Raw genomic sequence first — 71560 nt, 5'->3', positions numbered from 1 at the left:
AGAGAGTGAGGGAGTGGGGAGGCAGTACGCCCGCTCGCCGCAGTACAAAGGAGCACTCGAAACGATCACGGAGGACGCACCTACGCGGTCAGGTCAGTTCTCGGCGGTTATTGGACAAGTGAGCACAAGTCAAGCAAGGACAGACGCTCAAAACGCCGAGGATGACGAGGAACGTACCAAGGGGAAGAATTCGACCCAGCACTACGAACGCATGGTTACCGATGAGGAGCTGGATGTGCTCGAGCGCGGTGGGGACCGGTTAGTGAAAAATGAACCCGAGGGGTACGAAAAGGAACTGGAAGAAGGATTGTTCCCGATGAATGAAGAAGAGATTCTGCTACGTGCCAAGCGCAACGCATATGAACATAGGAAGCCGACACTCGCGACAATGAGTGCCGAGCTGGTAATGCCGGAGGCCGTGTTGGAGCGTACACGAGAAGTCTCGTCAGGAGATCTTGGAACGCCAGCGTATTGGCTAGACTGGAACGTACACACGTTGGAGACGTCGTCTGAAGCGAAGTGTGCCAATCGGAACTTCAGGGGTCGTAGGAGCAGACAATAAGTCAATACCTGCCGGTGGTTCCGCTATGACTAATGATGACGAGCGTGGGGGCTCCGCTGGAACGTCTGGGGACGGGTTGGAGCACGAGCTCATGCAAAATGTGTGTGTTGGACTTGAAGGGGCTGCCGTACCAGTCGCCAAAACCCCTGCGGAGGTGACGGGGACGTAGCTATTCAGATGGTGTTTCCTAATTGGTAACTGAGGGTACTACTCATAAGACAAGGACGGAACGCAACGAATAATCGTCAGCTCGAAGATCTCGAAATCGAGGATATCATCTCTACCTTGCGCGACAAAGAGGGAGGAATCTCCTTGGACGAGGACTCGCTTCGAGAACACCTCGTAGATGTGGGAGGAACGCTGAGTGAGTCGTTCCAAAAGCGAGCTTTGGTCTGAGCACGAGACTATTTTGGGACGGAAGCCCAAGTTATTCGCGACAAATTACGCGACAGGGGAGACGAGACGCCGGAAATAGTGAGTCCAGTGGCTGCGACCGTTGGGACAAGTCCAAGAAAAAAAGTAACTTTTAGTCTGGCTATCAGAGATGGAGACCTCAAAATAGGAGACGAGGAGTCCGATGTCTATTCCGTAAGTGTGAGAAGAGCTCCCAAGCCGTGATAGAGGTCACGGGTTTTAGGCAACGTTAGGCTTGTACGGAGCGAAGGGAAGAGTCACCACTCAGGGAGAAGACCGGAGCGAAGACACTTGAGGGGAAGAAATAAGATTCCGAAGTAATTGATGCATCGACGCTTACACTGCCCTCACTACCTAGGTCATCCAATCATTTGGTGCATCCAATCACCAACACTCGTCCAATCATCCTACTCGTCTAATCATCGATAGCGTAATCAACGTACCGTAATCATCGCGGGATCGTGTTGGACCGGTTTGGTTACCGGTTTATGGATACTTACCGTCTGAAACCGGTACCCCTCAATACGCCCCCTCGATGCGAACACGAGTTGACTCCGAGCGCCGTCGTAAGGTCCTTGTGACGTGGTCCCGGAAGCGTCTTCGTCATGATGTCCGCCAGCATCACAGAGGTCTCGCAGTACTCCAGCTTGACCTCACCGCGCTTGACCTCATCACGAATGCGATGGTACTTGACGTCGATGTGCTTGGCCCGACCATGGCTCACTGAGTTCTTGGTCTTCTTGATGCATGACTGGTTGTCTTCGAGGATCTTGAGCTCTGGTCCCGATTTCCCTGCTGCCGTTAAAATCTGGCAAAGTAGGCGGTGATCCCACTTGGCTTCAATAATTAAACTTAGCGATGTATTCTGCCTCACTTGCTGACAACGACACACTTGACTGCTTTTTGCTCCCCCAACTCACGGGTGCACTCATCAAAAGAAACGTGTAGCCCGAAGTTGACTTGCGATCGGAGTGGTCACCAGCTCAGTCTGCGTCAGCGTACCCGCGGAAATCCACTCTGTCACCGGGCTTGAAGCAGATTTCATGCGACTTAGTTCCTTGTAGATAGCGAAAGATGCGCTTCACAGCAGCCCAGCGCTCGACTTGTGGGTTCTCCATGAAGCGAGAAACGTATTCCACGACAAAGTCAATGTCCGGTCGTGTCGCGGTCATCAAGTGCATGAGTGCGCCTACAGCCTCGCAGAACGGAGCGTTCACCTTGGTCGATGCGCTGCTTGCGACTAGTCGAGAGCTCAAATCAGCTGGACTCACCACCGCCTTGCACTCATCCATACCAAACGCTTAAGGATGTCGTCGACATATCGGCGCTGTCACATCGTCACACTGCCCTCAGCGTTGTACACCAATTCGATTCCCAGTACGAACGCACTCTTGCCACTGTCGGTCATCTCGAAGCGCTTCTTGAGATCGCTCTTGGTGGTTGTAATTACCTCGGCCGAGCTATCAGTCACCACAACTTCGTCTACGTAGACCAGCAGAAGCACACAGTGACCATCCACAATCTTGATATAGAGACACGGGTCGTATGCTGAAACTTGAGAGCCGATGGAGCACACGTAGTCGTCGAAGGTCTCGCCCCACACGCGCGATGCTTGCTTGAGACCGTCGATCGCCTTCGTTAGCTTCAGGCAGTCGAAGTCATCATCAAGTTCGACACCTTCTGGCACCATGCAGAACACCACCTCCTTCATTATGCCATACAGGAATGCTGTCACCACGTCCAGCTGGTCCAGGGGTCAGCCGAGGTACACGACCAAAGCAATGATCATGCGCAGCGTCACATACTTCACCACGGGCGAAAACGTTTCCGTGTAGTCAATGCCATACTTCTGCCTGAAGCCTTTCGCCACAAGGCGCGCCTTGTACTTCTCGATTGAACCATCCACTTTGCGTTTGATCTTGAACACCCACTTCGTACCGATGGCCCGCTGACCGTTCGGTAACTTGGCAGCTCGAACACACACCCAAGTCGCATCGACTTAAGTTCGGCACGGATGACCTTGCGCCAATGCACTTGATCAGGTACGTTCACCGCTTCTTGGAACGTTGCCGACTCAGCTAAATCACCAGCTTCCACTGCGTTGGCACATGCTCGCCAAAATACAGGCGGGGTTGTGTCATCGTCGTCTTGATCCTCGACGTCTTTTTCTTCTTCATCGGCAACATCACTGTCAAGTCATTTCGCACACCTGATCGGCGCTTTGTTTGACGCTCAAACGAGGTTTCTCGAGCACTAGCTTCCTCCAAACCGGCCGCCTGCTGTGCAGCGCGCGATCTCGTAGTCATGCCGTGAGCGTTACTTGTGCGGGACTTGCGTTTCCCCGCCTGCTTGAATTCCTTTGACCCGCAATTTCGGTATCGTTGATACTGAGAGAGTCGAGGCCTAGATCAGAATCTGCGTCATCGTCGCTTGGACTAGCCGTCGAAAATCCAAAGTTTGATTCGTTGAAATTGACATCGCGACTGATCACCACCTGCCCCGCCTCGATGTCATAAACTCGATACTCCTTTGACACTTCTTCATAACCCATGAACAACCCTTCTCGAGCCTTTGGATCCCACTTGAGTCTCCTTTCCCTCGGAGTTAGGACGTACGTCCGACAACCAAACACACGCATGTGCTTCACACTTGGCTTGGACTTGTACACGATCTCATGTGGAGTCTTGTTTTCGATCTTGGGTGACGGTAGGCGGTTCTTAGCGTAGATAGCGGCCATCGCCGCTTCGCCCCGAAAACACTTCTCCAACTTGGCATGGTGCAGCATGCTGCGACCAATCGTGACGATAGTCCTGATAGCTCGTTCTGCAGTGCCGTTCGTCTGGTGCGCGTACGGAACCGTGGTCTGCTGTTCGATGCCTCGATCTTCGTAGAACACCTTAAGTGAGTTTGTCGCGAGCTCACGAGCTCCGTCATGGCGTACGAACTTGACCCGCTTGCCTAATTGCGTCTGTACCTTCGTGATATAGCTCTTGAGGCATTCTTCAACGTCCGACTTGGCTCGTAAGCAGAAACCCTTCATGCATCCACTGGCTTCGTCAACGATGAGCAGCAAGTACTTGCTCCCACCCAACGATTCTTCTTCCATGGGGCCGCAGATGTCGAAATGAAGCAACTCGAACGTGTCGTAAATGCTTTTGTCGCGGTTACTATTTTACTTTGTCTGTTATTATAAATATTTATTAAATAGGGGAACGGCTCCTGGACCATTTCCCCCTGCTGACACCCGCGACAGACACTTTCCCCACTTGACTTTAAAGATGCATTGGCATCCTTGATCATGCCGTTGTTGGCCATCTGTCGTAGAACGTCGATAGGCGCATGGCCCATGCGCGCGTGCAAGTCAACGTTCGGCGTTTACCGAGCATAGTGGTGTGCGCAGCCAGTAAAGACCGTCCCCGAGATCTGCTGTAGCCACCACTTCCCTCGAATTCTTGCGCGCAACGTGCACGGTCTCACCGTCGAACACCACTTGAAATTTGCCGCTTTTGTTGATCTGCGGCACCGATAGCAAGTTCTTCTTCATCTCCGGCACGTAGAGCGCGTTGTTGATCTCAATCTCGCGCTCATCGCCGTTGGGCAGAACCACGCGCTCGATGATGGTTCCCACACCCTTGATAGCAACGGTAGTGCCATCAGCGACCTTCAGCTGGGTTTCATCTCGTTCGTTCAGCATGAAGAACTGAATCTTGTCATTGCAGATATGGTGCGTTGCACCGCTGTCGACTGCCCACAGCCCGGACATACTCTTGCCCGTCAAAACTCCACATTCCAACGAAACCACAAACGCCCCGCGATCATAGCCGTAGTCGTCGTTTCGCCACTGGACATTGTTAGCCCCGCGTCCACGACTGTTGCCGCCGCGTCGGCCTCCTGTATTCTCATCCTTCTGCTTGGTCCAGCACTTCTCAATCACGTACCCCCATTTCCCGCAGTAAGTACACTGTCGAGACTCCCTCTCGGTACTGAACGCCTTCGCCGCGTCTTCAGTCTTCGCCGCAGAGGTCTTCTCGCCTTGTCGCTTGATATGCTCGTTCGTGAGCGACTTCACAACGTCTTGCGTCTTCAGCTCAGCAGTACTCATCTCCAGGTGTAGCACGACATTCTCGTAGCTCTTGGGGAGACTGCGCAACAAGCAGATCGCAGCGCCCTCGTCCTCCATCTTGGCGCCGATGCTACTAAGCTTGGTGCTGATGTTGAGAACTTTATTGCAGTGATGCAACACATTCGCGCCTTCAGACATCTCCATGCTGAGGAGCTGTCGCTTCAGGTAAATACGACTAGCCTTATGCGATCCACCGTAAACGTCTTCTAGCGCGCACGCGGTCCACGCTTCCTCGCAGTTGTCGACCACGTGGTGGTAGTCTGCATCCATGTGGAGCACCATCAATCCGAACGCGATGTTGCTCGACTTGACATACTCGTCCTTCGCACGAGGGGCCTGGATGGCTGGAGTCGTCTCTCGGTTCACGACATGCCAAACTGACTTGGTCAGGAACACACCACGCCTGTAGCGGCTTCACGTCGTGTAGTTGTCACCGTTGAACTTGTCCATGGAGACCTTAGTTGAAACGTCTTGCGCAGAGGACATGTTACTTGGGTTCATTACCTGATAGAGGTCACGGGCTTTAGGCAACGACAGGCTTGTACGGAGCGAAGGGAAGAGTCACCACTCGGGGAGAAGACCGGAGCGAAGACACTTGAGGGGAAGAAATAAGATTCCGAAGTAATTGATGCATCGGAGCTTTCCCTGTCCTCACTACCTAGGTCATCCAATCATTTGGTGCATCCAATCACCAACACTCGTCCAATCATCCTACTCGTCTAGTCATCGATAGCGTAATCAACGTACCGTAGTCATCGCGGGATCATGTTGGACCGGTTTGGTTACCGGTTTATGGATACTTACCGTCTGAAACCGGTACCCCTCAATACGCCCTCTCGATGCGAACACGAGTTGACTCCGAGCGCCGTCGTAAGGTCCTTGTGACGTGGTCCCGGGAGCGTCTTCGTCATGATGTCCGCCAGCATCACAGAGGTCTCGCAGTACTCCAGCTTGACCTCACCGCGCTTGACCTCATCACGAATGCGATGGTACTTGACGTCGATGTGCTTGGCCCGACCATGGCTCACTGAGTTATTGGTCTTCTTGATGCATGACTGGTTGTCTTCGAGGATCTTGAGCTCTGGTCCCGATTTCCCTGCTGCCGTTAAAATCTGGCAAAGTAGGCGGTGATCCCACTTGGCTTCAATAATTAAACTTAGCGCGATGTATTCTGCCTCACCTGCTGACAACGACACACTTGACTGCTTTTTGCTCCCCCAACTCACGGGTGCACTCATCAAAAGAAACGTGTAGCCCGAAGTTGACTTGCGATCGGAGTGGTCACCAGCTCAGTCTGCGTCAGAGTACCCGCGGAAATCCACTCTGTCACCGGGCTTGAAGCAGATTCCATGCGACTTAGTTCCTTGTAGATAGCGAAAGATGCGCTTCACAGCAGCCCAGCGCTCGACTTGTGGGTTCTCCATGAAGCGAGAAACGTATTCCACGACAAAGTCAATGTCCGGTCGTGTCGCGGTCATCAAGTGCATGAGTGCGCCTACAGCCTCGCAGAACGGAGCGTTCACCTTGGTCGATGCGCTGCTTGCGACTAGTCGAGAGCTCAAATCAGCTGGACTCACCACCGCCTTGCACTCATCCATACCAAACGCTTAAGGATGTCGTCGACATATCGGCGCTGTCACATCGTCACACTGCCCTCAGCGTTGTACACCAATTCGATTCCCAGTACGAACGCACTCTTGCCACTGTCGGTCATCTCGAAGCGCTTCTTGAGATCGCTCTTGGTGGTTGTAATTACCTCGGCCGAGCTATCAGTCACCACAACTTCGTCTACGTAGACCAGCAGAAGCACACAGTGACCATCCACAATCTTGATATAGAGACACGGGTCGTATGCTGAAACTTGAGAGCCGATGGAGCACACGTAGTCGTCGAAGGTCTCGCCCCACACGCGCGATGCTTGCTTGAGACCGTCGATCGCCTTCGTTAGCTTCAGGCAGTCGAAGTCATCATCAAGTTCGACACCTTCTGGCACCATGCAGAACACCACCTCCTTCATTATGCCATACAGGAATGCTGTCACCACGTCCAGCTGGTCCAGGGGTCAGCCGAGGTACACGACCAAAGCAATGATCATGCGCAGCGTCACATACTTCACCACGGGCGAAAACGTTTCCGTGTAGTCAATGCCATACTTCTGCCTGAAGCCTTTCGCCACAAGGCGCGCCTTGTACTTCTCGATCGAGCCATCTTCTTTGCGTTTGATCTTGAACACCCATTTCGTACCGATGGCCCGTTGACCGTTCGGTAACTTGGCAGCTCGAACACACACCCCAGTCGCATCGACTTAAGCTCGGCACGGATGGCCTTGCGCCAATGCACTTGATCAGGTACGTTCACCGCTTCTTGGAACGTTGCCGGCTCAGCTAAATCACCAGCTTCCACTGCGTTGGCACATGCTCGCCAAAATACAGGCAGAGTTGCGTCGTCGTCTTGATCCTTGACGTCTTTTTCTTCTTCATTGACCATATCACGGCCATTTCGCACTCCTGATCGGCGCTTTGTTTGACGCTCAAGCGAGGTTACTGGAGCACTAGCTTCTTCCAAACCGGCAGCCTGTTGTGCAGCGCGCGATCTCGAAGTCGTGCCGTGAACGTAACTTGTGCGGGACTTGAGTTTCCCCGCCTGCTTGAATTCCGTTGGGTCCGCAGTTTCCGTATCGTTGATGCAGAGAGAGTCGAGGTCGAGATCAGAATCTGCGTCGTCATCGCTTGGACTAGCCGTCGAAAACCAGAGTTGATTCGTCCAAATTGACATCGCGACTGATCACCACCTGCCCCGTCTCGATGTCATAAACTCGATACGCCTTCGACACTTCTTCATAACCCATGAACAACCCTTCGCGAGCCTTCGGATCCCACTTGAGTCTCTTTTCCCTCGGCGTTTGGACGTACGTCCGACAAACAAACACACGCATGTGCTTCACACTTGGCTTGGACTTGTACACGATCTCATATGGAGCCTTGTTTTCGATCTTAGGTGACGGTAGGCGGTTCTTAGCGTAGATAGTGGCCATCGCCGCTTCGCTCCAGAAACACTTCTCCAACTTGGCATGGTGCAACATGCTGCGATCAATCGTGACGATAGTCCTGATAGCTCGTTCTGCCGTTCGTTTGGTGCGCGTACGGAACCGTGGTCTGCTGTTTGATGCCTTGATCTTCGTAGAACACCTTGAGCGAGTTTGTCGGGAACACACGAGCTCCGTCATGGCGTACGAACTTGACCAGCTAGCCAAATTGCGTCTGTGCCTTCGCGATGTAGCTGTCGAGGCATTCTTCCGTGTTCGACTTGGCTCGTAAGCAGAAACCCTTCATGCATCCACTGGCTTCGTCAACGATGAACAGCAAGTACTTGCTCCCACCCAACGAATATTCTTCCATGGGGCCGCAGATGTCGAAATGAGGCAACCCGAACATGTCGTAGCTGCGTTTGTCGCGGTTACTGGGAAACGGTTTCTGGGCCATTTTCCCTTGCTGACACCGCGACAGACAGTTTCCCCACTTGACTTCAAAGGTGCCTTGGCATCCTTGATTATGCCGTTGTTGACGTCGATAGGCGCATGGCCCATGCGCGCGTGCAAGTCAACGTTCGGCGTTTACCGAGCATAGTGGTGTGCGCAGCCAGTAAAGACCGTCCCCGAGATCTGCTGTAGCCACCACTTCCCTCGAATTCTTGCGCGCAACGTGCACGGTCTCACCGTCGAACACCACTTGAAATTTGCCGCTTTTGTTGATCTGCGACACCGATAGCAAGTTCTTCTTCATCTCCGGCACGTAGAGCGCGTTGTTGATCTCAATCTCGCGCTCATCGCCGTTGGGCAGAACCACGCGCTCGATGATGGTTCCCACACCCTTGATAGCAACGGTAGTGCCATCAGCGACCTTCAGCTGGGCTTCATCTCGTTCGTTCAGCATGAAGAACTGAATCTTGTCATTGCAGATATGGTGCGTTGCACCGCTGTCGACTGCCCACAGCCCGGACATACTCTTGCCCGTCAAAACTCCACATTCCAACGAAACCACAAACGCCCCGCGATCATAGCCGTAGTCGTAGTCGTCGTTTCGCCACTGGACATTGTTGGCCCCGCGTCCACGACTGTTGCCGCCGCGTCGGCCTCCTGTATTCTCATCCTTCTGCTTGGTCCAGCACTTCTCAATCACGTACCCCCATTTCCCGCAGTAAGTACACTGTCGAGACTCCCTCTCGGTACTGAACGCCTTCGCCGCGTCTTCAGTCTTCGCCGCAGAGGTCTTCTCGCCTTGTCGCTTGATATGCTCGTTCGTGAGCGACTTCACAACGTCTTGCGTCTTCAGCTCAGCAGTACTCATCTCCAGGTGTAGCACGACGTTCTCGTAGCTCTTGGGGAGACTGCGCAACAAGCAGATCGCAGCGCCCTCGTCCTCCATCTTGGCGCCGATGCTACTAAGCTTGGTGCTGATGTTGAGAACTTTATTGCAGTGATGCAACACATTCGCGCCTTCAGACATCTCCATGCTGAAGAGCTGTCGCTTCAGGTAAATACGACTAGCCTTATGCGATCCACCGTAAACGTCTTCTAGCGCGCCCACGCGGTCCACGCTTCCTCGCAGTTGTCGACCACGTGGTGGTAGTCCGCATCCATGTGGAGCACCATCAATCCGAACGCGATGCTGCTCGACTTGACATACTCGTCCTTCGCACGAGGGGCCTGGATGGCTGGAGTCGTCTCTCGGTTCACGACATGCCAAACTGACTTGGTCAGGAACACACCATGCATGTAGCGGCTCTACGTCGCGTAGTTGTCACCGTTGAACTTGTCCATGGAGACCTTAGTTGAAACGTCTTGCGCAGAGGACATGTTACTTGGGTTCATTACCTGATAGAGGTCACGGGCTTTAGGCAACGACAGGCTTGTACGGAGCGAAGGGAAGAGTCACCACTCGGGGAGAAGACCGGAGCGAAGACACTTGAGGGGAAGAAATAAGATTCCGAAGTAATTGATGCATCGGAGCTTTCCCTGTCCTCACTACCTAGGTCATCCAATCATTTGGTGCATCCAATCACCAACACTCGTCCAATCATCCTACTCGTCTAATCATCGATAGCGTAATCAACGTACCGTAGTCATCGCGGGATCATGTTGGACCGGTTTGGTTACCGGTTTATGGATACTTACCGTCTGAAACTGGTATTCCTCAATAAGCCGCGAAGGCGCCCTGGACTGCGCGAGATATGCCGCGGGGGTGTCTCCGATGACAGTGGAGGTGTCGTACGCGAGGGCAAGCGTGTCATCGGCACCGTACGGGGAGTACAGGCGCTGTTTGACGGCTTCATTGACTGCTGCGCGCCCGAGATTCTGGCCAACACCGGTGTCATTATCAGTCCCGTCGACAAGCACGTGTTGAAACAACTAGGTCGAGCTTCCGAGCCTCTCAGACACTATATTGGGAGCTTGGATAGTGTTTCGGGGCACAAGATTCGTGTTAGCGATGCAATCGACTTGCCCGTGCCGCTTGGAACGCTGGAGAGGACGCTTTCCTTTGTCATGACAGATCACTTGTTCGTCGACGCGATTCTTGGAACGGGCTCGCTAAAACCGTTCCGTGCTGTGATTTATCATGAGGAACAGTCAATGACATTAAAGGGGACCGGAGACGTGTTCCCGTTGGGCGTGGAGAGCGTGGAAAAGACTGACGCGGCTACGATATATTTGACTGTGTGTTTGGAGCCTGGACGCTAAACCTTAGTGAGATCGAGATTCCGTGGAGCGATAGAGGACAAAGCCGTTGTGCTGGTCGAGGGCGTTCCGGAAAAGGACGAGGCTCTGAGGGTCGCAAGGACTTTGTGTACCATGACAGATGGAACGGTGTTGGCCGAAGTGTGAAACGCCTCCGCAGAAGAGTTCAAGATCAAGTCTGGCGGATACGTCGCTGCAGTTACGATCATTCCCAATTCGGTGTTCGTTACTAGAGCTTCTAAGCCAGACGGGACGACAAAGAACATTAGCACGGTGTTGAGTGCGGTGAAAGCGAACGCTTCGACCGAAGTTGGAACGATCGGAGCTGAGATGGATGCCGGATCTGCTACAGCTCGGTATTGACACCGGCCGATAAAGCCGCCTCCGTACCGAGTGTCAAGGGCAGAAGGGGAAGTCGTGAAAGCAGAAATCCAAGAGTATCTGGATGATGATACGAAAGTCTGATGGCGGCGTTAGATTCTGTATCGATTACCGGATATAAAACGCTGTTACGGTGAAGGACAGTTACCCAATGCCCTTGATCGACACCATCCTGGACGTTCTGGGGAACGCAAAGCTTTTCTCCACGATGGCCATTGCCTCAGGATATTGGAACGTTCCCATGGATCCCGACAGTGTGGGGGCTTTCACGAGAAAATTTGGCCTCTATGAGGGGTTGGTCATGCCGTTTGGTTTGTGGAACACTGTTCCCGCCTTTAAGCGTCTGATGGAGAACGTTCTTGTCAACCTCAAGTGGAGAACGTGTCAGACGACTGTATTGTCTTCAGTAACGACTTCGAGACGCACTTGATTCGGGTACGTCAGGTTTTAAAATATTTCCGAGCGCTGGATTCAAGTGAAGGATGAAGAAGTGTCATTGAGATGTGGCCAAGTGGCGTTCCTCGGTCGTATTGTGACACCAACTGGGATATTACCAAACCCTGAGAAGGCGAAGGCGGTGGTGAATATCGGGAGGCCGCATGATGTGCACACGGTTAGAGCGTTCCTGGGACTGACAAGCTACTTTCGGATCTACATACCGGGTTTCGTCGCGATTGCTGCGCCGTATACACTTGAAGCAGAAGGACGTCGATTTCCGGTGAAACGGCGACTGCGAAGGTGCGTTCCAACAGCTACAACGAGCATTAGTGAAGCCTCCGATACTGGTGTATCCGAACTTTAAAAAGCGATTTAAGCTCTACGTAGATTTGTCACACTTGGCAGTGGGAGCATATCTGATGCAAGACGTCGATAAGAGCGACAGGGTTATCGCGTATGCTAGCATGATGCTGGTCGGATCGCAGCGAAACTGGGTAAACAAGACAAGCGGAGCGACGGAGATTCAATGCTGAGGAATCGTGTGGTCTACACGAAAGTTCCGGTGGTTTTTACTGAGCCATGTGGAGTTTAATTTGTACGCGGACCATCAAGCACTCACGTAGATCTTCGGCGAGACAACGAGGACGTCGAACGCCAAGTTGGCACGATGGGCTACGGAATTGTCGCCGTTGCGGTTTAAACATCTGATACAGTGGTTTGACCAAGTATACGAAAAGATGGACCCGCGGTCACTTAGTAGGCGTTCTGGTACTCCATGCTTACAGGTAGCGCCCTCTATCATGGCGTCCACAAACGAAATTGTGTCCAATGTCGCGACTGCAAATGCCTCGACCCATCTCGTGAAAAAGTCCACAAACACTAGAATATACTTGTTCCCGCGCGGGGTTACAACCAATGGACCAGTCGCATCCACTACGAGCAACGAGAACGGACCAGACAATTCATGGACTGGCATTCTTTGCATCAGGTTAGCCTTCCCGGGTCTATGTTCCTTTCCACCACCGCAAATTGAGCATTCACGCACGTACTCGATCACGTCCTTCCCCCACCCGTGTCAGTACGCATGGTGCCTCACCTTGTCCGTCGTCTTCGTTCTTTCCGAATGGGCAGAGAAAATGTCGGTGTGACAATAATGCAGGACCGTCTCAACGAATGGTAACGGGACAGTTGTTGGAGCGGACATAGTTCTGGCTGGACCAGCACGTGCTCCTAGGTTAACGAGACGTGCCAGAACCCCGTTTCGAATCAGGTAGTGCGGAGACATCTTCAGTACACTCACTCTCAGTTGAGGGTCAATCGCCAAGATTCTGTCTTTCAGGGATGTCTTTAAAGCTCGCATCCAGGGCACACGTTCTTGTTCAGCCACGAACTTGTCATAGTCCAACCCAAACACATCTAGTGGTGATGGGTAAGCCTGTGGAGCCCTCCCTTGCAAGTCTTCCTCCTGTTCAGATTTAGAGAGATGCTCGGCCGTTGCGGGCACACCCTCGGTCAGTTCGTTGCTTCTTTATGTATTTTTATCAGGATCCATAGTCTATGCGTGCTCTCCGACTGGTATTGGAACGTCGGCGACGTTCGGAACCAGCGTTCCGTTTAAGACTGGCGTTCCACCCTGTGTAGGCACTCTGTCCGAGGTAGGCGTTTGCAAGACAGGAGTGTCGTCCTCACTGTTGTTGAGAAGGTCCGCTATCCGGACGGCGCGAATAATACCAGCATCAGGTCGGTGATAAAGTCTCGACAAACCGTCGGCGTGATCCATCGACGTCCCGGGCTTGTGATATAAGCTGCTCGGAGGGGCGTACCACCCCCAGACGCAAGATCTGGTGGAACGCTTCAATGGGACGCTGATGAGGATGCTGCGTATGTTTGCGAATGAGACGCAGATCGAGTGAGACGTGTATCTGCCTAGGATCCTATTTGCGGATCGGACGGCGTACCACGAAAGTCTCGGTGCACCCCGTTCTTTAGTCTATATGGACGTGATCATGTACTACCTATTGATCTGACGTTCCTGAATACTGGAAAGGACTGGAAGCGTAACGAAGTCGCGACGTACCGAAGGAAACTGTATCGCTCGTTGCGCGGCTCTCGTCGTCTAGTAGAGCGACAACTGCTCAAGGCACAGGACAGACACGAACAGCGGTTGGACATCCAACTGAAGGTGACGTATGCGGAAGGGGACGCTGTCTGGGTGTACCAGTACTTTAGAGCCCGAGCCGGGGAACGCAGAACGAGAAAACAGGTGTTCTCCTGACACGGTCCCTACCGTGTTGTTGACCAAGTCGGGGAGAACGCCTTCAAGATCTCGATCCCTACACACCCAAACAAGGGTGTCACGGTGAGCGTTAACCGTTTGAGCGTTTCCAAGGTCACTGGAGCCGACCTTACGCGGACGAGAAGTCTAATCGTGTCGAAGACGACGATGCCGAAGACAGAACGGGTCACTTGGACGTCGAGGGCTTGCCTTCTTTAAGCTTCGTGGAACGTCTGTCAATTGGCGAAGAGGAGACGGTTTTCTCTGGAGTGTCGTCGCCGATCGTGGACGTGATCGCGAAGAGAATTGAGAAGCGTGAGCTGCAGTATCTGTTACTCACTGCTACATACGAGACATTCTGGTTGTCTCGAGCAGCGTTGGCACTTGAGTTTGGAACGATGATAAGTGTACTTGAGGACGCGGACCGGAAGAAGAGAGGTCTGTCCGAGTTGCGTCGAAACGTCAGATTGGTTGAAGCCAATGTCGACGCTGACGACGCTGAAGTGTTGTTCTAGCTGGCGAGGAAACCTGTTAGAACGATTGCAGCTCTGGTGTTGCACCGGAGTGTTTGGGACTTGCTAGTCTCAAGACACTGGGCGACGTGTACATATTTTCTATTTTTGGAACGACATCGGGTTGTTCTTTGTTCTTTACGGAGTTGAATAGTTTGGGAACGTCACGAGATTTGAACGACAGAGTGACAGAATTTGTGAGTTTTGGAACGAGAGGAAGCTCTTAAAGGAGGTCCAACGAAGAAATGGAACGTGGAACCTCCAACATCTTCTCGAATCGTCAAGTGACGCCATCCCAGACACAGCTCCTCCAAACTGTTGGCCGTTTAGGCTGATCTTCAACCGACACCCTGTCCGCCCGAGTCAACAAACATCATTGCATCCTCTGCCAACGCCATTTTTTAACTGTCGACCCTCTTGCGTGCATTTTGGCACCAACTTAAATGAAAGACTCGACCTTTCAGCTCTCAACTTCTTCTATAGCGCGTTCCTCCTCATGTCGACGCGACTCTCCATCGCAGAGTTGAAGCGTGTTTGGACTTTTTTTAACGCCGCCCTCGATCGCAAGGAGCATGACACCCCAGGCGACGATACACGGACGCTCAAGCAACAGTTCTGGGCCGAGATGCGCGCACACCTCGGAGTCAATAGCATGTCTTCGGGTCTACAGCTCCTAGATCAGCTCGCCGAGGACACCTTAAACGGGAAACCTGGCGTTTCCCTGCAATGAACCGTGGTGACTCTCCCCGCGCCTTCGGACACAGCTTCTTCGCGCTTCGAGTCGGCCTTGACGTCGTCGTCCAGTAAACAATCGAAGTCACCAACCAAGAAGACACCCAAGTCACGACGCGAGGCAAGCGCAAGGCCAGCAGTGACGATCGCACCCACGGCATCCGAGAAGAAGGTCCACTCCACTAGCACGCCCAAGAAGGCCCACATCCCGTCCAACGAATACGGCACCTTGTTATCATAAGTCCTGCAGCTTCTGCCCCTGTTTGTCGGGCGATTGCAGCCATTCTGGCCAAGACGGTAGCTCTCGGCAAGAAACACTGGCGTCTCGTGTTCCCGTGGACCGGACGGCCCTTTGGTACGACCCCACCAAGTTATGTTACGTGTACCGCGCGCACTGGCGCTTCTAGATGGCCAACCGTCGTACGGTCTGAAAATGGGCGCTCCACGCTCCTCTCGCTACATCAGCGGCCTTGACTCAGCATCGCAAGTTGAAGATGCGCACCGTCTAGGCTCGCTGGACCTTCGCCAGCATCTGCATCAAAACGTGGGACTTCTAGGCCTTCCTCGAAATGTTGGAGAAGCGTCTCGGCATGTACTGACTCGGAGGCCAACCCGGCAGAGCCACACGCGACGGTCGCCTTTACGACGGACCCATCACTGAAAAAATCTCGTGTCTGAAACAGAATGACAAAGAGCGATACAACGCCACGCTCGAGAACGCCCAGGTCCCGTCGAATATCGACACTCACAGGTGCCTCAGCATGCGTTCCTTGTTCGAGTCGACGGACGCGCTGAGCTCGGACGCTGACGAGAAGAGTCGACTCTCGCTCGCGGCTCTGGCTCGTGTCCGTTGTGATACCATATCTGGTGCGAAGCCTAACACAGCTTAGGCTGGTGCGAAGAGCGAGGAGCCCTGGTAGACGCCCATCAATAGTCACACCGTCAAGTTGGCCCAGAACGATAACATGGCCCGAATCAACGCTGGCACGTACGAAGTTCCCATCGTCCGACCTCCGACCAGTACGGAATGTCTCCGCGAAGACTGGTCCGACTTCGAAGACGAGGATGAAGAGGAAGAGAAGGCTGCAGTAGTCACCGAGAGCCCCAGTGCCGTCGCCGAGGGTGACAAAGATGCCGCGGACAACGACGAAGAAGAGCATAAAGAAGAAGAATTCGTCGAGCATGGAGATGGCGATAAGCCAAAGGCAAGGAAGAAGACGCCCAGAAGGAGGCCGACAAGTAACTTATAGGCCCTTCTGTTTACCTGTCGTTACTGCTCGTAGCTCTCGTTCTGCTCAACGCTTAATCGTAACGTTCATTCACCGTCTTGACTTTCTTTCCCTTTGTATGCTCCACGTTTCACTTAACGTTTAATTGTAACGTTCCGTCGTTCATTTTCCGTCTTATCTTTCTTTCCCTGTTTGCGCTAACGATGTGGGTGGATTTGGTGAGTTAGCTAACTGTGATTAGAAGTGGCCGACGAGATGAAGATCGCCGGTAGTGCTGTGATGGGGATTGTGATTTGGGTCGCTAAAACGCCTCTTCGCAACGTGTCGTGGGCGCTCCTCGACGGAACGTTAGAGAACGTCTGTGTCATCTACTTGTCTGGTACACGTGCGTCGACCGCTATCTGGTGGCAGCGAGAAATGCTCATGATGCCGCTGTACCGCCCCCGTAGTACGCGTGTGCGCTCGTGAAATTGCTGTTCCAAGTCCCGATTGCAGTGCTACCGGACTATGAGTCCCGCTTCGGCATTACATGACGGTTTTTCCGGAAGTTGTATGAAACGTTCCACCATTCTTGCTGTTTCCACGTTCCAGATGCGATTCGGCTGCTGTGGGGACCGTCCCGCCGGTATGCACGAGCCACGAGCGAAGCTGTATTGGCGGTCGTGGGCCGAGTTAAAGATTTCGGTGTGGGAAGATACTGGTAGACTGCGCTATTGGCGTCGATCCTCATCTATTTGCCCCACCTGGTGTATGAGGGCGTCGAAGGAGTGCTTTATGGCTGGATGGGGAGGCTCTGGTTGTGTTGTGCTACTGGAATTTAGTCGTGCTAGTGATCGACTGCTACAGCGACTTGATGGGCTATTACAAAGAACAGGACTGACCGAGCAGTGAGGCGTAAGTGAGAAGGGCTGGCTGGTCGCATCGAACGTCGAGAAGAAAGGGAAAGGGAACGCACCAGTGTGGAGCGTCTACGGGGAATGCCGATGATTAGAACGTCGTCTGGAGCTATGAACACGAATCTGACCCCGGGTGGAACGTCACGTGGGAACATTCCAGATTTGACTGTCGAAGACATCGTGAGACAGGATTCGGGCGATGTGGCTCGGCGACGACACCGAACGTCAGTCGGGAGGAATTGTCACGGTGTACAGCTAGATGGTGGAGTCGCTATTCTGGCTGACTGCATCCAGAAGGTCTGCTCGCTCCAGGTTCTCCGCCCCACGTCCAAGCAGGCCTTTCGAATAATACATTGCAGTGAAAATAATATGGCAATATTTGTATGGAATAATTTTTCAGTTATGATGAAAACTTTCAGTAAGACATTTCCAGTATCGTAGTTAATTATTTGCAGCCCATGCCTCACAAAACTACTCAATCCCAGCTAAGCAAAACTGAGAACCAACCACTGCTTGGTAGGTTGGCAAGTCCTTGGGAGCGCGTCCAGCTCAGTCCTCTGCATTATTTAATTCACCATGCTTTTCGCAACCCCTTCACCAACCGGCAATGTATCTTGGAACTATTGGTGTGATATTGCTCCTACCAAAACTTGTAGGGACTCCCTACAAAAAGTACTATTAATAGGGAGGAAAACAGTGTACATATGGTGTGGTGCTGTCTGAACCCTAAAGTCAGGAGCCGGTCAACACGCTTGCCATTGTAAAAGCAGCGCAGCGTCGAGGATGACTTTCGTGCTCGCAGGGTCTGCGCGCAGACGACTAGAAGGCGCCTTGTTGCTGCTAGCGGCGGTACTCTCGGGCGTCTGCTCTGCTTTTGGCAGCACTGAACAGGACACAGGAACAGATTCCATACTGACGACGGCCTCCGCGACGAATATCGCGACAGACGATGAGGACGGTGATACGCTTTTGCAGAGGCAATTGGTGACGCTGAAGGTCTGCGGCTGGTTGTCGCTGCTACTATACGTGGCACTATCGCTAGCAGTCGCGTGGCGCACTTCGCTGCACTTCCTGCATTCGAGCGCCAGCGCCAAGAAGGCCTTCCATATGACGCTACTCGTGTCGACGCTGTTGCAGCTTCCTGAGGCCGTCGAGTGGATCTGGTACCCCACATCACAGACCTGGGAGGTCATGTACGTTTGTCGCCTTTACTCGCTGCTCCTGCTCTCCTTCTGCAAGTCCTACCTGGCTGTCTGCTGGGCTGGCGTCGTCTCGGCAGGCCAGCGACTAGCACGACGCCGCATGACCAGGATCGTCGCTGTGCTCAACGCGCTGCTGGTTCTCTGGGGCGTGATCGTGCCTATCTTAATCGCTAGATACAGTGACAACATTTACGGCCAGTACAGCTTTATGAAAAGTACGCTCCGAGGCGTGCTGACATATTCAGGTGTGATTGTCGTGCTCGCGTACGGTATCCTACTGGGATACCAGGGCTTCCGTCTCCGTCGCCGCCTGATTCTTGCTCGTGGAACTGTCCCAGCTGCCAGCGTGGAAAAATCACTGAATCAGCTCATGCTCGCCATCTTCATCTTCATCGTGTCGGACGTGGTGCGAATCCTGGCGCTGATACTCAACGAGGCGGGCGCTGCCATGTCGATGATCGTGTATCTAATTCTCTACAACATTATCCCCAACGTCTTCCCGACTATCTGCATTCTGTACCTCATGAGAAGGCTCACTGGACGAGGTGGCAGTGACGTCGGTGTGAGTCACATGAAGGGGCTGGGCAGCAAGCGAACGCTGTCCAAGTACATGACGGAGGCCGACTCGGACGGCAGCACTGGAAGCGACAATGCTGATCACGCCTGCAATGACAATGTCATTGCCAGGGCGCAGTGGGAATTGCAATCCCAACAACGATACCGTCACCACCAACAGGACCAGATCCAGAGCGCTCGTGACACGCAGCTGTCTCCGACGTTCTGCTGGGTCCGCGAGTCCATGGAGCCCCGCTGAGCTGGCCCAGATTCAGCTAGATAGACCATTTCAATTGGATGTCTTAAGTTATTCACCATCACACACCTGTCTACTTTGTTAATCACACGTACAGCTATTAAACAGTCCACCCCAACTCGACAGCTGAATCTCCTGTGAACGCAGCAAAGCAACCTTTTCACGTAGTCGACGTTGATGCACAAGAAGCGAGCCCAGCTTGTTGAGACGAACACCACAACGTAGAGCAAGGCGTGAAGGTCCGTGCCTGGCCACTTCAGATTGCTTCGTGCGCCGCAGCGCCTCGGGCAGCTCCAATGGCAGCTCGAACGTCGCCATTGGCACATCTATCGTGCGTGATGATGGTCTGGACGTCACTGCCCGGGTACTCAGAACGGGTAGAGACATGGGGTTTGCACCGGCTTCGTCTTCGTTTTCAGAGGATGACGACTCGGATAAGGCTTGGACCGTTGGCTTCGTAGCCTTTGTCTCCGATGCACTAGCTCCTGGAAGCAACTCCACTGTTGGCATCGAAGCGGAGGGCAACGACGTGTTGTTCGTGCGAGTGATAACGTCGTCAATTCCAAGCTGAGCACGCCCCAAAATCCGCTGCTGCCTCAGCGAGGGAATCATTGGCCCGCCGTCGCAAATACACAGGGCTAGGACGTCTCCCAGGGCTGTTATGGGCAACTCGAAGCTCTCGTGCCACATAGGGGAGCGACATTTTTTGCTCACGGACGTGTTGGCTATTTGTGCTGGCAAAGGGGAAGCGATGCGGCCACCAGTTTTTTTCTTCGCAGCCCTGGACGCTTTCAACGATTTCGTGCTCATTGAGTCACCTCGTGAGCTTCCACTTCCAGCAGTGCCAGACTGCACGCAAAACTGTACAAACGAGTGAATGGGCGTAATCGGAAGCAAACTCACCCCTTGCACTTCCACGTAAAGTACACCGACGCTGCTGGGGTTGCCATCTTCACTGTCACGAAGTTCCGCTATCCTCTTTTCCAACCCAAGCATCTGCATTTGCTGTTGACGCCACTGATCGCGCAGTTCTTCAGCAGCGTCTTCTTCGCCCCTGTCACCAGTGACCACGTAGCGGGGTACGCCATTAAGGAAGACGCGTCCTGGAGGTAATACTGCTTTGGCGCTTGCTGCGAGATGAGTACCGAGGTGTCCAAGATATTTACTCTCCAGTGCCGCTTGCTTCGTTTTCAACCATTTGAGACGGCGCTCTTCGGTGATATCTTGATGGTCCTTCAATGTATAGGATACCCAGCCAACAGCAGCGAATATAGCACCTATGGCCACCACACGCTGTTCAAATGCCTTGTGGTCAAGGTTGGCAGCCGTCGTATCCAAAAAAATCATCAGCGTAAAGGCAGTAGAGTGAAAAACAGCACCAATTCGCAGGACATGCAGGTAGCCAAGCCATGAACCAAGAGAGAGTGTCTGAATTGGATAGGGTCGCTGCGTGTCGTAGCACAAACTGTGCGAATCCACGCGTATTTGTAGTGCTACAACAAGCCAGGCTAAGGCGCAGCAAGAAAGTGGAGCTAAGGGCGCAAACCAGGCCACAAAACCCAGAGGTACCAGAACTTGTGCGTAATCGAAGAGTACTCCCTCGTACGGAACCAACGATAAGTCAGTTTCGATACTTGAACCCGTTGACGCTGTCGCCAGCAGCGTCGTTGTCGATCGAAGACTTACTCCTTGCACTCGCTCTTCCATTCGGAGACGGCTCATAGACGATTCTGTCGATATTTGACCCCATCCGCTCCCTCCACCACAAACCATCTTCCTAACTGCCCAGCGTAGACCCCACAAACCGACAGCTACATCTAATCCGAGCAGGGTCAGTAGCATGCGAGCCGCTTGGTCATTGCTCGACATATTGAATTCGACATGAGCGATCTGTTGACACTGACCAAGTTTGCAGCGTAGCGGTCGCAGAAATGCCAGTCCCCAGATCGCACTGAAACAATTAACGCTGTGGAGTACTGCAAATTTAAACGTAAGCTGAGAGTCAAAGTCACGCTGCAATCGGTGATTTTCCCAGTTGGTGAGCGCTCGGCTACAACGTGCGAGGTGCGGCGTCGCACACTTGCTTATTAGTGCGACTACACCTAACGCCACGTTAAATCGTGAGGATGTTTCAGTCGCAAGAGCCTGAAAGCGGTTGCTCGCCACTAGCACAGCATTGCTCGCTGTGAGCTGCAAAGTAAGCGCCACAAGCACCAGTGTCGACACCAACCGACGTGCAACCTCTCTCCCGACTGGCGCATACGGTTCCAAGCGCAGAGTCACAGGGCTGCGTCGCATTTGTCCACGGAACTGCGGCCTTGGTAACTGCAGGAGTGGATTAACACCACTGCCGCCGTCCGTTGGAGAGCTACCGGACCAGCCAGAGGCAAGCCGTACCTCTTGCTGCTCCCATTTGCGCACGAAAATTCCCAGAAATGCACACGAGCACAAACAGAAGGCAGCTTCCACCTCTCGGGGCCTCGAAGTCTTCGCTGCTACAATCGCAAGTACCAACGCTACGAGCCCTAGTGTCCTCAACGCACTCGCGTGGAAAGAAGCAAACGCGAAGTCTAAACGGGACAGACGACACCTTGTGTTAGTAGACAAAACTAAAGACACAGCGAGTAGTACCACATGGGAAGACGTACAGAAGCCGAGCTGTTCTCCAAAGTAATTCCGGACATGAAGAAGTAAATCGTCATCGCTTCGGTAGCATTGAAAAATCTTCCCAAACACTCTCCAGGGGGCTGGGAACTCTCCCCACTGGACTCGAATTATATCCAGGGACGTGTCCACATAGGTAGTTCTGTGGGTATGTGGACAGAGATGATGGTCCAGCAGCCCGCGCTCTAACAGAGCGTCGCAGTCAAACTCGGCATCTATCAGCGCCTTCGTCAGTCGGATCTTGTCCACAATGCGAAATGGTGATACGGTACTTCTGCCAATGGCACCAGCTCCGTCTCCTTCGTCATCAATCTGGCGATACACGTAGCGAAGCGCAGCAAGATCTCGGAATGGGAGATACACCACCTCTTCTTGAGCCTCTCCTCCTGGCTTGATTGTGGAGAATATCTGCAAAGCACGCAGCCGACGAGACCACATCCCGCTATCCTCACAGTCGAAGATCTGCGCGTCTTCCGCGGAGATTTTACCTGCTAGAAAGAGTCGATAAATCTCCTCCTGTGCTTCAGCTTCACCCCACAATTTTGCGTCTGTCTTGCTATCTATTTCAAGAGCAACAGAAGCGGGTACTCGCACCTTAAGTTGTTCTCCTGTGGCTTTCAGCAACGCTAGAGTAGGACGGAAGCTCAAAAATATCCTGCCGTTGCCTTGAGCTTCAGTGCACGTACGAATCGTCATTCCAGGTAAAGCAGCGAACCGAGAAATGATCACATCCCGCATGAGTTCCTGCAACGCCGAGAAGGGGATCATGTCCTCTGCCACGGGTGCTCCCGAACGAAACTTAACTTCCCAGGCTGCACGCAGCTCGTCAATCGCACGCGCCTCAGGTGCTGGTCCTCCAGCCGTCACTCCACGTAGCATTTCACACACTTCGCTGTAGCTGACGCGTGGCATCTCTCGCGGTGAGGGCATCGGGAACACCAGCATGTAGTAGAAGGACTCGGCGGCTTGCTGCTCGCCTCGCGGCGATGCCCACGGGCTGCCAACAATACCCAGTGCCACCGAGTCGTACGACATTGCAGGTCGGCCGTCCAATTGATCTGCAGCCCCACGGAAATAAGATCGCGACTTGGACGTCGTTTCGGGGGCGGATTTTTTTTATTATATTTTTTTGGCAAATTTGCAGAGCGTTGTTAAAGGTACCGAGCAGCTCGTACTTAAGCGAGAGTTAGGGGCACATGGTCCGAGTGCCTCCAGACCGAGTGATGTCCTACAGGTACCGATTACAATTCAGAGCGGTAATATTCGGTATTTTATTGGCAGTTGATTTCAAAAATTACATCGTTTGTAGACATTAGATCGTGTGGCTCTCGTGGATCCAGCCATGCACGTTGCATGAATGTGACTTGTTGTACTGATGTGTTGCTTGAAGGTACACAAGACTTGATTTACTTGTAGGCGGACTGGTGGTGACGGACGTGCATCTGCTGGGTAAGAGGAGGCGCTCATGGCTCGAGCATCTCTGGGTGGACTGGCAGGTGCATATAGCCGCCCGAGCGGCTGTGGACGAGCACAAACCCGATGTGGCGCTGGTACTCGGCGACCAATTCGATGAAAGGAATCGTTGGACGTCAGATGCGGATTACGGCGAATACGCTGGGTGGTTCTTTCGGGTCTTTTCCAGCTTTTTGCCCTTGAAGACGCTGTACTTGGTGCGACTAGTTTGGAGCTACAAGAGGTTGCAATTGCTGACAGGATTTTTGACAGGTCGGCAACCATGATACCTCGTTCGGACGGGACATGAGGATTGAGGACTTGAAGCGCTACGAAGTCACGTTCGGGGAGGCGAACCGGATTGACGAAATCGGAGGCCACACATTTGTGAGGCTGAATACGATGGCGCTGGACGCGGATGTGGCTAGTCGAGCAGTCAAGACGGAGGCTAAGAGGTAGCAATTGCTGGAGATCTGAGCGAACGATTTTCTTTTCTTCTCCTTCTGCTTGTGCAGCTTCCTGGAGAGCGTCAACTTTGAGGACCTTCGAGCGCGAACGACTGGCAGTGTAGTGTTGCTCACACACCTGCCGCTCTTTCGTGTTGACGACCTCCAGTGTGGAGAAGAACGGCTGCGCGAAGCGGGCCACGTCACCTATGAGCACCCGGGTTTCAAGTACGAAACGCACCACCACGTTCTCTCTCGCGAGCTGTCGACGGAGTTGCTGGCCAAAGTGCGGCCGGATCTGGTCTTTTCAGGCCACACACACGCCTGGTGCGCGTATAAGCTTCCTTGAAGACAAGGAAACATTTTGCATTTACCGGTAATCGAGCAAGTTGTGAGCTGATCGCTTTTCGTCCATGTCCAACGCTGCAATCACCTGCAAGTCCATCCAGTGGATGACCTAGAACTCATGTATGATCAGCTAACCATCGCACATTGGGATCATCACCTGTCGTTAGATTAGAAAACTCTCAGTGACAGCAATGCACCTCACCGAAAACTAGGTCAGGAGCGAGACAGTGAAGCATTAATGTGCATGAATTCATTTGGCAAGACTAAATGTAGCTACATCAGACATTTCAGCATGTAACGGAGCCTTAAAAATCGTATGAATGGTAAGGTTGGTTTGGCTGGCAGTGGAATTCCTCTGAGGTAGCACTCGAAAAACATAAGGACAGCGACACCGCAACTTGATCCATCTGGCTGTCGTGAACGTGTTTCTCGCTTGATTGTCAGAAGGGTACATAGTTCTCCAAAAATACTCTTCAGTTGGGCTTCACAGGTGTCGTAGTACTTTGCCTTCGACGCTTGAAGCGGGTCACAGAGCGTGATTCTCCGGGTCTCTCTCCGAAAATCGATCACAGCACCGCACCAGTGGTTGTTGTCGATATGCAACGGTATCAGCACTATCTTGTTTGTTTTCGCGAACGGGTTGCCGGCTTTGACAGTCGTAAGCTGCTGCTCTCGGAGCTGGAAACGCAGGAAGAGAGGGTTGACGACGCCAACATCAGGATGCTCACGGTGTAGCAGCGCTATCCCGTGCCCCATACAATTGTCGTCAAGCCATGAACTCCCACAAAATGTCAGTAGGGCTCGATACGGTACACTGCCAAACGATGTCACGCGTCCGCCTCGAAGCATAAGCTGCTTGATTGCATTTTCACGCTCTTTTGGTTCGGTAGCAACTCCATCAGACAGTTCATCTGGAATTGTGATGCGCTTAACGCTGGTGTTTACGGCCCAATTCATAGCATCCTCTGTCTGCGCTAGAAGCTTCATGCACGTGTGCCACCGATCCATTGCCTTGATATCTTTAAGCATAAAGATTCCAAAACGTGACACACGCACGCCGACGCTGTCGTCTTCACAGTCATCCTTCCTGAACCCCCTGATTGCCATTTGAGCCTTTTCCACAAATTCGCGAGAGAAGACAAACCGAATATCAGTAGTGCACTTGTCTTCCGTGTAGATACCAGCGATCGCCTTTTTTGACTTTGGAACTTCCCGGATTGTGAGCGTGGGTAGTATCCGTTTCGCAGTTTCGTAGGTATAGTCGTTGTCTAGAAACTTCACGATGTTCCGTACACTCGGAACCGGCACCAATGTCCCCTGCACGAGTCGTGACGCAGCTTCCTTACCGCGGGCGACACGCTGTCGCTTCTCGGCTTTCCCTTGATTCTTTCTCACCTTTGGGCGCCCTCTGCTTTTGGCGCTCTTCGATACGATGAAGGATCCAGATGAGTCAGACGAACTACTGGGATGATCCCGCTTGACTGAACTCGGTTTCTTACTGTGCGGATCTCCAGGAATGACACCCACCCGATCTCCACTTGTATTTCCTGTAACTGAAGGTACAGTAGAAGTAGCCAATACATCTTGCTTGGTGACTGGAGATACAATACCAGCACCCGATACTTGCTCAGTGACTGGAGGTACAGTAGAAGTATCCAACATTTCAGGCTCGGTGACTGGAGGTACTGCAGAGGTACCCAACACTTTCTGCTCTGTAACTGGATGTGTTTGGGTTTCCTTAGGTATCGCTGCACGCTACGTCGGAGCTTGCTCGTCATCACTGTGGTCACACTTTAAAGCCGTCAGAGAGTAGGAGACCCTTGTGGTATCATCGCGTGCAGAATCATTGTTATCGAACGAAAAAGGCAGTGAAGCCACCTGAGACAGCGGTTCAACGCGATCGTCTACGCGTCCGACAAACGGAGCTACTTCATCCTTGATCACCTCCTCGAATTTCTCCAATGCTACCATCATCTCTCCAAAAACGTGAGTTCCATTTCTGCTCATGATATCGGCAATACTCATTCCGCGTTGGAGCGCATGCTTGTATTTTGTGGTTCCGTTCAGCACCTGATGATTCCTTGCTGCCATTGCAGAATCGCAGATTTGAAAAGCCTTGCACGCAAAGTTAGTGTCTGGGATATCTTCTTCAGCGGCTGGTTGATTTAGTTTGCACACCAACTGCCACCGAGACGCGATATTGCGAATAGGAATAGCAGTCTTGTCGTTCATTAGACGCCAATACATGACGTGGCGGCATGGTAAAAGCATTGTTCGCATAAACACACACGAGCACTGATATCGCTAAAGGCACCTCAATAAACACATAAAATTAGATAGGGATTACAGATAAAGTTCCACTGGTTCACGTACCGAAGTATCCACGTGATATACACTTGTACGGTTGTCTCCAGTAAGAAGAAACAAACTTGGTTGCAGTTCCTTTATCTCGTAATGGGTCTTTCTATCCTTGGACATCCAGTACTGCTGCTCAATTAGCCGGTACACATAGGGACTTACATCACGGGCAAGAATTTTCAATTCTTCATCTGCACCTTCGTAGCGCATCTGACCAACATCAGTTATCTTCTTGGCGTACTCCATCTCGGCAACGGCTTGTAAGAACATCAAGGTATCGACGCATTCATCCAACGCCATGTCTGCCCTTAAAATATCCTTGATATGACCCCACGATGATTCCAGTCTGTGGTAAAACGGCCCAAGTTCAGTACTAATTTAGAAGCAGCATTCCGAAAGCCATTGTACCTGTTGTTTGTGTGATTTCCCAGATGGGGTACATCAGAACGCGCATATAGCACCCATCGTTCCTTCATAGAGTCCCAATTTCGCATGAAATATTCCAAGAAAGGGTGCTTAGGCTCTGGAATAGTGTCGCTGTCTCGAAGCTGAACTCTATCGAGCAGGAAGTACATGTACTTCAGATATTTGATGTACTTCTCTGGAGAAGCAGCAAGTCTCATCATGTCGACAGCATCCTCCACTTGGTCTTTGTCAAAGCTCGAGGGTCCTCCATACTCACGCTTCACCATTTCAGCACGAATATACTTCTTCAGATGGAAATGGCAGAGAATAATTTTCACACCCGGAAATTCGTCCTCCAGCAATCCAAGCTCGCCCATATCCTTGTCGATGACTATTACCTTGACCTTCTCCCACGAAGAGTTGTGAAATTTAAAGGATCGAATTGCATCTGTCAGACATTCCGCGCTCTCATTCTCCATAAGACTGTGATGAACATACTGGCCCTAATAATGCAGAACGTTGAACAAATAAGTTAGTTACACATAAAGTAACTCCAGTACCTCAAAGAGTAACTCCAGTACTCAAGCAAGACACTTGTGTAACCGGAGGTACTTCGAAGCTGCATCGTGTACAAGAGTCACTGAGCGAGTAGCGAAAGGTACCTATACTCACATGGCCATATACATCGTTCACCATGAAAGAGAACAGCTTGTAGCGTGACTCATTCGTATTGTGCGTAGCATCGACTAGCATAACTTCAGGGAAAGCTTTAAATCAGCGCCGCATCTGCCTTGTTTGAAGTGTGATTGTCTGTGTGATCTTTGCATCGTCAATGAACACGGACGCACGATTTCCTCGACTCTCACACACACCTCGCAAAACGGTTTCCAACCGCTCCTCAACGGTAGCACCCCTCTTTCGCTTCTCTTTCATCTTCGCCACCATGTTGTGGACATCCCGTAGCATGACGTTTCTGCCTACATCGATCATCAGAGAAATATAAGAAAACATGTGAAAGCAGTAGCAGAGCTTGTCGGCGCGCCTGTCTTCTCTCGAAGGTACTGCATGATCAACTTCGGTTTCGACCCGGCAGCCTGGAGCTCGTCGACGAAGGCAAGAAGAGCAGGGTTATCCACGCGTCGATTTGAGGCATGATTCTCGTAAATCGCCTTCGACACCTTGTGGTTATGCTCAACGCTACAGGCAGTGATCCGCACCATAAATTTTTGAACGTCTTCGGCCCCATTCCATGAAACGGCGGCTTTAATGTTTGCCTTGCATCCCGTACTCTTTTCGAAGTAACTCTTCCGGATTCCTTTCCCTCGACTCTTCCGGTTCCAGCCATGAGTGCACACTAACTTAATCCAGAAGTTGCCAAAATCCTCCGGAATTAAGCGTTCAGCTCCGTCGTCAACGTCACCATCGTCACCTCCTTGTTGCCCAAGTAGAACCTCACCAGCGCGACTCGCCGCTCGCTCCTTAATCTCGCGGTTACGCTTCGCTACCGACGTTGATGTGCGTTGGCGGAAGATCTGGTGTGTTTGTGCTTGATACTGCGCAATGTACGCATTGGAATCATCCCAATTGTCGTGCCATTCGACATCGACCGGGGGTGGCGTCCAAGTGGACGACGGAACATGCAACTCGGGTTCACTATCACTCATAACTGCATGGAGAACATAAACAAAAGAACAAGCTAGTCGGTAATCCATATACATGCCTTCTGGGCTGCACTGACCTTCGGGGTGCACTGACTTGCGCTGGAAGAGGGCGATTTTCGAATGATAGGCTGAGAAATGCCAGGATGGGTGAAAGGGGAGAGAGGGGGTGTCATTTTTTATAAATATGGGATCCTAAAATTTAGAGTCAGCGGTATTTTACCTGGATAAATTACGTGCGCATACGTTTGGTTTCGTTTAGATACGATTTTGCTCGGTACCTCTAACCAGTCTCAATTTCTATGTCATGTCATTTTGGCTTCTGTTTATGACATTTTGGCTTTTTTATAAGTCAGAGGATTAATTGTACATGTATGTTGAAGGGCTTAATTGTATGTACGTACCGTAAACTACGGGCCCAGTGCTACAGCTGTAAAAATGTCGTTTGTCCCTTTTAGTTTTTACGCGTAAATAGTTCAACAGCTTGGCCTCCACTCACCAGAATTTCCCGCCAAAATGTAATCCATCTATTCGCGATTTTGGCACAACATGCCAAGGCGACCCAAGAACCGTAACTCGGTTAAGCTTAAGGCAAGCATTTAAGATAACTACTGGCGTATAAAGCGCTAACTGTTACTGTCTGGCTTAGGCCCTCAAGCTGCTTGACAGCGCGAGCCCCACTTCATCCGTTGCGGCGAAGGTCCGAGTTCATCGGTCTACAATCTATCGCTGGAAATAGAAGCAAGTGCTGTTGACAAATTATAAAGCGCCCAGTAAGTGTTATGCTGACACTGCTGCCCACTTGCACACCTACGTGCGCCACCCCGAGCTGGAGAAAAGGTATGCACATTGACTACATGAGCTATGATTGTTATACTAATTTATTGTGATGTAGGCTTGTGGATTGGATCCGTGATATGCGTAAAAATCGCTACCTGTGCGTGACTACAGAGTGTTTGCTATTAATGCACTCGAAGTTCGACTCTCAGCTTTTTGAGTCGCGCTCTAGAGCGGCAAGTTTGATGTACATTCGACGTTTCCTCAAGCGTAATCGCTTGACGATTCGTCGTATTACTCACAAGGGTCGTACTAAGCGTTCTGATATGGAAGTAGGCTCTGCTTTTCTATTGGTGGTGTACTTCTCCACATTTACGTATGGATCCGAAAATAACTTCACTTACTTTTGTATTAAGGTTGTAGCATCACTGTTTGCGGTCTCTATTCAACGCACAATAGAATAGGATGGTATTTTATCGTGCCAAACGGGTTCTGAAAAGTACTCATCAGTGTACAACATGGACCAAACGGCGATATACATCGATATGAACGGTCGTACTACAATTGATTTTGTAGGAGCAAAAACAGTGGATGTTATGCAAGGTACGTGGCAGTAAACTTCTTCTCAGGCACGTATTAATTTTGACTAACTATATTTTCTAAACTAACATTCCCAGGGAGTTCTGTAAATGGATTTAGAGCGTCCGTCTTTTTGGCTGCGTCAGCGACCGGAATCAAGTTGCCACCTCTAATTGTTTACGCTGGAGTCCATGGTGGACCCGTGTCTCAGGAGGTTTTCAGCCCCTCTTTTGGTGCCGCTGCAGTTGAGCACACGGTGCAAAAGAAAGCTTTCTGCAACGAGGCGGTGATGCTGGACTGGATTGAACGCGTAAGTAAGTATAATATGACTCTATTGCAATTTATCTAACCCTCTGTCTACGTTTTGCAGATTTGGAAACCTCCCGTGTATGGATGTCGTTTGCTTATTCTTGACAGCTTAAAAACGCACAAGATGGCTTCAGTTCGACAGGCACTAGTAGAGCATTGCTGCACTCTAGTAGAATTTGTTCCTCCCGGCATCACAGGCGTCTCTCAGCCCATGGATGTTGCCGTCATGAAGCCTTTCAAGGACTACGTCAAGTAAGTAACTTTCATTGCTGTTATATTAAGGGTTTGTTCTAACGTAATATCTAGGAGTGCCTACTGCCAGCATCATATTGACAATCCATTTCCTACGACACCCAGTCAGAAACGCGAGTTGATCTCTCGGCTTGTCAGCGAGGCTTGGGCCGAAATCGACCCCCGTGTTGTTGTCAATGGGTTTGTGAAAGCCTCGTGTCGGAGAGATAACACCCGGTGACGCCCCAGTAGTTTGTGAGGACGAAGAGTAATAAAACAGAGTCGGGGTGTCACCCCTACAATATATCTTGGTTCGTACTTTCTATTTAGTTTTTACACTTTGTTGCATTCCATCCGTACGTCGCACTGGGCCAGTAGTTTACGGTACAGTAGGTAGAAATGCGAGTGTTTCCAAGCACGGTTATTCTGTGTTTTTGGGTATTATATAGTTATCTGTTTGATTTTTCTAGATTAAATATGGATTACTAGCCGAGCGCCGCCGCTACGCGGCGGTAGTTTTGGCTACGTCCCACTTGGTAAGGTCTTTTTCGTCCCCGCTTCGCTTCGACGGGCCTATTTTACCGGTACATGTACTAATAGATAAGCCTAAACGGATTCTTCATTTTCATTACATGTAGTCGGATCACAATTTGGACTACCAAGCACGTTGTTTAGCAAAATCTACAATTAAACTCAGAGAAAGTCGTTTGTTATAAGTAATTTGGAGCCATGTTGAAAAAACATATTTATTAAAAACTGAGCTCCAAGTAAATTGCGCAATATTTCTTAAAAATTCTGAGCCTCCACCGTGTTGTTTGCGATACTATTACGGAAATACTGAGCTCCAAGTAGTTTGCGCAATACTTTTACAAAATACTGAGCGTCCACCATGTTGTTTGCAACACTATTATGAAACATTGTTTTATTCTGGTCACATGTGTTATAAGCAGCTACGACTTAATTAAGTAACTTACTAAATGTGAATGTATTCTACTTTTTACTACATATAGATGTATTCTACTTTTGTACACATCATCAAACTTTACGTAATATACTGCTCGCAAGTGCTGTTGTTGCCGTTGTTGTTTTGTTGCTGTTGAATTAGAGCTCTATACTGTACTACGATCTTGTCGGCAACCCGCCTGCCCATAAAGTAGTTTCTTTCTTCGCAACATACCGATAAGATATTATCTGTACTACGCGGCACAACGTTTTTTAGCAAATATATTTCAATCAGAAAAGTAAGACATCGCTTATTAAATTTTACTGAGCGCCTTAAGTAGCAAAGGAGAAAAATAAAGGTAACATTTTGTGAGCCAAACTAACAAAAGAGAAAGTGTAAAGATGTTTTGAGCCAATGGTAATACTTTGCATTGTACCCATTTAGATGTCTAGCTTAACCTTCTTCGAGCGACGACGTCGCTGCATGCGGTAGCGGCGGCGGCGGTGGCGCTCGTGCTCTGTGCAGGGTCGTGGTGGCGAAGGAGGCGGTGGAGGCAATGTGCCCATAGCAACCGCCAGTGCGAACATCCGCTGCTCGCGCTGGTCAGGCTTCGGCGGTGCTGGGGCTGCATCAAAGCGGTGCCAATAGGACCGTGCGTTGGGCCCATTGGCACACGCAATGCAGCGACGCCCCCCAGCTCTGGCGGAGTCAGCTCCAAAAGCGTCCCATGAAAGAAACGCTTTGTGGCAGGCACACAGCCGGAGTGCCAGCCCAAGTCCGTCAAGGTCAATTGGCGGTGGCACCACATGTGCCTTACAGGTCCGGCAATCAATCGGCTCCATTTTGTGAAATGTAAGATTTTTTTATCAAACCATTTTAACCAGTTAAAAATAATTCGTATTTTATCCAATTACAACCAAGATATCTCAGCCACTCATTAATGTCACATTTCCACCAATCGCATCCGCCTTCATTCTACTCGGCAGCCAATGAGAATGCTCAAAAACCTGAGCGTTTCGTGTGACGGACGGACAGACACCGTGCTAGCCTTGATACGTTAGGATACATGCAAACGTAGTTCGCTTCTAGTTGGGTACAATGCTGTGCCCCATCTGGTACGAGTAGCTAATCGCTCTTGCCAGTTCTTCAACTTAAGGGCGCTGGCTTCCTCGCATTCCTCAAATTCGATGCTCCAGTATCGCTTACTGCCTCTCATGAAAGGTGGCTTAACTTTTCTAACGTGGTTGAGCTCTGTTCCTTCGCCTTCGTCGTTTGTTATATGATCGGCCATCAGAATGCTCCAGTTGACGACACTAGTGGCGACCACTTGATCAGCGAGTCTATAGGATACTGCAACTTTCGAGGCCTGTCACGATCCAGCATCTTGTCTTTTTCTGAGGCCGTCCAGATCTCTTCCGAGCCGGTAGGTTTCGTAGCATAACCTGTAGGTCTAGGGAGTCTACGAAATGTAGACATGCCAAAACGTGAGCGCAGAGCCAGCCGGTTTGGTAAAACTGCTTACAGTCGCACTTGAACTTACGGCGAATTGTTTTGATATTGTCGTTGCTCCAGGAAGGGCTGTCCCATTCGTGGTCGAACGAAATTCACTCTAAACTTTCCACGACGTGAATCGACAAATAGCGCAGCTGGATGTTCTCCACCTTCTCGTTTTGCTTGATCTTACCTCTGAGCGAGGCTTTGTAGGGTTTTGGTTGATTGCCGTTAGGCTTAAGGCCGTGGAGGTTGTCATTGCGTACGATGTCACGTCTTTGTCGACGGGTGATAATCCGCAACTACGGAGAAATCACTACACCACACAAAGTTACAGTCAGAACGTACCCATCGCTGCTCGAAGATGACTTACTACCGTGGCCTTGATTGCTCTATTATGGGATTCAATCGGATTTTGGTTTGGCAGCACTCCAGCAGTGTCACTTGCAGTATAGAGCCACAAATCCCAGAGGTCATTCATCTCTAAGCCACTGTGCGTACTCGGCTTTACCCAGCGTCTCCCCTTTCATGACCACTAGCTCGAATAAAACCTCGAACTGGCTAAGCGAGCACGCTTCGCTGAGGTAATGTAGTTGCAGCTGAATGATTTCTTGGTAGCGCTCACTTAAAGACAAAAAAACCTTTCTGCCTCTGGCATTGCGATACCAATGTGGCCAGCAGTTCAGATGTTTAATGTCAAGCCAGACTTGGCGAAAGGCACTTGCGATAGCGGCAGAGTGATTCATTGATTCGTAGCTAAGCTCCAAAGCTCCACCAAAAACCAAATCACATTTGGCCCTGCAGACATTAAAAAGCCGTGCATACGTGGAGGCTGTTTCCGTCCGAGTGAACATGAACGCCATTGGGTAGAACTTCTGTTGATACTTGCTCAGTACCGAGTAACGCACCCCAATGGTACCGAACGAAACTAGTGTCCATCCGCCAAAATGGATCGTTAAAGTATCATCCGTCACACCAAGCTCTTCCGGGGATCTGTCGATCAAACGTTGGCCTAGTACTTGCCTAGGAGCAGTCCTGAACAATCGTCTGGACGTGAAGAGAATCCCGACAGAAACCTCTCCATTCTCTAGAGGATCTGTAAAGCAATACAGTACAAGTAGCTCGTGCTGAAAGTTGAATGACTGCTGACAAAACCACAATGCATCCGTGCCCAAATCATACTCGAGGTGCTGGTGAAATTGCTCAAGCGCTGTGCACATTCTCGAAGAGGCCCACTCCATCACGTCGGCGTATTTTGTGATTGAAAAAGCTTCACGCCTTTTTAGTCTTTGTGACCGATTCTTCAGCTGCTTGTTACTAGGGAACATCGCACGCCGATCTGACGAATTCCCATATCGAACTTGAAGTGCTGTCAAACATTTCTTATGACATTGACCAAAGTCGATGTCCCTTCGGTCTTCCAATCGAATTCGGACCCCGATTCCGAGTAAAAAAAGGATCGGGGGATGCCGAACGGTGCCCATCTGAATATCGTGACGTCTTGACGGCGAGCATGCGCTCTGCAGCTTCTTGACCGGTTTAAGCCGGTCAAAAGCGAGTGCTGCACAGTCTAAAGAGACCTCAAGACGCTTGAACGGGTGCATCAATGACAAATTAAGGAGTGAGCTATGCGGGAAGGCTTAGAAAACCCCGTACGATTGGCTTACCTTTTCTAAATTTAAAATTTTCTAAGTTTTATCGCCTGGAATAGAGCGCTACCTCCTCTAATACTGAAAAAAAACGTCAGATTATAATAGACAGTGCGCTACATAGAGCGCTATCTCCTCTATAACAGAGAATCCCGTCTGTAACAGAAAATTTCGTCTGGTTAATGTCGTCAATACAATGCACAGAGCAATACCTGCTTTTTCACTGGAAATAACGTCAGCTTATTATGGTCAACAATACGAAACCACATGTAGCGTCCTTATTACTGCAAACATTGTCAGCTCATAGTTGACAATACCGGTATAAAACAATAGTGCGCAAATATTTTAATTTCATAGAAAGCATCTGTCGATAATACAAAGAAGCCCCTTGATTGTCGGATATTTGTCGGACATATATAGGCGTTTGTATGGGATCGTAGGATTTTGAGCCGTGTTTCTTTCATAATGCTGGCAACGCAGATCCAGACCCGTCATTGGCTGTTTTCAACGGGTTTGGGGTCACCCAAGAGAACGCACAAAAAGACGGAGTCCTCGACGGGGAGCAGCGACTTCAACGACTAGCTCCGCAATGAACGTCGAGCATACTGCAGATGCCCAAGAGGTGACAGCTAAGGACGTCCGAGACGCATGTATTTCAGTCAAAACTCAGCAAGCATATCAAAGCAGCCTTCGTTCTATGTCCAAATGGATTCGCGACACCAAATAAGAGCAAGCGCCTGCTTTCTTTGACGCTAATGGTGACATCGATTTGAACCGTTTCACTCTGGACGAGTTTGATTCGTTTCTCATGGAGAAGAGGAAGACAGTGGCTATCAGTACGCTTAACGGGTATCGCAGCGCCCTGAAAGACTTGTATCGGCGCCAAGACGTGGCCCTGCCAAATAGGTTTGAGAAGAAAATGGCAACACTTTTTTCTGGGCTTAAGCGCATGCAAGCAACAAAATATCAGTCCGGTGCACCAAAAGAATCCGGAAAAGACCCCCTTCCGTACTCACTCTATCAACAGCTATGCAAAGCTACGCTTGTGCGCCAAGATGCAGGGTTTTCTCACTTCTTTCTAAGTACACAATGAAACTTAATGTGTCGGTCGGAATCAGTGCAGACGCTTTGTACTCAACATCTCAGTGGAATTGACGATAGTGTGGGCTGCGTTATGTATAAATCAAAGACGAAATAAGAGAGCGGAGGACCTAAGGACCCTCGACATCTATATGCCAACCCGTACAACCCGGATACTTGCTGGATAACGGCACTGGCGGTTTACTTGGCATGCCGTCCTACTCAGCCGCCGGGCCCATTATTTCCGGGCTCTCATCAAAAAGTTCGTTTTGGCAACGCGCTTCGTCAGCATATAAACAAAAAATCTGGTCAGACGCATTACGGTACACATTCTATTCGCAAGGGCGTGGCAACCTTTGGGAGAACCGGCGGTCCTTCGATAGCAAGTGTGTGTTTAAGAGTTGGATGGTCATTGGGAGGCGTTCAGGATCGCTATATTCGCTATGAGTCGGCTGGAGATCAATACTTAGGACGTGTCGTGGCAGGTTTGCCATTAAACCTGGACGATTTTGCTGTGCTGCCACCTCCCTTTGTAAATAACCAAGACGTCCACTTGCAGAAGTGTGTGAAAGAAATGTTCCCTATACTAGGGGAGTGCAGCACATTACAGGACATTCTAAAGCTGTGTATCGCCTCTCTGGTTTATCATCACTCATATTTAAGGGAGTCGATGCCTGCATCTCATCCACTGCTGTCGACGTTCCTGTTCCGGTACCCAGACGTTATAAATCACCTTGAAACAGCTCTCGTTCACGACACATCGCCCTGGATGAAACCCACAGGCGTCCCTCCCCACGTAGAGCTCTACAAGCAACTACGGCAAGTGCAAGCATCAATTGATAACCTTCCCCCAGTACTACTCGAAGGGATGTCCAATTTAATAGAGGAGAAGGAGGTAGCTGCCGGCAATATTACGAAGCAAGTGCTGGAAGCTACAATAGAATCGTTACTGTTACGGTCAGGGCTTGTGCAAGGAGCAACACGTCAAGCACCACAACCAGCGGTGCAATCAGGTGGCGATCGAGCATACTATTGCAGTGGAAAATTTCACTTACTTCCGGAGGAATTTGAGTTCCCGCGCACAGGCCCTTGTGATGCATGGCAATTGTGGTGGTTTGGGGACAGAGCGCGAGGATGGCCGCCTTTGAAAAAGATCCATCCACACGACTTGCCAAAGCGCAGTATGCGCAAGGCGTTCTCGGATTGGGCCATGATGATGAAGCATCTAATCGATGCGACCGCAACAGCTGGGCTAGCAATGCCTACACAACCAACACAGAAAGAAGCATCCATGATATTTAGTGTTGCCATCACCAAGCTCCAGTTACCTCCGGCAAAACACAAACGCCGTCTCGCAGAGCTATCACTTCCTACTGTACTTCGCTTAGTCCGTGAAGCACAGAGTGCTGACAAACGCCAAAGAGGTTCTGCTAATCTATAAATACTACCAATCATGTCACGCTTCGGGTGTAATAATCAAACCAATCATCTGACACCATACTGTGTAGGCCACCCGTTCTATTAATACGTTCTTTTCAGATAAGTGAATATAATTGATCCCCCTGAATATAAAATAGCCTTTTTGCTCATAGAAAAAAGCTTTTCCCGTCGTTTCAGCGAGTCCGAGCGACGGGACGCCGACAGCTAAATGTGGTAGCGAAGAGAACAAGAGGGAATGCATGTCCTCTCTGAACGAACCGCAAGTCGGGCAGGCGCTGGAACCCGATGTATCGGCCACAAGTGCCACTGCCGACCCGTTGAGCAGCCATCGGAACACGAGGTGCGTCTCATCCTTTGTTGTCGTTGATGCATCGTTGACTCGTTATACCGCGCAGACCCTTCAGTGCGTCAGATGAGGGCAGCGGAGACTTGCTGACAGTTCTCGTGCACTTCGGGCGGAATCTGGGTGCTCTCGTCGCCAAAGAAGTGGATGTTTCAAACTCCACTGCTGCCGCTGGAGAACAACTCAACACGTACGTGGTCGCCTCGGTTGGTGCCTATGCTGCATCCTCCAACCTCGTGCAGTGCCTTCGAGGAGGCGAAATTACAGCAAATCTACCAATATAACGAAGAGTCTTATACGAACAAAAGCTCTACCCATATGCTGCGACGGGCGTTGTCGAAGGCAGCACTTCTCCTTCCTGGAACGAAATGCTGGCAATATCATTACCTGCAGGATGGTCGTCAATAAATTAGCAGCGACCAAACCTCAGAGGTGGTGGGGGAAATGCAGATCTTGCACCAGTCACCGAAGGAGGAAAACATTTGGCCCTGAAACTCGAGCTCGTGGAGCGTGGAGGCAGCCACCAGGAAGATTTCTTGCTTGGCACGTGCATTCTTCCCGTTGCCAAGATCGGGTGTCAATTCCAGCAGACACGCTTGGCAATTACTTTTCCATCAGATGCCACAAAGGGCGTGCTAGACCATGCTTCTGGTGCTTGTGTGTATTTGTCGCTGCACGCTACCTGCCGAGGCCGTGTCCCCAGTTCGAGCTCTCTGGAGCATGTCGAAATTATAGTAGAGAGTTTCACGCCCGTTGTCGTAACTGGCCACGAAGATGAAGGAGCGACATTCGACTGCACAAGCTTCGCCGCCCTAATAAACTTCGGCGCTGATGGGAGCACTAATTCCTCACACGGGGTACTCGAAAATCACTTTACACTTCTTCGAGATGGACAAGCTCTTCCCGAACTCGATGCTGCCATGGAGAACGGGGCAATAAGAGTAGCCAAGAAAGTTGGCATTACGCCTTCATCTTCATCGACCACGGGCAGCGCTTCAGGGGTGTACGAGTGGTTATTCCCTCTCAGTTTTGCCTTGGGGGCTACGACTTGTCAAGATTTCTCAGCCGCGGCCGTGAGTATCGCTCTCTTCAACACCTCATCGGTGCCGTACAAACTTGCTGGTCGTGGTCAGCTCCATCTCGTATCAGCCGTGGCTCAAGGTTCTACACCTTTGCCAGTCCAAATCGGCGACAGTGTAAAGCAAAGCTGTGTGAAGTAACTTAAGTGACAAAGAAATTTTTAATTTTTATTTTCAAAAATTGACTTTAGAGCAATGGCGATTTAGTGCAGAGCTAACTGGTGGTCGGCATCAAAACAAGTTAAAAAAGTCCATCCTGTCTTCGCCCTTTGCTTCTTCCTTCCGAGCACCATCGTACCCGGCACCCCCGCGTTAAAATTCCATTTTATGCTACCTCGGTCGTCGTCGACACGTGCAAAATGCAACTTAGGCCACACACTCGACACGCAGACAGAGCCGTCGCGACTGGGCGATGCTGGACGACTCCATGAGCATTGAGCGGAAGATACGCTCCTCGCTGTAGCCTGCCTTCTCCAGCATCGTGATGCGCTCCAGCGGCTTGAACCAGCGCACGCGTCTCCGCCGATGTCGTCCTGCGGTTTCCTGCCTGTCCCCCGCCTGTGTTTTCTCCCGCTGATGCTGCGCCGCGTTCACTGAAGTCCTCCACACACATTGCGGGGTTCGAGCCAGCCCCACCGCTGGACCACCGCGTCGAGGCACTGCGCTGCCGCCGATGCCCACGCCGAACTCGTAGACGGTGACGGTGGACCAGCGTACGCTCTTGGTCGCCATGGCTGCTGTGTATGTGGCTGTTGGACTGGGGCGAGGAAGGAATGGAGGAAAGACCCAGAGGGCGTCGGCTGTATGTCGTTCACGCGCCCCTCCCGGGTGGCCACTCACTCGCGCCGCTGCCATGCAAGTACCAGATTTGGTGGATCTGCTCCATCCACTTACAAACACTCAGTGGCTTGCCTTGCGTTGTTTTTCCCAGTCAGCGCTCAGTTCAACATCGTCCGCTTGCCCAGAAAACAGAGCGCCGGATGCAGCTGCTTGAAAACGCTGCAGAGCATAGCTTCCATGTATGGATCTGCGCTTGGTTAACAAGATGGCGCGCCACTGTGCGTTGTCAGTGGCGGCAGCTATTCGTAGCAAACCTATGGAGTACGGCACGTAAAGTTTTGCACTACACTAAATCAACTTTGCATGACAGGCTTTTTCTAAAAAAATAAATTTCAAAAATTAAAAAAATTAATTACGGGACGTTCCACTTTGCTTTACACTGTCGCCGATTTGGACTGGCAAAGGTGTAGAAAAGATGGCTCACCACGGCGACACACTGTAATTCCAATCGCACCTAGCGGTGACAACTGCCGTGTACTTGGTCATGTCGCTTTACGCTTGCGCTGGTGGGATACTGCTGCTTGGAGCGCTTTCATCAATGACATTCCAGCTCGACGCGTTGTCTGCACGAACCGCTGGAATCGATCACCACGACCGAGAATTGCTTGGCTAGGAGCACTTTTACGTGGTCTTAATCGCCACCCTGTAGCTTCAATCAGCGATGCTGGAGGTGTGTCTGGAGTGATGGCAGAGCTACTTGCTAAGTCTTCATCGAGAGGAGAGAACCTTCCAAAGATGGATGCCCAGCAGCAACAGCAGCATCAGCAAATCTCGCCCACCACGTTAAACAACAGGGAGGCAAACGATACCGGCGCATTGTGGAGAAAGCAGCTCACTCATTTGCAGGCTGAAGGAACCGCTTAAGGTCTCCAGATTGAAAGGGTACGCTTCGCACATCATGTTGCGCACAAATCTCGCTGAAAAAAAGAAGCTAACTCGCCTTCTTTTCTGACTGATCAGCTCCAGAATGAAGTGGGCGCACGTTTAGCTACCATAAAGAATTGTGGGTTGAAGATCGTGGCCTTACGGGTGAGTGCTGTCAATCTCGGATGCCATTGGGTCGTTTTCTTTGATGTCTGTAATGACGCATTCACAGAAAGAGGTACGTTTAAAAGACGAACAGCTACAAAAGCTCATGGATCAGATTGAGTCTGCACAACGCCGCAAGCAGCAACAACTAGCCGAGCTACTGGGCTCTACCAATGGAAATGAAGTTGCTTTCCCTGCACACCCAGAGCACCAAGCAGCATCGCATCGGTTCACGTTGCTAGCCACGAAGTACAAGGTGCTAGATCGCGAATACCAAATCCTGAAGCAGCAGCTTGCTGACGCCAAGCAGTCTTTAAGCGCATACTCCGACCTGGAGAAACGCCATGACAAGCTCACCTTGTACAATCTGCTTTAGTACAGCGCCTACAGTGTGGAAAGGAGCAAGCAACCGCTCTTAAGGTGCGGGTGACTTAACCCCTTACCAGATACTACGCTGAATAGATGACTCATCATTCTTGTGACTTGATAGAAAGCATTACGGATGCAGGAGAAAGTGATTCGTCAATTTGAACAGACACTCGCACAGCAGTCAAAAGAAATACCAGAGCGACCATCAACACGTCTGCACGCACCGGAGGCCGATACACCAGATATCAACGGTGGAGATGGTGGAACGCGGGAGGTTCTGCTGCGTGTACGCGTCCAGGTCCTGGAGCAGCAGCTGCAGACGAATGCACGCCAGGCCGCAGCCGAAATGAGTGCTCTACGCTTGCGTATCCTGGAACTGGAGACGGCGGCGAGTTGTCGCACTGCAAAATAGAGCGGTGGCGACACTCGCTGCTCTGGATTTTGATTTTTTCGTTGGTCTGTCTAATTAAGAGACATATACCTACAGCAGAGAGATGCTGCTCTTCTCGTGTGTAAGGAATAGAACAACGGGCTACTGCTACTTTTTCTCATAACGGGATTTCTTGATGCCCAGGCCTGCAACGAATCCCTCGCCTTCCTTTCTACCCTCGTTGGTCTGTTCCGTCCACATCTTTTTCATGCCTTCCTCGTGAAAACCCAGCTTCTCCAACTCCTCGGGCTTCATCAGGCCCCTGTAATGAAGTTGCCCACTTGTCCATGCGGCACTGCAGGTAAGTGGCCGAGAGCGTCTTGCAGTCGATGTGGCTGTTGCGGTGCTCACGCATGCAGACCAGAAACTCCTTCATAGCGGGATCGCACTCACCGTAGTGGTCCAGTGGGAACGATCCTTTCTCGGGCGGCCGCTTGCTCTGCGAAGGTGCCTGCGCAGCGTTCATCCTTTCCGACCGGTAGTAGTCGATGTAGGGGTTGGGATTAATCCATTTATCCCACCCACCCACCGAGTCGATAAGAAAACTAGTGTTCGCTTTGAAAAAAGAAGAAAAAAATGTATAGTAACGTTTAAAGCGAATACTGTAAAATCTTATTTTAGTTTTGTTTTAATAAAACCTGATTCGACCGCTTTGCTTGATGGTAAAAACAATGAGGCAATCTGCCGGGTGATCGTTGTGTCAACGGTTTGATCTGGTCGGAGGAGGGACAAATTTCTGTACCTAATATGAGACGGCGTCAGCCCAAATCATACTAATCAACCATTTGGAGTTTTCGAGATAAACGGGGTTAAAGTTGACCATCGATATTTCGTACGTAAGTGGATAAATGAGCTAGCGACCATTTTGACTTTTCAAAAGTTTGATTTAGGTGTATCAGCAGAGACCAAGCTTCGAGCATGGAAGAACTTGCGGCATACGCTTCTGAAGGGACTATCACCGACAGGTCCACGCCAACACCACTGGACCCGCAACCAAGCAACGTGCCTCTCGACTCTGTGGCTCCAGTAGGCCAGATCGCCCGCGAACAAGACGTTGCTACTGACTACAACGACAGCAACAGCAATGCTAGTGAAGCTAGCGACAGTGACGAACTAGACGACAGCGGTGATGAAGATTACACGCCTGAATCGCAAGTTTGCAGCAACGACGACGAGCCCCTGACAGCGGAGAGCGAAGGAAGCGGCGCGGAGGATGCTGAGGATATGGACCACGATTTACAGCAAGAAGTCAGCTCGATTATTCAAGGCGACAAGTGCGATAATCGATGCGTGGAGGGCAAAGCCAAGGAGCTGGAGTCGTTGCTGTGTTCATTGTCGACGATGAATCGAGAGGAGAAGCAGATCAGCATCTACACTCTATTAGGAACACTGATGCAGGTGCCAGTTGACAGAGCGCGCGGCTACGGTCTCCGGGACAAGTTTAACTACTATCTCCCGTTTGTGGACAAAAGTACTTGCGGAAGGCAAGACCCGCCTGACTGTCTACGCAGACAACTGCTCGGGCCAAAACAAGAACAACTATGTCATAAAGCTCTTGTTGGCGCAGGTAGACATGGGGCTGCTGAATCACGTCGACTACAAGTTCTTTGTAAAGGGCCATACAAAGAACTCGTGCGACCGCGGGTTCGGCCACATCAGAAAGCATATCGCCAATATCGATTGCTGGACGGTGCCGCATGTAGTAGACGCGGTGAAGGCAGCTGCGTCAAACTCCGCGACGGTTCACATCCCACGTGGAAGCGAGCAGTTCAAGACGTACAAAGAGGTGTTGACGGAGTTATACAAGCGACTGGATGGAATACAACAATTCCAAATATTTTCTATGGACTCGTCCGAGTTGGGGGTGGTTTCTTGCCAAAAAGGACCTGATGACGATGTTGTAAAGAAGAATTTGCGGCGGAAGATTGACGGCGTGCTTACTACAAAGGAGAAGATTACTACGATGATGCAAGAATACGTGGACGTGCTGAATCCACCACCTCCGAACGTAGAGAAACGCGAAGCGATGTACTACAGCATCAGACCGTACGTGCCACATGAATTTCAAGGCGACTCGCTGTATGCCAAGCCGAGTGAGCAGGAAGGACTTGATGCGAAAGCGGCGAAGCAGGCGCGTCAGGCTCACCGTGCAGCCATGGCTATGACTGCTAAAGACAATCAAGACCGTCGTGGACGAGAAGTGGGTGAGTCTGCCCAGGCTGAAGCACCTGCAAAGAAGCGTAAGACAGCAAAGTAGCTATGGCGTAGTGAGAACAGAGTCAATTGTTTTTGATAAAACGAAATGATACTTACCATCCATGCATGTCGTGGGAAAAGTGGCCTTTTCTTGCAAATCGCCAAATGCCGTAGCCTAAAATTAAAAATGGTGTGTCTCCACACAGCCTTAAATTAGATCTCACAAGAACGGGCCATTTGCACGATGGTTGGTAAAACTGGAAACTTGGCCGAGAAATGGTGTATATTACTGAATATTAATTGTCAGCCACCAAAAATTCTAGACCATTTGGTCTAAATGGCGGGCCAAGAAGGAAGCAAATGCATCAAATGCAGACAATTTCCAAATGCTTGACTACGACGTCTTAAATTACAAATAAAAGACAGAATGACCCCTGATTTGGGCAGCCAAAACGACTGGTGCTTGCGTACAAGCCTCTAAAGCGGTCCTGTGCGACGAACCGTTCCAGCGTGTGACCAATTTCACGGGCGCACTTCACTATTATCATTGATAAATTTCGAGTGTGATTCTTCTGTCCAATCCTCAAATGCGTTGTCTAATAATTAGGTAGTAGTAATATATTACTGGCTGTTAATGTAATAGCTACTGTAGTAGTATTAGTTGTCTTCGCTCGCCAAACTACTAGCTATTGTAGTAGTTCAGTAGTAATTCGGTATCACTTGTCAATGGCTGCACCTTTACATAGTGGCACATTGTACCATCTACCTCTGGAAGCTGATAATCCGATACAAAAGGTCTCGTTAAAAGCTGTTAGTCAAGCCTTTACTATGCTATAGTCTGTACCAGTGTAGTTATCTTAAAACCAACAATCTTAAGTCTGCTGCTAGGCAGCCTGCTTGCAGTGGACCAGCTCTAATCTACCCGACCTCGTCTTTTGACGACTCCTCCACACTTATCTGCTCCTATTCTTAATCTGACCCTGCAAAAGATTATGACCCCAAGCCAAGCCCCCAGCGACGACTCCCCCAGACTCATTGGTGGCGACAACTTTGATGTCTGGAAGGATCACGTGTGTGAAGCACTCGACGGAAAACATCTTCTCGGCTTTGTGACGAAGCCCGACTACGACGGTGTCTCCGAGGACGAAAGCGAGGACAGCGGGAGTGACATGTCCGGCACCGACGATCCACCCAAGACCACGCCGGCGTGGACGGCTAAGGTCGACTCCGACGCCGTCGATTACGACGAGAGCGACGACGATGTCAAACCCCAACCTGGCTCTGATGAAGACTCAAGCGATGGCTCGGACACTGCGCTCAAGCGGATGGACCTGCCCGTGATCCGACTGTTTAACCGTCGTGAAGTACGTCAAGCACGTAGGCCGTAGAAGAAGACTAAGGCCAAGGCGCTGAACCAACGTGAGCGCCGTCGCCAGGAAGCCAAGACCAATACATTTCTGATGAAAACCATGGACAACACGCACGTTTGGCTGGTCAAGAATCTCGTCACGTCCTACGACATCTTCAGCTTCATTTGTGAGAAGTACGAGGGAGCCGTCTTTCACGGCGACCCTTACTTCCTCCAGCACTACCTGATCGAGATCAAGTACGAGGAGGGCTCTGATCTCACGAAGTTCTTCCTTAAACTTGAGAGTGCGATGAAAGCCGCGTCGGAAGCCACCGAAAAGGTGATGACGGAGGGACAGAAGTCGATTTACCTGTTCCACTCCATGCCCAAGTCGTGGAAAGATAACCTCCGCATTTGGAAGGACCAACAGAAGTATATCCCGTATGAGGACCTCAAGCAGAGAATTGAAGGAAAGGTGCGGGACCTCCAAGCTCAAGAGCGCTACACTTTGGCAAAAGGCACACCGGAGACTGCAGCGACTAAGAATAAGCGTGCTCTGGTTGCGACAGAACCTCCTAGCACTCCGTCCGCCCACATCAACAGCCTCAACAATACCTGCTCGTACTGCGCCCGCCCGCGCCACAGTTTTCGCCACTGCAGAAGTCTACAGAAAGATTTGAGAGATTGACATGTGAAGGCTGGCACTGTACTTCCTGCGAACTTTGCCTTTAAAGGCAATGTAAATCGCTACCATCCGAGGAACAAGGGCAAGAACAAGCGCAACGGAAACGGCTCTGGGGGCAACTACAACGGCAATCGTGGCAAGAATCGACAGCGCCAAAACCGCCAAGACAGCTCTGGTGATAACTACCACCGTGGCAAGTCCCACGAGGGCAAACGTCACCAGGACGACTAGAATGACGATGGTGAAGCCGATGGTAACCGTCGTAAGGTGTTTCGCCAAGAGCGCCGCGAGTCTGGCCTCATTGCAGTTGCCACCCCCATCAACCCGCCTCTGAGTCTTACAGCCAACGTTGATATGGACACTACGTGGACCATTGACGCTGCGTGTACGCATCATGTGACGCATGAAGCCCAGTGGTTCTCCAGCATCTCTGCGAGTGGTGGATCTATCACTGTCGGCGGAAAGAACAAAATCCCGATTGAGGGTATTGGACGAGTTGAGCTGGACGTCATCGACACCAAAGGCAACATGAAGAAGCTCTCCCTTCATGGCGTCCAAGCACGTAAGCCGTAGAAGAAGACTAAGGCCAAGCCGCTGAACCAACGTGAGCGCCGTCGCCAGGAAGCCAAGACCAATACATTTCTGATGAAAACCATGGACAACACGCACGTTTGGCTGGTCAAGAATCTCGTCACGTCCTACGACATCTTCAGCTTCATTTGTGAGAAGTACGAGGGAGCCGTCTTTCACGGCGACCCTTACTTCCTCCAGCACTACCTGATCGAGATCAAGTACGAGGAGGGCTCTGATCTCACGGAGTTCTTCCTTAAACTTGAGAGTGCGATGAAAGCCGCGTCGGAAGCCACCGAAAAGGTGATGACGGAGGGACAGAAGTCGATTTACCTGTTCCACTCCATGCCCAAGTCGTGGAAAGATAACCTCCGCATTTGGAAGGACCAACAGAAGTATATCCCGTATGAGGGCATCAAGCAAGGAAAGGTGCGGGACCTCCAAGCTCAAGAGCGCTACACTTTGGCAAAAGGCACACCGGAGACTGCAGCGACTAAGAATGAGCGTGCTCTGGATGCGACATAACCTCCTAGCACTCCGTCCGCCCACATCAACAGCCTCAACAATACCTGCTCGTACTGCGCCCGCCCGCGCCACCGTTTTCGCCACTGCAGAAGTCTACAGAAAGATTTAAAAGATGGACATGTGAAGGCTGGCACTGTACTTCCTGCGAACTTTGCCTTTAAAGGCAATGTAAATCGTGACCATCCGAAGAACAAGGGCAAGAACAAGCGCAACGGAAACGGCTCTGGGGGCAAATACAACGGCAATCGTGGCAAGAATCGACAGCGCCAAAACCGCCAAGACAGCTCTGGTGATGACTACCACCGTGGCAAGTCCCACGAGGGCAAACGTCGCCAGGACGACTAGAATGACGATGGTGAAGCCGATGGTAACCGTCGTAAGATGTTTCGCCAAGAGCGCCGCGAGTCTGGCCTCATTGCAGTTGCCACCCCCATCAACCCGCCTCTGAGTCTTACAGCCAACGTTGATATGGACACTACGTGGACCATTGACGCTGAGTGTACGCGTCATGTGACGCATGAAGCCCAGTGGTTCTCCAGCATCTCTGCGAGTGGTGGATCTATCACTGTCGGCGGAAAGAACAAAATCCCGATTGAGGGTATTGGACGAGTTGAGCTGGACGTCATCGACACCAAAGGCAACATGAAGAAGCTCTCCCTTCATGGCGTCCAAGCACGTAAGCCGTAGAAGAAGACTAAGGCCAAGCCGCTGAACCAACGTGAGCGCCGTCGCCAGGAAGCCAAGACCAATACATTTCTGATGAAAACCATGGACAACACGCACGTTTGGCTGGTCAAGAATCTCGTCACGTCCTACGACATCTTCAGCTTCATTTGTGAGAAGTACGAGGGAGCCGCCTTTCACGGCGACCCTTACTTCCTCCAGCACTACCTGATCGAGATCAAGTACGAGGAGGGCTCTGATCTCACGGAGTTCTTCCTTAAACTTGAGAGTGCGATGAAAGCCGCGTCGGAAGCCACCGAATAGGTGATGACGGAGGGACAGAAGTCGATTTACCTGTTCCACTCCATGCCCAAGTCGTGGAAAGATAACCTCCGCATTTGGAAGGACCAACAGAAGTATATCCCGTATGAGGACATCAAGCAAGGAAAGATGCGGGACCTCCAAGCTCAAGAGCGCTACACTTTGGCAAAAGGCACACCGGAGACTGCAGCGACTAAGAATGAGCGTGCTCTGGTTGCGGCAGAACCTCCTTGCACTCCGTCCGCCCACATCAACAGCCTCAACAATACCTGCTCGTACTGCGCCCGCCCGCGCCACAGTTTTCGCCACTGCAGAAGTCTACAGAAAGATTTAAAAGATGGACATGTGAAGGCTGGCACTGTACTTCCTGCGAACTTTGCCTTTAAAGGCAATGTAAATCGTGACCATCCGAAGAACAAGGGCAAGAACAAGCGCAACGGAAACGGCTCTGGGGGCAACTACAACGGCAATCGTGGCAAGAATCGACAGCGCCAAAACCGCCAAGACAGCTCTGGTGATGACTACCACCGTGGCAAGTCCCACGAGGGCTAACGTCGCCAGGACGACTAGAATGACGATGGTGAAGCCGATGGTAACCGTCGTAAGGTGTTTCGCCAAGAGCGCCGCGAGTCTGGCCTCATTGCAGTTGCCACCCCCATCAACCCGCCTCTGAGTCTTACAGCCAACGTTGATATGGACACTACGTGGACCATTGACGCTGCGTGTACGCATCATGTGACGCATGAAGCCCAGTGGTTCTCCAGCATCTCTGCGAGTGGTGGATCTATCACTGTCGGCGGAAAGAACAAAATCCCGATTGAGAATATTGGACGAGTTGAGCTGGACGTCATCGACACCAAAGGCAACATGAAGAAGCTCTCCCTTCATGGCGTCCAAGCACGTACGCCGTAGAAGAAGACTAAGGCCAAGCCGCTGAACCAACGTGAGCGCCGTCGCCAGGAAGCCAAGACCAATACATTTCTGATGAAAACCATGGACAACACGCACGTTTGGCTGGTCAAGAATCTCGTCACGTCCTACGACATCTTCAGCTTCATTTGTGAGAAGTACGAGGGAGCCGTCTTTCACGGCGACCCTTACTTCCTTCAGCACTACCTGATCGAGATCAAGTACGAGGAGGGCTCTGATCTCACGGAGTTCTTCCTTAAACTTGAGAGTGCGATGAAAGCCGCGTCGGAAGCCACCGAAAAGGTGATGACGGAGGGACAGAAGTCGATTTACCTGTTCCACTCCATGCCCAAGTCGTGGAAAGATAACCTCCGCATTTGGAAGGACCAACAGAAGTATATCCCGTATGAGGACATCAAGCAAGGAAAGATGCGGGACCTCCAAGCTCAAGAGCGCTACACTTTGGCAAAAGGCACACCGGAGACTGCAGCGACTAAGAATGAGCGTGCTCTGGTTGCGGCAGAACCTCCTTGCACTCCGTCCGCCCACATCAACAGCCTCAACAATACCTGCTCGTACTGCGCCAGCCCGCGCCACAGTTTTCGTCACTGCAGAAGTCTACAGAAGGATTTAAAAGATGGACATGTGAAGGCTGGCACTGTACTTCCTGCGAACTTTGCCTTTAAAGGCAATGTAAATCGTGACCATCCGAAGAACAAGGGCAAGAACAAGCGCAACGGAAACGGCTCTGGGGGCAAATACAACGGCAATCGTGGCAAGAATCGACAGCGCCAAAACCGCCAAGACAGCTCTGGTGATGACTACCACCGTGGCAAGTCCCACGAGGGCTAACGTCGCCAGGACGACTAGAATGACGATGGTGAAGCCGATGGTAACCGTCGTAAGGTGTTTCGCCAAGAGCGCCGCGAGTCTGGCCTCATTGCAGTTGCCACCCCCATCAACCCGCCTCTGAGTCTTACAGCCAACGTTGATATGGACACTACGTGGACCATTGACGCTGCGTGTACGCATCATGTGACGCATGAAGCCCAGTGGTTCTCCAGCATCTCTGCGAGTGGTGGATCTATCACTGTCGGCGGAAAGAACAACATCCCGATTGAGAATATTGGACGAGTTGAGCTGGACGTCATCGACACCAAAGGCAACATGAAGAAGCTCTCCCTTCATGGCGTCCAAGCACGTAAGCCGTAGAAGAAGACTAAGGCCAAGCCGCTGAACCAACGTGAGTGCCGTCGCCAGGAAGCCAAGACCAATACATTTCTGATGAAAACCATGGACAACACGCACGTTTGGCTGGTCAAGAATCTCGTCACGTCCTACGACATCTTCAGCTTCATTTGTGAGAAGTACGAGGGAGCCGTCTTTCACGGCGACCCTTACTTCCTCCAGCACTACCTGATCGAGATCAAGTACGAGGAGGGCTCTGATCTCACGGAGTTCTTCCTTAAACTTGAGAGTGCGATGAAAGCCGCGTCGGAAGCCACCGAATAGGTGATGACGGAGGGACAGAAGTCGATTTACCTGTTCCACTCCATGCCCAAGTCGTGGAAAGATAACCTCCGCATTTGGAAGGACCAACAGAAGTATATCCCGTATGAGGACATCAAGCAAGGAAAGATGCGGGACCTCCAAGCTCAAGAGCGCTACACTTTGGCAAAAGGCACACCGGAGACTGCAGCGACTAAGAATGAGCGTGATCTGGTTGCGGCAGAACCTCCTTGCACTCCGTCCGCCCACATCAACAGCCTCAACAATACCTGCTCGTACTGCGCCCGCCCGCGCCACAGTTTTCGCCACTGCAGAAGTCTACAGAAAGATTTAAGAGATGGACATGTGAAGGCTGGCACTGTACTTCCTGCGAACTTTGTCTTTAAAGGCAATGTAAATCGTGACCATCCGAACAACAAGGGCAAGAACAAGCGCAACGGAAACGGCTCTGGGGGCAAATACAACGGCAATCGTGGCAAGAATCGACAGCGCCAAAACCGCCAAGACAGCTCTGGTGATGACTACCACCGTGGCAAGTCCCACGAGGGCAAACGTCGCCAGGACGACTAGAATGACGATGGTGAAGCCGATGGTAACCGTCGTAAGATGTTTCGCCAAGAGCGCCGCGAGTCTGGCCTCATTGCAGTTGCCACCCCCATCAACCCGCCTCTGAGTCTTACAGCCAACGTTGATATGGACACTACGTGGACCATTGACGCTGCGTGTACGCATCATGTGACGCATGAAGCCCAGTGGTTCTCCAGCATCTCTGCGAGTGGTGGATCTATCACTGTCGGCGGAAAGAACAAAATCCCGATTGAGGGTATTGGACGAGTTGAGCTGGACGTCATCGACACCAAAGGCAATATGAATAAGCTCTCCCTTCATGGCGTCCTCTACGCCCCCTCCTTCCCAGTTGCACTTCAGCTTACTCTCGGTCCCTGCCGCCGTGAAGCACGACTTCCGCTTCAACTTCGATCGCAAGAAGTGCGTCGTGCAGACTGACCAGCGCTTTAACATAAAGGCGCCAATGCCGACCACCTCGGATCTGTATCAGTTCCAGGCCAAACCTTCGGCGAACGCATCGGCACTCATTGCTCCGTCGGGTAAGCAACGATCTCTTCTGCTTTTACACAAACGTCTTGTGCATCCTAACGTTCGCATCTTGCAGGTTCTATCTAAGAGCCAAGCCATCCGTGGACTCGACGGCACTGCCTCTGTAAACCGGAAGAGGCCCTTCTTCAGTACGGCGTGCACGCTAGCGAAGTCACACCGCTCACCATTCTATTCAAACAGCGTAGTTGAGCATGCGACAGCACCATGGTAAAAGGTCCATACAGGCATTTGTGGTCCTTTACCTGTGTCTAGCCTTACTGGTTGCCGTTACTTTGTGATCTTTATCGATGACTATTCCCGATTCATGTTCACCTACCCGATGAAAAACCGGAGTCAGGTTTATGAATGCTATGGAAATTTCAGAAAGAAAGCCCTAAATATTTTCAGACACAACATCAGTGTGCTTGAGTAGCGTCCGTGTGCTATCGAAGAAAACGACATCCAGGTTCTCCAAGCTGATAATTCCAAGGAATACGAAAAACTTGGGCGTGTAATTTCCAAGAAGTACGGCACTCACGCCCCAGTTCACAAACGCATACATTCCGCAACAGCATGGAGTTGCGGAACGTCGCATGAGAGCTATAATGGAACGGGTACGAGCCCTACGGCTTGACGGTAACCTTCCCAAGCAACGGTGGGCAGAGTGTGTCTGTCATGTTACGACACTAATCAGCATGACTCCTAGCTCAACGACCAACGGTCGTACACCGTATGAGCTCTGGTTCAACCGCATCCCATCCATGCAGTGCATGAAAGCATTTGGGTGTAGTGCATACGTTCATATTACAGAGCAATATCGCGACAAACTTGATGCTCGAGCACGGCTGTGCATGTACCTAGGCGTACCCGACCACAAGAAGTGCTATTCCTTGATGGATCTCAGCTCTCATGCCATTGTCTACAGCCGAGATGTCATCTTTAAGGAAGACGAATACCCCTCCCTGGCTAACCTGACTGATACACCAGAACAGACTACGATTGAGTCAGATCAGCTTGTCCACACGAAACCGATTGAGCCGACACCTGCAATGACATCACCTGCAGCTAATCACCAACTACCAACACTGAGGGGGGCACCTGACATGACACAAATACATTACTCGTTCCGAACAGAGACTTCATCTGAACCTCTATCGTCTCCTGCTCCTAAGCGACCCCATATCATGGCCATGACGAGGAATTTACCTTCAATTCCGAGGAAGATTTACAGGAGCAAGAGCAACGTAGAACACTGCTCTACACACTATTCGCTATCCGGTATGTGACCGATCCCACCACGTATCGAGCAGTCATGAAGTCGGCTCACGCTAATCGGTGGCGCAAAGCAGCAAAAGCGGAATATAGTTCCCACATGGACAACCGAACCTGGGTTCTGGAACCCCCTCCAAAGGGAAGGAACATTTTAATGTACCGATGGGACTTGGTTGTAAAATATACCGGCTCAGGTGAAATTGACCCCTTCAAAGGGCGTCTGGTGATTAAGGGATTCCTTCAGGAACATGGCATTGATTATAACGAGATTTTCTCACCTGATATCAGGATGGAGGTACTCAGACTCTTTCTTACCATTGCAGCTTTGCTCGATCTTGAAGTCCACCAAATGGACGTAGAGACATCATTTCTCAACGGAATGCTTGAGGAGCAGATCTACATGGCTCAACCGGAAGGGTTCAAAGTCCCGGCTAAGGAGCATCTCGTATGCAAACTCCTAAAGAGCCTGAACGGGTTGAAACAAGCTCCCCGTGCATGGTACAAAACGTTGTCTGCCTTCCTTGAAAGCATTGGGTTTCACAAGCTCATTAAGGGCAGCTGTGATTTCAAACGCACGGTTGACGGAGTTTAGTTACATGCTACATTGCTGTGTATATTGACGACCTCCTGATCATTGCGCCTACACCAGCCCTCGTAAACGAGCTGAAATCTGCCCTGAAAAAGCGGTTCTCCATGACATATTTAGAGGAGGTGAAGTACTTACTCGGCTGGTCTATTCAACGTGACCGTAAGAACCGAACGATATTTATTCACCAACCCAAGTACGCTACGAAGGTCCTTGACGGCTTCAGCGACTACATTCTGTACCCTATAGCAACCCCAGCAGAGCGGAACGTCAAACGTTCCGTAAGCAGCCAACCCAGCAGTGAGGCAGAGAAATATGCGATGAAAGATATTCCGTATCGCGAAGCCGTTGGGAGTATCATGCATCTTATGGTAGGCACCCGACCCGACATGACATTCTATATGCGTGAGGTCAGTCAATCCCTAGCTAATCCGGGAATGGACCACTGGAAAGCAGTCGTTAGAGGTCTGAAGTATATATCGGGAACGAAAGACTACGGTCTTCTTCTTGGTGGATCTCTTGATATCATACCCAAGAGCCTCGCCGACAAGCTAACTGCTTACAGTGACTCTGACTATGCCAACTGCTCCGACACGAGACGATCCCTCGATGGATATGTGACTTTGCTAGCCAGCAGTCCAATATCATGGCGTTCGCGCAAACACCACACTGTGGTTATCTCTACAACAGACGTAGAGTATATCGCCCTGTGCCACTGTATGCAAGAAATGATTTTCCTCAAACTGCTCCTCAAAGAGTTAGGCTTTACCACGACACAAACCAGCGTTATCCACGAGGACAGCCAAAGCTGCATCAAGATCTGCTATAACCCCGAATTACACGGAAGGTCGAAGCACATTCACGTTCAATACTGTTTGTGCAGGAAAAAGTCGAGCGGCACGAGTTTTCCGTCGCTTACTGCAATGTATGGTTGCTGATATGTTTATTAAAGCTCTAGACAAACATCAGTTCAGAGAACTAAGGGCTAAGCTCCGGATGAAGTCCCTTTAAGCTATACAATAAGCCATTTCGTACAGTGTACGATAATAACACTAATGCGTGAAGCATGCCTACTTACATTGCGCTCCTTTAGCTTTTGTCCCACTGGGTTTTATCTTTTGTTCGCACTAAGGTTTTCTCCTCGCTGAGGTTTCCCTGGTTTTGTACCGAATTATTATAGGCATATGCTTTTAACATCCATGCAGACACAATTTCGTTTTGCTGGGACCATTCATTATTGATAAGGCAAGCCCGCGGAAATCCCTACCGACTCCTATCCATCTACTTCTTCTTGAAGACAATGAAAAAACGAATGCAGGCCACAAAGGTGATCCAATCCATCACCGACGACACTGGCTTGAGATCCTTCAAGTCAAAATTCCGCCGGATCTTGCCCTTCTTTCCTTGAGCTCTGAGCACGAACGCGTGTCCAACGAGGCTGTGGTTGTACGCAACAACGAAGTAAAGTCCGTCGTGGAGAGGCACTTCCTCCAGTATGCGTGATCCACGGCGTCCAGCTATGGTGAAGCTGTCTGTGTCGATTGCCTTGAAGATAAAATCACGGCCAGCATCCCTAAGTCGACGCAGGAACCAAAGGACTATCTTCCACGAAGTACCCCGTGTGAGGTACACTCCACGCTCTCGGAGTTCATCAGCAACGAATGTATCAATATCATCTTGCGTCACGATTTCCGGTCGCCCAGCAAGCTCGACAGCACGCTTCAATGCACTGAACATGCATATGCCTCGAGCATCAGCACCAATTGCGCGCTTGCCGTATTCGTCCTCAGGCCAGAAGTCCTTAAACTTTTCCACATCGGAAGCCGTATTGCTCCGTCGCCCGCGCATCATGCTCTCCTGGCGAGGCTCCATCGACCGCGTTATCACGCTATCGTGCAATCGCGGTGTGGTAATGATGTCTACGGTATTGTGCTCGCGTAGTGCATCAGCGTTGCCCGTGCTATCGGGTTCTACAATTGCATCGTGCTCCACGGTGTGCAATCGTGGCCACCCCAAGCGCCCCCCGTGTGCTTCGTGGCTGGTCCGCCGTCCGTGCAATCCTGTTTTCATGTCCTCCTGTCCTCCGTGGCTTGGTAAGCTCAGGTTCTACACTGGTATGATGCTCCGTGGCTCGATGATCTCCCGTCTATAGCTCCCATGGCTGCTTGGTTCTCCATGGTTAAGTGGTTGGGCCACCGTCCATGCTAGTGTGTTCTCCGTAGTCTCGTGGCTGGTCTGCCGTCTGTGCAGGCAGGTTCTAATGTAGTATCGTCCTCCGTGGCTTGGGGAGCTCAGAATCTACACTGGTATCGCTCTCCGCGGCTTGGAGATTCCCCGTCTATAGATCGGCGGCTGAGCTCTCCCATTGTTTAGTGGCACCTTCCATGTTATCGTGTTATCTTGTGGTGTCGCGGTTGGTCTGTCGTCTGTGCGATCCTTAGCTCCGTTGCTCTACCGTGGCGGTATGGAATACTTCCTTTTCGGTCACTCTACGTATTCTTCCGTGGCTTCACACGCGTGTGCTCTTCCGTGGCCCGTGCTTCTTCGCATGTAAGGTGTCATTATTGTAGCCCGCATCCGCTTCCTTCATTTCGTGTCCTTCCATGTTTTTCATGCCTGCGAGTTTGCTTCCGTGGTTCGTGGTTCGCATAAGATGTTGTGGCCTGAATTGGTTCCATCCCCTTTTATCGTCCGCAGCCTTCCGTGCTTTGTGTTGTTCATTGATTCCCATCGTGTACATAGTCCGACTCAGTGTTCCACCGCGTTTCGTGTTCTTGCTTAATCACGTGCCTCCGTGCGAGTTCTATCACCAGAGGCTGAAAAAAAATGTTATTATATTTTTGTTTTCAAGCTCAGTAATATACATTGAAATACAGGACTAATCAATAATATGGTATTTTGACCGATAATTGCAATAGATACATTAGCCCCAGTTTGATGTATACTTAAATTTTGTAACTCATTAAGTATTGCAGAATAGTTTACGTATTTATAAATTATTGGAAGGGAGAAGGAGCAATAATATGCTATTCCGTACAAAAATGCAATAGTTTTTTTACTGATATTATTTTTCCAACATCTGTCAATCACAAACCCTGTTTCCAGTGCGTTTGATGTGCACAACGTATCGTTTTCGAAAGGGCGCACCCTACGTGCGCAAATACAAAAGAAGGCGTTTTTTTTTCGCGCAGGCTAGTGGTGTTTGTGGGACCACTACAGTAATATTTTAATAATTTCGACAACTATATATTAGTAATAGCGCTATGTATTTTTATCTAGCGCTGAAATAATGAGTACGTGTACTACTACTACTACAATTAACTGCAAGCAAAAATTTGAAATGTACTTAGAATAGGTCTACGCAAAACAGTATTGTAAGTTAAATTATTACAGAAGTACTACGAAGCTTAAAACATTATATTTGCTAGCCATAAATACTAAGATGACTATTTAAAACAAAATGTGCGTCACCAGGTCCTACAAATTTTACTACCGGCTCATACGAACATTCAATACGTGTGTGCACATTAGCGAAGTCTACCAATGCAAACTAACCTGCACACAGGCGGCGCCCTTTGCGTGGCCTGGCGAACCGCAGCTGAAAATGGGGCAAAATGAAATTTGAGCGGTGCTTTTAAGTACGATATGTAGACCACATATAATGTGAACACAACATAATGCGATTTTAGCCAATTCTGGCCGCCCTCGCTGCGCTCGGCAGCCAGTAGAACGCCCGTATTTGCGTTACATTTTAGAGCCCTACCTCGGACGGACTTACAGACAGACACCACACTCCACTGGGGGGGGGGGGTGATTAATCATTTTGGCTCTTTTTCGATTTATCATTTCTTGGTTTCATGAAAACGCAACGATGGCACGTGTTTGAGCAATCAAAACCTAACCATTTATAGAGCAAACCGTGTGATCGACATCACTGAATATAAACTTTTCTACATGTAAAATGTATTAATACATGTAATTCTGAGTGCATTTTATAGAAAAAGAACGCTATTGAATACAACGCGCTGTAGTAGACATTCTATAATTCTATAATTTCTACAGAATCCTTTCAGCTCAATTTCTAAGCCCATCGTATTGAAAAGTACCCTAGAAGTCTAGAACTTCTTAGGATCAGATCAGCTAATAACTCGCTACCATTTAACTACGAGCATTCTCAATTTTGCTGTCATGCCGCCACAGCGCAAGGGATTTGATATCAGTTTCGAACAGCGAGCGATATAATAAAGGTGGTGGTGTTCCATCGCGTGCCAAAAAGTACTTTCGTCAGTGAGTTGGCGTATAAGCGAGTCATGCTTCCTGCAATGGTGGCGGCACCAAGAGCAAATTCGTGCCGAAGCTCCATCTCTCTATCGCATCATCGGTGGTGGCCGCAAGGCACTGCTTGGGGCTATTGAGGACGAGCTCATGGATTTAATCTACGACAAGAGATTAAAGAAAGAGAGCTAGGTAACTGACTACAGAGCGAAGATACTTACAGTTTTAGCGCATAGAAATAACGGGTTTGATGGGATTTGAACCCGCGACAACCCTGCTCTCCCATGGGGCGCGAGCTGTCGCAAAAACAACGCATTCGTATACAACGCCGTAATTCCCATAGACCGCGCTCTATCGTAATAGTAGATGGCGTATTGCTCCGTATTATACGTTAATACAAATATTTATGAACTTAAGAAAATTGTAATATTGTGAAAGCCGATTAGTTTGTCTAATTGAATTACAAATCCGCCGATTTATAGTCTAAATAAGATCCCAAGCGTCTTATAATAGTTTATTTAGTTAGGCTTGCAGCAAATTACTGATGATTGTTGTGCTGTTTATGAGATTGAAAACATAGGCCGATTCATTTATAAATCACTTCGCCGCCAGATTTAGAAACAAATCGGTCGGTTTGTCCGATCCCTAGACGGCATTCCGAGTCTAGCACAACTAAATTCGACAACAAATTGAACAATGACTCTAGTGTGTGTATCTGTTAAAATAGGAAGCATCACCAAGACCAGTCGAACAAACGTCAGCATCGAGGAGCCAAACTTTACATTTGACGAAGATAACGAGCTGTTCGAAGACCTACAGATTAAAGTTGAAAGGATTGGTATTCCTGCTCTGCGGTTATACAAAGTCAAAACCACGCGAGACGACACAGCAATGTACTTGAAGCCAAGTCTAGGGGCCAAGCAGGCAGAGTGGGTTGCGCTGACACCTGGAAACTGGAAGCACTATATAGATATTGCAAGAGGTCATCACCAGAAGTACAGGACAAACAAAGGCCCCTTTGTTGTAAAGCTGTTTGTATTTGCTGCAAAAGAGACAACTACTCAGGCTGCAGGAATACGGAGGGCGACAGTGTCAAGAATCCAAGACGCTGCCCGTGCAATTGATGGCTATCTATTGGAGCGTGGCGACGTCCAAGTCGGACCTATTGCCCGTACTTATTGGGAGACCACCCATGCCGGACAGCCTGAAGGTACAGCCCCATCCGTACCGGATAATGCAACTTTTCGCCAGATGCAGCATCTCGACTCAATGTGACCTTTGCCAACGCCTACAAGAACCGAGAGCAACCTGCAAACGATCACTGTACAGCTGAATGGCTCGTCAGATCTACAGCTTTCGTTTAACGTGCGTAAACTACGAACCATGCTTGGCTTACCGAATCACAACCTACTAGCTGAAGGGGTATTCTCCTCATTCGACGTCCCAGCTGAACCGACCGAAGATATGGTCGACGAAGACCATATTATAGAAGAAGAGTAAAGGGAGCCATAACAGCCATATCAAAGGCAAATACACGCGTATATTGGTTTTTTTATCTCGCTTCGCTCGAACTCTCCCACCCACCCCACCAAGCTCCTCCCATCCGCCGCGGTCCTACTGAAATAAATCTAGCTCTCGCTCGAAGGCAGCCTCGTTTAAACCACCTTCATCGTATCCGCAATGTCTGAACAGACCTGTACCTCCACCATCTTCGTCCTTCGTGCATCTTGGCATAGCAACTTTTAATACCCTTTCAGGGTACAGACCAAACGCCAAATTCGCATGTCGAGCTAACCACCTCTTCAACTGCCCGAATAACACTTCGATCGGATTGAATTGGGGGCAGTAAGGCGGTAACAACAACAGTACAGCTCCACATGAGTGAACAGCGGTTTCGAGCTCGGCATACATATGAATACGGGCGTTGTCCAGCACGACTATTGATCTAGGAAGCGGCCACGGGTTCAAGTGCTTTAATATTGAGCCGATGAAAGCACGATGAAACTTGAGGCGAGTAAAGGTGCCGCGAGCTGTCCTCCAAGGAAAGAAGCCGCGCGCGCCACATGCAGCCACGATAGAGACCCGATTGCCACGAGCAAATGGAGTGCGAACAATAGCTCGTTGGCCTCTTGGAGACCACGCATAACGTCTAGCTGCGTCGAGACCATTCTTCGACGTCTCGTCAACAAATACCAACTGCTCGGGGTAGCTATACCAAGTCCGCATCTTCACCATGAACCCTTTATTTTCCTGCGGAACAGCTTCACGTGCACGTCGCTCGAGTACCTTACGCGACAGCCCTAGCTCAAACCGAAGCATTCGTAGTACACTGGTTGCAGATACACCTTTAACGTTGTGACCAAATCGTTGGCGAAGCTCTTCCTGCAACTCCTCCACGTAGAAGCACGGGTTCCCCGAAACGTAGTCGCTAACAAACGAAAGCATTTCGGCATTATGGCGAGACTTCTTGGGCTGCTTTCCAGGATCGACGTGCCCATTTTGCTTGAATTGTAGATACCACTGGCTCACGGTACGCCCTGACACACCGAAAATCCGCCCGACTTGGTCACAAGGCACGCTGTACGCGTGATGCAGCACAATTGCTCGCCACCGGAATTCTGCTGCGTACCGATCACCGTTTCTCTCCGTTATCTCGACTGCTCTACTCCAGTCCTGGTGCACTCTTTGCCGCAGTCCGATTTGATATCTCTAATACGACTTTGCACTCCGTTTTATTACCGTAGCCAGACCATTTTTGTCAACACCACAATAACGATTTGCATGCAAATAATGCAAGACAAACTAATCGGTTTTCACAATATATAAAACATTACTGTTGGGACAGAAAGCAATAAAATGGATGGTCCAAAGTGCAGCCGAGAGTGACGACGACTGCTTCATTGCACATTGAGAAAAGAAGTCACGAGCTGTTGCAGCGTGTACAGCCAAGACAAGTATATCCAAGCGAAAGCGACAAGAAGAGTTATTGGGCCAACTTGCCTAGAGTATTTTGGATAAAGTGGCGTAGACGAGGAATCAGGAGATATAACGATCCTGTGATAATTATGTTGGAAAGTGCTCTTAGCTGTAGTGTAACACGCAAATACACTAGCTTGTTGATAAGAACGTAAAAATTGGACTGGAGCATTGCTGAGGTAACCTTCTCTGTGTGCGCACTGGTGTCCGCACGGGTAGCGTACTTTCTACCAACACTCTTCACTTATACTTGACTACGGTATACTTGGCCTTGGCCATCATATACTGCTGCTACTTGGATGCGGTTTCCAACACGCCCTCCTGCGAAGGCAGCATCGGAATATGTTATTTGATCATGCCAGCCATCTCATCCAGCATCTCGAAACGACCACTGGCGAGGGGCTTCGCCATCACGTCGGACGGGTTATCGTCCGTCTTGACCTTACATAGTTCCACGGTATTCTTAGTCACTTGGTCTCGAACGTAATGCCAATGTAGCTCGATGTGTCGCGTCTTGCGACTGTATGTGGGGTTCGTGGCCATTACGAACGCCGCCTAGTTGTCGATGCCTAGGCGATACAACATCTTTATGTGAGGGAATGCCTCAATCAGTACGTTACGCAGGCCGTCCATGCATGCCTTACAGGCTGCTACGTATTCCGCCTCAGCGGTCAATTGCGCAACGCCCATGAAATCGCGCCACCAGCCAGGCAATGCACGTAGCCAGTAACACTTTTTCTCGTGTCTGGGTCGTTACCCCAGTCCGAATCACAGAATCCTTCGATAACCAATGTCTTGTGCAACGTGGCACTGGTGTCCATCGAGTTGACGATCCCATGACGCCTTGTTCCTATAATGTACTTGTTCGACCCACGTTAAAATGACGATTTCAGTTTTGGGCAAAAAAAACGCTTAAACAAGAGCTAGCTGGTAGACGCAGGGCACACCACGTCATAGCCCGGAGTACGGCGCACAGGAACATATTTTTTTAGGTTGTAAGAACGGTAAAATATGCGCGTGCACGATGCGATTAGACCGCCGCGTTCAAAAAGACATTAGGTTTTTTGTCGCAATTCAGTCAAACTTTAGCGATATTACACCGTACTTTTAGAGCGACTAAACTGGGCAATTAACAACAGTTGGACGCAGTTTTAGACGCAGGGACTTACTAGAAGCACTGCGAATTAGATGTGTTTGGGGCGAGGTTGATTCGGAAAGTCGAGATCATTTGTGTAAACCAACTATTTATATTGACCAATCAGTGATAGCCTAAAACTATAATGATCAAAATTACGAGCAATAAAAGCTTCGATTAACCTTGAATTTAGGCATACCGCTGACTGTATCCTTTCGTAACCGGATCGGTGTCGACTACATCCGACATTGGCATTCGGGCATTACGTCCAATATGTTTACTAACGCGCGGAAGCTTAAAATCGTTACCCCCATCACTAACCATTATAGACTCCATCACTTTCTGCAAAGTGACAAAACACTTGTCAAGTGTTTGCCACCTGAGCTCATCGAAAGCGTCCTCAACCGTCGTAATAAGGCTGTCAGAGTCGCAGGCAGCTTTTTGATACTGTAGAGCCTGAATAGACGAGAAGTATTCCAAATCAAGTACATTTAGGTCGAGTGACCGAGGCGGCTGACAGCGCATCTTTATCTCCAGTCACCAACCATCCCAGCATGTTCGAGTTGAGCATCACCTTCTAAAACATGAGGCCCTCCATTGTCCTTCTGGACGACCACGGTCGAACCTCTGCGAGCTAAAAACAAAAAAAAACATAATTGAGTTGCATCAACAAAAAATAACATTTGAAAAAATACCTGGCAGTTTGGATCGAATTGCTGGAAATACTTTTTCGACAAGTAGTTCACGGTAAAGAGCTCGAGTCATAGACACACTCTTCGTAATTAGCGTACCTTCAGGACGATTAGCAAAGCTACGAACCGCCTCGATCTTTTTAACAATAGGTCACATGCCAATCTTACCATCAAAGTACTGTTTCTTGTGAAAGTCGTAGCGAAGACGCGCGACAGCAGCTAAGAACATGATTTTACCTATGTATCTCTTGCTTGCACAGGGTCGATAAGGCAGCTGCTCATTGGCTGTCAGGTAATATCTTGTGGCCCCTTCGTAGAGGTTAAACCACTTTTCATCTACATGCACAGTATTGTACATGTGATACATGCGGTACATTCGGGCACCTGAGCCAAAACAATATAAACAATATAATAACAAACTACAACACTTAAAAGGTTGAGTAATAATACTTTTTGAGATGTTACAGCACCTAATGCCATCTTGCCATGCGATATAACCCATTGTAGTCGTTTTGTCTTGTGAGTATCATTCAAAGTAGGTTTAGCACGAGAAGATGCGCGACATAGAGTCCCATCAACAAGATACCATAGTGCGTGGTATACCAGATGCAGCCGCCAGTGCTCGCTGGGTTTGCCTCTGGCAAAGTGGCACCCCTTGGACGAGCTCCATAACTTCTTGCACGGACAGGCACCTTCCGCGCTTGGGTTGCACTCGCTTCTGGGCGGACATAAAGCTAACCTTTTGGTGCGACTTCCAGATCTTCTTGACGCTGTTGCGACACATATCAAAAGCCTCAATAGCTGCACAGACTGCTCCACGGAGCAGTTTACCTTGGACGCTCCGTTCAGCAAGGAAAACAACCACATTGATGCGAGTTTCAGGCGCAATATCTTTTTTCCCAGGAGTTCTGGGCATCGTGTTAGAACCCCAACATGCGGGGTTGACTTTACTCTAGGCCAACCATAATTTTAGTGGCCCGCAGCTATGCAAAACCAGAGCCCCTTTTTATCCAATAGAAATAGATTATTTAGTTATGTGCGATCAATAAAAAACCCCAATCATCATTTTGAAACGGGCCGGAGAAGTACCTCAGCACTCGCTTGGCTGCACCGATGTACCGCTGAGTAAGGTTCTGTACGAAGCGGCTGAGCTGGCCCACTACGTATGCTAGATCTGGCCTGGTCCAAGTGGCCAGATACGTGACAGATCCCATGAGTTCGCGGTACGGAAACAGTTTACCTGGAGCTGGCTCCTGCCTGCGCTTGTCAGTGTCCACATCGCCAACCGTGAGTCTCATCTTGGTCTTTATCGGGATCCGGCTTGCGTGTGTATCAGTGAAGTTGAATCTCTCTATGATCTGTTTGCTGTAACGAGTTTGCTGAATCTTAAGTGACTTCTCGTTCTGATACACTTCAATGCCTAAGTAGGTTTTGAATAGGCCCTGATCCTTTAGACCGTAGTCATCGTTCAACGGGTTGAACATCTTCTCCTTGAATGCCTTGTTCTTAGTGGCGCACCAATAGTATAACGGGGTTACATGGTGTGGAGCACACAGCGGTACGAAATACCCAGAGAGTTAACAAACTCTCAGTACATAAGCTGAAGAGTTAACAAGGCCTCTCAGTACGTTGGCTGAAAGCCACACGTTATGCATTTGATTAGGTTTAACTATTCTAGATAGTTAAACAGATATATTTACCTTAGGCGGCTTGACCGCAATAATAGTAAAAACACTTCTGGTTTTGAAGCATAAAAGTTAAGGTATTAACTTTGAGCCCTGGTATTGGGCTGTAAGCTCCTTTGGATAAGGAACTTAGTATTAGTGACTCTTTGAGTCGAACGTCTTCCTATGACGCTAAAGCTACGGCAGCCCCGCTGCACTTGGTAGCACTTGTAGTCAATCCCGCTCCTGATTCGGCTGACTATATCCTCTGCGAGGATGGAACACCCCGTGTTCGTGAATTTGCCCCCGGCGCAGCAGGACGCGCTTACTAAGCTTATGTCCTTGCTTGGCCCGGAGGGCGTGGCTCATCTTGCATCGCAAGGTCCAGATGCGGTCACCACCAGGCTGGAATCGTTCTCACGCTATGAGAACGCGCTCGTGGAGCACGTCCAAGAGATGATGAGCGCCGCAACGGAGGCGGCGTCGATGACGCGTGAAGCGTCTATGAGACAGAAACTGCTCATGGTGAGCGTAAAAACCTTCGAGGGGAAGAACGGAGAGAATCTCTTTCTCTGGACCCGTGAGGTCGAGATGGACATGGGATCGGCCCTACTCCAGTCTGAGTATCAGCGCGTGGCGCTGGCTATCTCCAGGCTTGGAGGTCGCGCTCCGAATGGGTACTAACGTGCGGTACGTTTGTTGACGCTGCATTTCTCACTTGGGATCAGCTGCAGCAACAGCTTTTACGCGTGTTCGCGCCGCCTAATCAGGCGTACCGTATCCGGTCTTCGCGTCGAACGTCTTCCTCTGACGGTAAAGCTACGGCAGCCCCGTTGCACTTGGTAGCACTTGTAGTCAATCCCGCTCCTGGGTCGGTTGACTATATCCTCTGCGAGGATGGAACACCCCGTGTTCGTGAATTTGCCCCCGGCGCAGCAGGACGCGCTTACTAAGCTTATGTCCTTGCTTGGCCCGGAGGGCGTGGCTCATCTTGCATTGCAAGGTCCGGAGGCGGTCACCGCCAGGCTGGAATCGCTCTCACCCTACGAGAACGCGCTCGTGGAGCACGTCCAAGAGATGATGAGCGTCGCAACGGAGGCGGCGTCGATGACGCGTGAAGCGTCTATGAGACTGAAACTGCTCATGGTGAGCGTAAAAACCTTCGAGGGGAAGAACGGAGAGAATCTCCTTCTCTGGACCCGTGAGGTCGAGATGGACATGGGATCAGCCCTGTTCCAGTCTGAGTATCAGCGCGTGGCGCTGGCTATCGCCAGGCTTGGAGGTCGAGCTCGCGAATGGGTACTAACGTGCGGCACGTTTGTTGACGCTGCATTTCTCACTTGGGATCAGCTGCAGCAACAGCTTTTGCGCGTGTTCTCGCCGCCTAATCAGGCGTACCGTATCCGGTCTTTGAGTCGAACGTCTTCCTCTGACGCTGAAGCTACGGCAGCCCCGTTGCACTTGGTAGCACTTGTAGTCAATCCCGCTCCTGGGTCGGTTGACTATATCCTCTGCGAGGATGGAACACCCCGTGTTCGTGAATTTGCCCCCGGCGCAGCAGGACGCGCTTACTAAGCTTATGTCCTTGCTTGGCCCAGAGGGCGTGGCTCATCTTGCATCGCAAGGTCCAGCGGCGGTCACCGCCAGGCTGGAATCGTTCTCACGCTACGAGAACGCGCTCGTGGAGCACGGCCAAGAGATGATGAGCGTCGCAACGGAGGCGGCGTCGATGACGCATGAAGCGTCTATGAGACTGAAACTGCTCATGGTGAGCGTAAAAACCTTCGAGGGGAAGAACGGAGAGAATCTCCTTGTCTGGACCCGTGAGGTCGAGATGGACATGGGATCGGCCCTACTCCAGTCTGAGTATCAGCGCGTGGCGCTGGCTATCTCCAGGCTTGGAGGTCGCGCTCCCGAATGGGTACTAAAGTGCGGCACGTTTGTTGACGCTGCATTTCTCACTTGGAATCAGCTGCAGCAACAGCTTTTGCGCGTGTTCTCGCCGCCTAATCAGGCGTACCGTATCCGGTCTTTGAGTCGAACGTCTTCCTCTGACGCTGAAGCTACGGCAGCCCCGTTGCACTTGGTAGCACTTGTAGCCAATCTCGCTCCTGGGTCGGTTGACTATATCCTCTGCGAGGATGGAACACCCCGTGTTCGTGAATTTGCCCCCGGCGCAGCAGGACGCGCCTACTAAGCTTATGTCCTTGCTTGGCCCAGAGGGCGTGGCTCATCTTGCATCGCAAGGTCCAGATGCGGTCACCGCCAGGCTGAAATCGTTCTCACGCTACGAGAACGCGCTCGTGGAGCACGTCCAAGAGAAGATGAGCGCCGCAACGGAGGCGGCGTCGATGACGCGTGAAGCGTCTATGAACCTGAAACTGCTCATGGTGAGCGTAAAAACCTTCGAGGGGAAGAACGGAGAGAATCTCCTTCTCTGGACCCGTGAGGTCGAGATGGACATGGGATCGGCCCTACTCCAGTCTGAGTATCAGCGCGTGGCGCTGGCTATCTCCAGGCTTGGAGGTCGCGCTCCGAATGGGTACTAACGTGCGGCACGTTTGTTAACGCTGCATTTCTCACTTGGGATCAGCTGCAGCAACAGCTTTTGCGCGTGTTCTCGCCGCCTAATCAGGCGTACCGTATCCGGTCTTTGAGTCGAACGTCTTCCTCTGACGCTGAAGCTACGGCAGCCCCGTTGCACTTGGTAGCACTTGTAGTCAATCCCGCTCCTGGGTCGGTTGACTATATCCTCTGCGAGGATGGAACACCCCGTGTTCGTGAATTTGCCCCCGGCGCAGCAGGACGCGCCTACTAAGCTTATGTCCTTGCTTGGCCCAGAGGGCGTGGCTCATCTTGCATCGCAAGGTCCAGCGGCGGTCACCGCCAGGCTGAAATCGTTCTCACGCTACGAGAACGCGCTCGTGGAGCACGTCCAAGAGATGATGAGCGTCGCAACGGAGGCGGCGTCGATGACGCGTGAAGCGTCTATGAACCTGAAACTGCTCATGGTGAGCGTAAAAACCTTCGAGGGGAAGAACGGAGAGAATCTCTTTCTCTGGACCAGTGAGGTCGAGATGGACATGGGATCGGCCCTACTCCAGTCTGAGTATCAGCGCGTGGCGCTGGCTATCTCCAGGCTTGGAGGTCGCGCTCCCGAATGGGTACTAACGTGCGGCACGTTTGTTAACGCTGCATTTCTCACTTGGGATCAGCTGACGCAACAGGTTCTGCGCGTGTTCGCGCCGCCTAATCAGGCGTACCGTATTCGGTCTTTGAGTCGAACGTCTTCCTCTGACGCTAAAGCTACGGCAGCCCCGCTGCACTTGGTAGCACTTGTAGTCAATCCCGCTCCTGAGTCGGATGACTATATCCTCTGCGAGGATGGAACACCCCGTGTTCGTGAATTTGCCCCCGGCGCAGCAGGACGCGCTTACTAAGCTTATGTCCTTGCTTGGCCCGGAGGGCGTGGCTCATCTTTCATTGCAAGGTCCGGAGGCGGTCACCGCCAGGCTGGAATCATTCTCACGCTACGAGAACGCGTTCGCGGAGCAGGTCCAAGAGAAGATGAGCGCCGCAACGGAGGCGGCGTCGATGACGCGTGAAGCGTCTATGAGACAGAAACTGCTCATGGTGAGCGTAAAAACCTTCGAGGGGACGAATGGAGAGAATCTCCTTCTCTGGACCCGTGAGGTCGAGATGGACATGGGATCAGCCCTGCTCCAGTCTGAGTATCAGCGCGTGGCGCTGGCTATCGCCAGGCTTGGAGGTCGATCTCGCGAATGGGTACTAACGTGCGGCACGTTTGTTGACGCTGCATTTCTCACTTGGGATCGGCTGAAGCAACAGCTTTTGCGCGTGCTCGCGCCGCCTAATCAGGCGTACCGTATCCGGTCTTCGCGTCGAACGTCTTCCTCTGACGCTAAAGCTACGGCCGCCCCGCTGCACTTGGTAGCACTTGTAGTCAATCCCGCTCCTGAGTCGGTTGACTATATCCTCTGCGAGGATGGAACACCCCGTGTTCGTGAATTTGCCCCCGGCGCAGCAGGACGCGCTTACTAAGCTTATGTCCTTGCTTGGCCCAGAGGGCGTGGCTCATCTTGCATCGCAAGGTCCAGCGGCGGTCACCGCCAGGCTGGAATCGTTCTCACGCTACGAGAACGCGCTCGTGGAGCACGTCCAAGAGATGATGAGCGTCGCAACGGAGGCGGCGTCGATGACGCGTGAAGCGTCTATGAGACTGAAACTGCTCATGGTGAGGGTAAAAACCTTCGAGGGGAAGAATGGAGAGAATCTCCTTCTCTGGACCCGTGAGGTCGAGATGGACATGGGATCAGCCCTGTTCCAGTCTGAGTATCAGCGCGTGGCGCTGGCTATCGCCAGGCTTAGAGGTCGAGCTCGCGAATGGGTACTAACGTGCGGCACGTTTGTTGACGCTGCATTTCTCACTTGGGATCAGCTGAAGCAACAGCTTCTGCGCGTGTTCGCGCCGCCTAATCAGGCGTACCGTATCCGGTCTTTGAGTCGAACGTCTTCCTCTGACGCTAAAGCTACGGCAGCCCCGCTGCACTTGGTAGCACTTGTAGTCAATCCCGCTCCTGGGTCGGTTGACTATATCCTCTGCGAGGATGGAACACCCCGTGTTCGTGAATTTGCCCCCGGCGCAGCAGGACGCGCTTACTAAGCTTATGTCCTTGCTTGGGCCAGAGGGCGTGGCTCATCTTGCGTCGCAAGGTCCAGATGCGGTCACCGCCAGGCTGAAATCGTTCTCACGCTACGAGAACGCGCTCTTGGAGCACGCCTAAGAGAAGATGAGGGCCGCAACGGAGGCGGCGTTGATGACGCGTGAAGCGTCTATGAAACTGAAACTGCTCATGGTGAGCGTAAAAACCTTCGAGGGGAAGAACGGAGAGAATCTCCTTCTCTGGACCCGTGAGGTCGAGATGGACATGGGATCGGCCCTACTCCAGTCTGAGTATCAGCGCGTGGCGCTGGCTATCTCCAGGCTTGAAGGTCGCGCTCGCGAATGGGTACTAACGTGCGGCACGTTTGTTGACGCTGCTTTTCGCACTTGGGATCAGCTGCAGCAACAGCTTTTGCGCGTGTTCGCGCCGCCTAATCAGGCGTACCGTATCCGGTCTTCTCGGCGAACGTCTTCCTCTGACGGTAAAGCTACGACGCCCGGCTGCACTTGGTAGCACATGTAGTCAATCCCGCTCCTGAGTCGGCTGACTATATCCTCTGCGAGGATGGAACACCCCGTGTTCGTGAATTTGCCCCCGGCGCAGCAGGACGCGCTTACTAAGCTTATGTCCTTGCTTGGCCCGGAGGGCGTGGCTCATCTTTCATTGCAAGGTCCGGAGGCGGTCACCGCCAGGCTGGAATCGTTCTCACGCTACGAGAACGCGCTCGTGGAGCACGTCCAAGAGAAGAGGAGCGCCGCAACGGAGGCGGCGTCGATGACGCGTGAAGCGTCTATGAGACTGAAACTGCTCATGGTGAGCGTAAAAACCTTCGAGGGGAAGAATGGAGAGAATCTCTTTCTCTGGACCCGTGAGGTCGAGATGGACATGGGATCAGCCCTGCTCCAGTCTGAGTATCAGCGCGTGGCGCTGGCTATCGCCAGGCTTGGTGGTCGAGCTCGCGAATGGGTACGAACGTGCGGCAAGTTTGTTGACGCTGCATTGCTCACTTGGGATCGGCTGAAGCAACAGCTTTTGCGCGTTTCGCACCGCCTAATCAGGCGTACCGTATCCGGCTTCGCGTCGAACGTCTTCCTCTGACGCTAAAGCTACGGCCGCCCCGCTGCACTTGGTAGCACTCGTAGTCAATCCCGCTCCTGAGTCGGTTGACTATATCCTCTGCGAGGATGGAACACCCCGTGTTCGTGAATTTGCCCCGGCGCAGCAGGACGCGCTTACTAAGCTTATGTCCTTGCTTGGCCCAGAGGGCGTGGCTCATCTTGCATCGCAAGGTCCAGAGACGGTCACCGCCAGGCTGGAATCGTTCTCACGCTACAAGACCGCGCTCGTGGAGCACGTCCAAGAGATGATGAGCGCCGCAACGGAGGCGGCGTCGATGACGCGTGAAGCGTCTATGAGACTGAAACTGCTCATGGTGAGCGTAAAACCTCGGGGAGGAAGAATGGAGAGAATCTCTTTCTCTGGACCCGTGAGGTCGAGATGGACATGGGATCAGCCCTGTTCCAGTCTGAGTATCAGCGCGTGGCGCTGGCTATCTCCAGGCTTGGAGGTCGCGCTCCGAATGGGTACTAACGTGCGGCACGTTTGTTGACGCTGCATTTCTCACTTGGGATCAGCTGCAGCAACAGCTTTTGCGCGTGTTCGCGCCGCCTAATCAGGCGTACCGTATCCGGTCTTTGAGTCGAACGTCTTCCTCTGACGCTGAAGCTACGGCAGCCCCGTTGCACTTGGTAGCACTTGTAGTCAATCCCGCTCCTGGGTCGGTTGACTATATCCTCTGCGAGGATGGAACACCCCGTGTTCGTGAATTTGCCCCCGGCGCAGCAGGACGCGCTTACTAAGCTTATGTCCTTGCTTGGCCCAGAGGGCGTGGCTCATCTTGCATCGCAAGGTCCAGATGCGGTCACCGCCAGGCTGGAATCGTTCTCACGCTACGAGAACGCGCTCGTGGAGCACGTCCAAGAGATGATGAGCGTCGCAACGGAGGCGGCGTCGATGACGCGTGAAGCGTCTATGAGACTGAAACTGCTCATGGTGAGCGTAAAAACCTTCGAGGGGAAGAACGGAGAGAATCTCCTTCTCTGGACCCGTGAGGTCGAGATGGACATGGGATCAGCCCTACTCCAGTCTGAGTATCAGCGCGTGGCGCTGGCTATCGCCAGGCTTGGTGGTCGAGCTCGCCAATGGGTACGAACGTGCGGCACGTTTGTTGACGCTGCATTTCTCACTTGGGATCAGCTGCAGCAACAGCTTTTGCGCGTGTTCGCGCCGCCTAATCAGGCGTACCGTATCCGGTCTTCGCGTCGAACGTCTTCCTCTGACGCTAAAGCTACGGCAGCCCCGCTGCACTTGGTAGCACTTGTAGTCAATCCCGCTCCTGGGTCGGTTGACTATATCCTCTGCGAGGATGGAACACCCCGTGTTCGTGAATTTGCCCCCGGCGCAGCAGGACGCGCTTACTAAGCTTATGTCCTTGCTTGGCCCAGAGGGCGTGGCTCATCCTGCGTCGCAAGGTCCAGATGCGGTCACCGCCAGGCTGAAATCGTTCTCACGCTACGAGAACGCGCTCTTGGAGCACGCCTAAGAGAAGATGAGCGTCGCAACGGAGGCGGCGTCGATGACGCGTGAAGCGTCTATGAGACTGAAACTGCTCATGGTGAGCGTAAAAACCTTCGAGGGGAAGAACGGAGAGAATCTCCTTCTCTGGACCCGTGAGGTCGAGATGGACATGGGATCGGCCCTACTCCAGTCTGAGTATCAGCGCGTGGCGCTGGCTATCTCCAGGCTTGGAGGTCGCGCTCCGAATGGGTACTAACGTGCGGCACGTTTGTTGACGCTGCATTTCTCACTTGGGATCAGCTGAAGCAACAGCTTCTGCGCGTGTTCGCGCCGCCTAATCAGGCGTACCGTATCCGGTCTTTGGGTCGAACGTCTTCCTCTGACGCTAAAGCTACGGCAGCCCCGCTGCACTTGGTAGCACTTGTAGTCAATCCCGCTCCTGGGTCGGTTGACTATATCCTCTGCGAGGATGGAACACCCCGTGTTCGTGAATTTGCCCCCGGCGCAGCAGGACGCGCTTACTAAGCTTATGTCCTTGCTTGGCCCAGAGGGCGTGGCTCATCTTGCATCGCAAGGTCCAGATGCGGTCACCGCCAGGCTGGAATCGTTCTCACGCTACGAGAACGCGCTCGTGGAGCACGTCCAAGA

General features: G+C 51.1%; 6 protein-coding genes across 6 annotated transcripts; 2 read left to right on the top strand and 4 right to left on the bottom strand.

Moving 5' to 3' along the window:
• Positions 1-17754: 17754 nt before the first annotated feature.
• On the top strand, positions 17755-19351 carry PITG_02990 (uncharacterized protein; the record flags this gene model as incomplete). Its single annotated transcript, XM_002907789.1, has 2 exons — positions 17755-17812; positions 18243-19351. 2 exons carry the CDS (start codon positions 17755-17757, stop codon positions 19310-19312), a joined length of 1128 nt encoding a protein of 375 aa, XP_002907835.1.
• Positions 19352-21317: 1966 nt separating this feature from the next.
• PITG_02989 (uncharacterized protein) lies at positions 21318-23008 on the bottom strand (the record flags this gene model as incomplete). The annotated part of the gene is made up of 4 exons (XM_002907788.1): positions 21318-21359; positions 21540-21634; positions 21853-21879; positions 21958-23008. The coding sequence occupies 4 exons, from the start codon at positions 23006-23008 to the stop codon at positions 21318-21320; spliced, it is 1215 nt and encodes a 404-aa protein (XP_002907834.1).
• A 15919-nt stretch (positions 23009-38927) lies between these two features.
• On the bottom strand, positions 38928-39293 carry PITG_02986 (uncharacterized protein; the record flags this gene model as incomplete). Its single annotated transcript, XM_002907787.1, has 1 exon — positions 38928-39293. One exon carries the CDS (start codon positions 39291-39293, stop codon positions 38928-38930), a length of 366 nt encoding a protein of 121 aa, XP_002907833.1.
• A 313-nt stretch (positions 39294-39606) lies between these two features.
• PITG_02985 (uncharacterized protein) lies at positions 39607-41076 on the top strand (the record flags this gene model as incomplete). Its single annotated transcript, XM_002907786.1, has 5 exons — positions 39607-39671; positions 40248-40283; positions 40390-40430; positions 40517-40850; positions 40921-41076. 4 exons carry the CDS (start codon positions 39607-39609, stop codon positions 40804-40806), a joined length of 432 nt encoding a protein of 143 aa, XP_002907832.1.
• A 261-nt stretch (positions 41077-41337) lies between these two features.
• Positions 41338-41695, bottom strand: PITG_02984 (uncharacterized protein; the record flags this gene model as incomplete). Its single annotated transcript, XM_002907785.1, has 2 exons — positions 41338-41491; positions 41619-41695. 2 exons carry the CDS (start codon positions 41693-41695, stop codon positions 41338-41340), a joined length of 231 nt encoding a protein of 76 aa, XP_002907831.1.
• Positions 41696-54189: 12494 nt separating this feature from the next.
• PITG_02982 (uncharacterized protein) lies at positions 54190-54780 on the bottom strand (the record flags this gene model as incomplete). Its single annotated transcript, XM_002907784.1, has 1 exon — positions 54190-54780. The coding sequence occupies one exon, from the start codon at positions 54778-54780 to the stop codon at positions 54190-54192; it is 591 nt and encodes a 196-aa protein (XP_002907830.1).
• Between the last annotated feature and the right edge of the window lie 16780 nt (positions 54781-71560).

This window comes from Phytophthora infestans, genomic scaffold (assembly GCF_000142945.1).
Source record: "Phytophthora infestans T30-4 supercont1.3 genomic scaffold, whole genome shotgun sequence".
NCBI lineage: Eukaryota > Oomycota > Peronosporomycetes > Peronosporales > Peronosporaceae > Phytophthora > Phytophthora infestans.
This window is presented reverse-complemented; position numbering and strand designations above follow the sequence as displayed.